General features: G+C 37.5%; 4 protein-coding genes and 1 pseudogene across 5 annotated transcripts in view; 1 reads left to right on the top strand and 4 right to left on the bottom strand.

Moving 5' to 3' along the window:
* Nucleotides 1-4,058, bottom strand: part of LOC121246738 — a 10,122-nt gene extending 6,064 nt beyond the window's left edge. The window contains exons 1-6 of the mRNA XM_041144989.1: nt 3,749-4,058; nt 3,253-3,354; nt 3,014-3,168; nt 2,839-2,932; nt 2,310-2,380; nt 1,897-2,003 (exon numbers count right to left, since the gene is read on the bottom strand). Of these exons, the coding sequence (XP_041000923.1) occupies nt 1,897-2,003; nt 2,310-2,380; nt 2,839-2,932; nt 3,014-3,168; nt 3,253-3,354; nt 3,749-3,917 (698 nt within the window). The 5' untranslated portion in view covers nt 3,918-4,058. The remainder of the gene's footprint in view (nt 1-1,896; nt 2,004-2,309; nt 2,381-2,838; nt 2,933-3,013; nt 3,169-3,252; nt 3,355-3,748) is intronic.
* A 6,594-nt stretch (nt 4,059-10,652) lies between these two features.
* LOC121246737 (E3 ubiquitin-protein ligase MIEL1-like) lies at nt 10,653-14,248 on the bottom strand. Its single transcript, XM_041144988.1, has 12 exons — nt 13,996-14,248; nt 13,786-13,873; nt 13,577-13,633; nt 13,443-13,475; nt 13,269-13,346; nt 13,055-13,098; nt 12,917-12,957; nt 12,218-12,300; nt 12,048-12,139; nt 11,880-11,949; nt 11,696-11,737; nt 10,653-11,093 (listed from the first exon to the last, which is right to left on the bottom strand). Exons 1-12 carry the CDS (start codon nt 14,043-14,045, stop codon nt 10,968-10,970), a joined length of 804 nt encoding a protein of 267 aa, XP_041000922.1. The 5' UTR covers nt 14,046-14,248; the 3' UTR covers nt 10,653-10,967.
* A 6,075-nt stretch (nt 14,249-20,323) lies between these two features.
* Nucleotides 20,324-24,722, bottom strand: LOC121246736 (lipase-like). Of its 2 annotated transcripts, none has more exons than XM_041144987.1 (11): nt 24,432-24,722; nt 24,172-24,242; nt 23,414-23,496; nt 22,838-22,903; nt 22,655-22,702; nt 22,463-22,530; nt 22,062-22,134; nt 21,822-21,983; nt 21,054-21,248; nt 20,879-20,967; nt 20,324-20,757 (listed from the first exon to the last, which is right to left on the bottom strand). In XM_041144987.1, the coding sequence occupies exons 2-11, from the start codon at nt 24,236-24,238 to the stop codon at nt 20,538-20,540; spliced, it is 1,071 nt and encodes a 356-aa protein (XP_041000921.1). In that variant the 5' UTR covers nt 24,239-24,242; nt 24,432-24,722; the 3' UTR covers nt 20,324-20,537. The 2 variants fall into 2 exon arrangements, with proteins under 2 accessions (XP_041000921.1, XP_041000920.1); XM_041144986.1 differs by having other exon boundaries at nt 24,412-24,721.
* Nucleotides 24,723-39,494: 14,772 nt separating this feature from the next.
* LOC121246735 (ISWI chromatin-remodeling complex ATPase CHR11-like) lies at nt 39,495-52,453 on the top strand. Its single transcript, XM_041144985.1, has 25 exons — nt 39,495-39,845; nt 40,307-40,438; nt 40,523-40,629; nt 44,059-44,171; nt 44,620-44,717; nt 44,890-45,069; nt 45,157-45,378; nt 45,840-45,974; nt 46,122-46,404; nt 46,498-46,571; nt 47,248-47,468; nt 47,568-47,655; nt 48,940-49,033; nt 49,151-49,339; nt 49,456-49,487; nt 49,594-49,670; nt 49,764-49,853; nt 49,948-50,017; nt 50,176-50,230; nt 50,319-50,377; nt 50,454-50,619; nt 51,140-51,318; nt 51,422-51,637; nt 51,852-51,950; nt 52,055-52,453. Exons 1-25 carry the CDS (start codon nt 39,618-39,620, stop codon nt 52,070-52,072), a joined length of 3,225 nt encoding a protein of 1,074 aa, XP_041000919.1. The 5' UTR covers nt 39,495-39,617; the 3' UTR covers nt 52,073-52,453.
* A 1,349-nt stretch (nt 52,454-53,802) lies between these two features.
* On the bottom strand, nt 53,803-70,966 carry LOC121246734 (annotated as a pseudogene).
* Between the last annotated feature and the right edge of the window lie 790 nt (nt 70,967-71,756).

Below are 71,756 nucleotides of genomic sequence, written 5' to 3'. Positions count from 1 at the left end.
TTCAATTTTAACTTTTCAAATTTTTCATCTAATCATTACAACTTTCACAAACTTCCAAACAAAATGCCAAAAACAATCCAATTTTTTCAAATCCCAAAACAAAGATTATATTCTAACCCTCTTTTTAACTTTATAATTTTTTTATTCAACTTTTTCTCTCTTTTCCTAAAACCCCATAAAAATCTTAACTCAAACGATTTTACTATTATTCACAAATTATCTCACTACTATTCACATATTTATCTTTTCATCTTATCTCATCTATGTAACCAAACAAGGCCTAAAAGTGCCCTCAATGCCCGAATCTAGTTTTGTTCTACCTCACAAAATATCAGTATATCATATGCAAACCAAGGGAGAAATGTTAAGAGCAACCCTATTGGGGTCACCAACCGAGAATCCAACCACAAAGCCACTGTTAACCAAGGCCAAGATCCTTCTGCTAAGCGCCTCCATAACAATGGCAAAAAGGAATGGGGACAAAGGATCCCCTTGTCTTAGGCCTCAAGAGCTGTTAAAGAAGCCAACTGGATTGCTATTCACCAAAACTAAACACTTCACCAATGATATGCACTATCTGATCCACGAGCACCATCTCTCCCCAAATCCACACCTCCCAAGCAAGTAGGAATTCTCAATTAACATGATCATAGGCCTTCTCCATATCCAACTTGCATAGGATCCCCAGATTGCCAGATTTTAATCTACTATCTAGGCATTCAATCTACTTTACTTACTTGGAAGGTGTAGATTTGGGGAGGGATGGTGCTCGTGGATCAGATAGTGCATATCAACGGTGAAGTGTTCAGTTTTGGCACATTTGACTAAACAAAGTCAAGAAGTGGCACATTTGAAGCAAGCACTTTCAAATGACGAAGATATTAAATTTGATACCACACATGGCAAATTTAATTTAAGTCCCAGAGATTCGGACCCAAAAGTTCAGATAAAATACATATAAAATGCACATATGGCCTCGTTACTTAAACAATGATCCAACCTATTTAAGCACAATCATATACACAGATACACATGCTTGTGACTCTACCTATATCTAAATCAGAACATAGATATTTGAATAAAAAAAGAACATTTCAGCTTCAGAGGTCCAGCAGAACAGTAGCCTATCAAACTGGACAAGAAAGAAATTGGAATTCAAAACCTGGCAGAGACTTTCTAATGAGGTCTGGTCCATTCCAACATTTGGAGGAGCTAGGCCCTCTTAAAGGCGGCCTTCTTAGTATGGACAGCATCATTGGCGAAGACCCTGACCATGGACAACCTACGGAAGCGGTGGATCATTGTGATTGAATGGTGTTGTATGTGCAAGAGAAAAGGGGAAACAGTGGAGCATTTGCTCCATCATGAGGTTGCCAGGGTCCTTTGGGATGACTTTTTCAACACAGTGGGACTTTCATGGATTATGCCTAGGAAGGTAGTTAATCTTCTTGCCAGCTGGAGGAGTTTATATGGCATTTTACAGATTATTGAAATTTGGAAGATGATCCCTATATGCCTTTTGCAGTGTATCAGGAGGGAAAGAAGCAACCGGACTCTTGAAGACAAGGAATGATTAGTGGAGGAGCTGAAAAGCCTTTTTATCAACGCATTATTTCTTTGGACAATAGCTGTATATTTTAATGGGCTCAATGTTCATGATTTCCTTGTATCCATTTCTTCCCTTTCTTCTTAATTAGGTTTTTCTCTTGTATACGTCTTGTGCACTTAGGCATTGCCTAGATTTCTATTAATAAAATTCTTACTTATTAAAAAAAAACAGATTTCAAAATTGACAATAAATTCAGAATTAAAGAATTGTCTTGGGAAATGAAACATTTGAAGTTTTCATGAAAGCAAAGCAAAGCATGAAGCAGTCATAAGTTATAATCAACATACCTGAAAACGATATCCACTGTACCAGGTTGCAACGGTAAGTCATTCCTCTTAATAAGTTTCATTATGTCCACCATGAGCTTAGCATCATTGTTATTCTTAGAATATAACTGCAGTGGATTTAAAAAAAGCTCAAATGTTAAACAAGTTCCCAACTTATAAGAACAAAACAAAAAAATGTGATCCATCACATGCCAAAAAAAAAAAGAGGATCCTACAAAAAAAAAAAATAAAGAGGATCCTTAACAGAGGCGAATCTAGAAAACTAACTTTTGTGGGGATTTTTCTATTTTCTTTGGAGTAGAAGGGAATTGTTGGGGCTAGTATTAAGAAAGTATTCAATTCCCCTATGATTTTTTTTTTCAAGATTTTGGATCCCTAATAACCTTATAAAAAGATTCAGAGGTCGTTGATACCAGTAAATGGTGGGCAGATCCAATACTAGGAGCCAAGCCATACACATTATGCTTCCACAATGCTTTCTTCCCTGCACAAATTTAAACTAAATAATCTTGATAAAATCACAGAGTTCACAATGGATAAAACTTCAGAATATAATTTGAAGATGTGTTGCAAGTGAAAATTTCCTGAAACCAAATGCAAGAGCAGCAATTGAGCTGCATGGATTCGTCTAGAGTCTAGGTGTAAACTATCAACTATCACAGCAAATTAGCTTAAAAGAGAGTTAGTATAAGAATACTGCTACAGCGACAAAGAGATTACATAAAAGTAATCCTACAAATTGACGTGGACCCATGTAGTCTGTTAGATCTACTTTACAATAAAAATAACTTTACAATCTGACGAACCACATTATATCACATCAGTTTGTGGGATTACTTTTGTGTAATCCATTTGTGGTTAGAGTATTTCTCTTAGCATAATGGATGCTGAAAAATAGAAAAAAGACAAAATCAAGCATAAACAAAAAATCGTAAGGCATACCATAGTCAAGGGCCCCTACACGAACACACGTCTTGGTAATTTCTCGGCACAGATTGCAATTAAAGTCGGCATGAATGCGTAGATTAGACAATCTCTGCAACCAAAGTGAAGAACTGTCAACTATCAAGAATTTAAACTATACAAATCTAATGGTATAATTAAGAAGAAAACTTACAAATCTTCGGAGGTTTTGCAAGATATCAAACAGAAGTTTAATATCATCATTGCTTTTGCAATTTTCAAGCAATGACCACAGCCAAGCATTTGGGGGCATCGATCTTTTAGAAACCACAGAATCAAGCATTCTGTCGTACAGCTCCTTCACAGCCTCTGCATTCAGCAATATAAGGCAACTATAATCAAACTTAGCTTCAAGAGCAATCTAAAAAACAAACCATCAGAAAAGTCAATGACCTGTGGGACTGCTTTCTGTGGTACTCGCTTCCGAAGAAAAGCATGCCCTCGATATCACTAAATGCCGCTGTACGATATGCAAATGATTGCTTCGAATCACGTCTGTTTATAGTTAAAAAATATTCAGGTTTCAAAATCATTCATCAAATCACTTAAAACCCTTTTTAGTTACTGTGACGCGGTATACCAGAAAATTTCTTAACGCATTACTTTAGAACAAACTCCTCTGGTGGAGACATAAGAGTCAAAATTTCGCCCTCCCCTTTATTTATTTTTTTCCTCTTCTTTTGCTCAGTTCCCTTGGCAACCAAACATAAAGTTAAATAAAAATGCATTAAAATTTGAAATTACAGTATAGTAAGGTTGAGGTTTTTTTCTTTTCGACAAACCAAACGCGAGATGGAACCTGAGAGTCAAATTCATTTCGATACTTTTTGCCCTACAGATTCTCGGCAATCAAACATTACACTCACACACAATTAAGGTTGGAATGAACCTGAGGACCAAGGGATTTGGGAAGACAAGCTGCGGTGAATCCGACATGGACGAGGAGTTGGAGGAGCTTCAAAGAGTCCAATATCGGGAGCGAGGAATCGATGCGAATTGAGAAGAATCGGAGATTTAAAAGCCCGAGAGAGCCTACGTGCATTCGAGACCGCTTGCATGGCTTCGAGGGGCCGAGTTAGATCCTAGCTGAGGACGAGTTGCTTTTGAGTGAACTCGGGTGGGTGTTGGAGAGAGCGAGCAAGCGCTAAGCCCACGCATAGAGCGATCAGGGTTTAGTGAGGGAAGAAAAGACGGATACGTGTAGGTAGACCGGCAGTTCAGGGTTAATCCTGTGGACATGCGCCTTGTTATTCGACGCGTGGTTTTTTCCACCATTGTCAACATTTATGGTAGAGAAATGCTAGTATACTTCCTCCTTTTACTCTTTTATTTTAACCGCATATATATATATATATATATATATATATATATATATACTGTTTTATGATTAAAAAAGTGACTATTAGTGTATTAATATTTTTTTTATTTTTCAAAAATATTTAAATATATTTCACCACTCTTATGATAAAAGCTAGCAGACCACTGACATATAAAAAAAAAAAAATACTAACGAACTACTGAGTGTCAATTAACTTAAATTATTTCACTGTTATTTATAAACTATTTCAAGTGGGTTTTGAGAGGCGAGTCTCCTCTCTTTTTCTCTCTAGAAACTGAGGTGGTGGAAAACAGTTATAACTAACTGGGAGGAAGGTTTGTGTGAGGCAGCCATGGAAGAGTCCTCGGAAGGAGGTATGGAGAATCTGGAAGCACAATGGGAGAAGTTTAGGCTCTCGGAGGAGGAGAGGCGACTTGTTGTTGATGTTGGAGAAGAAACAGAGGGGGATGTACGGGAGTGTGGGGAACGAAGTATTGTAGGAAAGATATGTATGGAACGAACAATCGGAAGGGAGATTTTAGCTGTCACGATGGGGAAGATTTGGAGGATTAGCAAGCCTGCCGAATTTCGTGAGGTAGGCGATAATAAATTTGTGATTACCTTCCAATCTCTGAATGATAAACGGCGAGTGCTAGTGGTAGACCGTGGTTGTTTGACAACCATCTGTTTGCACTTAAGGCATTTGAGGTTTATTCCCAGCCAAATGAGTGGAAGTTTGACAGTGAGTGGTTTTGGATTCAGATCCATAATCTGCCAATGTTCTGCATGACGAAAGAGAAGGGAAGAGTGATTGGTGAGTCACTTGGAAATTTGATAGATGTGGATGTGCCAAGTGATGGAATAGGTTGGGGGGAATTCCTTCGGGTAAGGGTGGAGATACCTCTGAAAAGGGCTGTGGTTAGAGGAAGGTGGATTAAAGTAAATGGGGCAAATGTATGGGCGAATCTTAAATATGAAAAGCTGCCTATGCTATGCTTTCGGTGTGGTTGGTTAGTCTATGGAGAGAAGGGTTGTGTGAGGGAGGGGGAGAGTAAGGGGGCTGGGAATATAGCTCAGGAGCAGTTTGGATCATGGCTAAGAGCAGGGAGGGGCTTAAAGAGAAGGAATTATATGGGAGGGGGTATAGGGAAAAATGGGGGTTGGAATAATAATATGAATTCAGAAAGATCTTTTAGGGGTGGGGAAAGTGAAAATGATATAAATGTTGGGGGAGGGGGGGGATCAGCCTCTATGGAAGGAGATGAAGAGGATGGGGTGTCAAAGGAGATGAGGGTCAAGGTGTGGAAGGAGGGTAGAACAGATGGGGAGTGTTTGGAGAGATACGAGGGGAAGAAAGAGACGATGGAAGGTGAGGTATCCATAACTGAGGTGAACAGGGGGGGAGGATTGGCAGAAATAGAAGAGGAGGAAAGAGAAGGGGTGGCTGGTGAAGGTCTTAGTCTTTTTATGGAGGGGAGTGTAAATGAAAAAATGAGTGGGGTTAAAAAGACTTGGAAGAGGAGAGCAAGAGAAAGGGGGAAAAAAGAAAATGGAGGACTCGGGTTGGTAGGGAAAAGGTTATTGATTAGGGATGAGGATGAGGTGGGAGGTGATGAGGATCATAAAAAAAAATCAAGAGTGGATACAAATGAAGTTACTAGTTCACTTTCTAGGGCAGGAGCTGCTTGGCAGCCCTGCCAAGATCAATGAGGGCTCTAAGTTGGAACTGTCGAGGGCTTGGCAACCCTCAGACAGTTCAGGTCCTTTGTAATCTTACAAAGGAAAAGCTGCCAGACTTTGTTTTTATTATGGAAACAAAGTTGAGATCTAATAAAGTTGAATTAATTCAAAGGAAATTGGGTTTTGATGGCTGTATGATGGTGGAACCGAGAGGGTTGAGGGGTGGGTTGTTAATGCTTTGGAAGAATATAGAGGATGTGGAATTGATGAATTTCTCTCAATGGCACATTAGCCTTTGGGTGAAGTTGAAGGGGGAAAGAAAGAGGTTGCTGACAGGATTTTATGGGCATCCAGAAACTGCCAAAAGAAAGGGATCATGGGAATTGTTGCAAATGCTAAAACCTTCATCTGAGGTGGGTTGGTGTGTGATTGGTGATTTTAATGAGTTGTGTTCTCAAGATGAAAAATGGGGGGGTAATGAGAGGAGAGAAAGTCAGATGGAGGAATTTAGAAATGCCTTATCTCTTGGCGGGTTGAGTGATCTTGGATGGAGGGGTAACAAGTATACGTGGAGCAATGGCCACTCAGATGGGTCTTTTGTAAAAGAGAGGCTTGATCGTGCTGTTGCTAATCAAGAATGGAGAAGGGGTTACAGCAGGGTGGAGGTGGAAATTCTGGTTGCATGGAGCTCTGACCACCTTCCTATTCTACTTTCTTGTTATAATGACAGCAACTTGAAAGGAAGATTTGAGAGACCCTTTCGTTATGAAATGACCTGGGATCAGGAAAAGGAATGTGGAGAGACTGTGAAAGAGGTTTGGAATAGGGAAAAAAGGATGAGAGGTAGGCTCTTAAGTGTTCAGAGGTGTCTAAAGTCTTGCAGTCAGGCTCTCAGAGAATGGAATATGAGTAAGAATTCAAAGAGAGGGAGTGAGATCAAGATCTTTTCTGAAAAACTAAAAGAATTAAAAGAAGATGAAGGGCCTTCGAATGTAGATGAAATAAGACAGGTGAATGGGAAGTTGGAGGAGTTGTTGGAACAGGAGAATTGTTGGTGGAGGCAAAGAGCTAAGGCCCATTGGCTGCAACTTGGGGATCGTAATACTAAATTTTTTCATGCATGTGCTAGCCAAAGGAAAAAAAAGAATTATATTGTTGAAATAGCTGATGTTCATGGGTTTACTGTGAGGAGGCAGGAAGCTATTGAAAAGGCTTTTGGAGAGTATTTTACAGGAGTGTACTCGTCTAATAATCCCTCTGAAGCTGATATTGAATGTTGCATTTCAGATATTGAGCCTAAAATCTCTAGTGAACAAAGAATGGGGCTTGAAGGAACCTTTAGAAGAGAGGAGGTAGAAATGGCACTGAAACAAATGTCTCCTTGGAAATCCCCTGGACCAGATGGTTTTGGGGCGGGGTTCTATCAGAGGCATTGGGAATCAATTGGTTCTGATGTTAGTGAGGCAGTGCTGGAGTTTCTAAATGGGGGTAACATGGGGGCAGATTTAAACCACACACTCATAGCATTGATCCCAAAGGTCAAGATGCCGAGGACTGTGATGGAATTCAGATCAATCAGCCTTTGTAACGTCCTATACAAGCTGATTTCCAAGGTCCTTGCAAATAGAGTGAAAAAGGTATTACCTGCTGTTATTTCATTAACACAAAGTGCATTCATTTCTGATAGGCTTATTTCTGATAATATTATGGTTGCATTTGAATTACTTCACTCAATGCAAACCAAGCATAAAGGAAAGTCTGGTAGTATGGCTGTGAAGATTGATATGTCTAAAGCCTATGATAGAGTTGAATGGCCATTCTTAAGAGCTATGCTATTCAAATTGGGCCTTGGGGAGAAAATTACTAGACTGATTATGTTATGTGTCCAAACTGTTAGTTTTTCAGTGTTGGTTAATGGAAAACCAGGGAAGAAAATCATTCCTTCGAGGGGGTTAAGGCAGGGAGATCCCTTATCTCCATATATGTTCTTGATATGTGCAGAAGGATTAAGTCACTTATTTGAGAAAGCTGAAAGGGATGGGGTGATTAAGGGAGTGGCTGCAACTAGAAGGGGTTTAAGGGTAAATCATTTGCTGTTTGCAGATGATTGTGTGATCTTTGGGAAGGCTGCAGTAGAGGAATGGAGGAACATGTATTCTATTCTTGAATGTTATGAAAAGGCCTCGGGGCAAAAGTTAAATAAGGAAAAAACCTCTATCTTTTTCAGTAAAAACACGAAGGAATGTATTAAAAATGAGATATTCAATGAAGCTGGTTCCAATGTTTGTGACAGTTATGAAAAATACCTTGGTTTGCCAACTGTGGTGGGAAGATCCAAGTATAATGCTTTGAGGGGCCTTAAAGAAAGGGTGTGGAATAGGATTCAAAATTGGAAAAATGCTTTTCTTTCAAAAGCTGGAAAGGAAGTTCTCATTAAGGCAGTGTTGCAAGCCATCCCCACATATACTATGTGTGTATTCAAGTTACCAAAGAGGCTGTGTGAGGAAATTGAACAACTTTTTGCTAAATTCTGGTGGTCTCAACATAAAAAAGAGGATGGAATCCATTGGTGGAAGTGGAGTAGATTGGGGCAGGGTAAAATGTATGGTGGGTTGGGTTTTAGATTACTTGAGGATTTTAACTTGGCTATGCTTGCCAAACAAGGGTGGCGGATGCTCAAATTTCCAAATTCTCTAGTGGCTAGAATCTTTAAAGATAAATATTTTAGAGACTCTTCATTCCTTGAAGCCCCTTTGGGTAAATGTCCATCTTTCATTTGGAGGAGTGTGTGGGCTGCTATGGGAGTTATTAAGAGAGGTATGAGATGGAGGGTAGGTAATGGTGAATCCATTCATATATGGGGACATAAATGGTTGCCTAAACCTGTGACTGGATGTGTTCAATCTCAAGTAAAGATGCTAAATGCTAATGCTCGAGTGAGTGAGTTGATTAATGACTCAGTTAAAGGATGGAAGATGGAGTTGGTGAGACAGATTTTTGATGAAGATGAAGCTGAAATGATATTGTCTTTGCCTGTTAGCCCTTTGGGTGCAAAGGATAGACTAATTTGGGACCAATCTAGAAATGGCAAGTATTCTGTCAGAAGTGCCTACCATATGTGCAGCAAGTCAGAAGGATGGGGGATGGGGAAAACTCTGAGGGAGACAGAGAGGAAGCTATATGGAAGCAGATATGGAGATTGAATGTCCCAGGAACTGTGAAACACTTTTTGTGGACACTTGCTCACAATATTCTGCCTACAAAGCATAATTTATGGCAGAAAAAAATAGTGACAGATGGCTTGTGCCCAATATGCTTAAGTGATGAAGAATCTGCTATGCATGCTATTTGGTGGTGTCCAGCAGCCACAGATGTGTGGGCAGAGAAGGGAAGCCCAGTGCAAAAATGGAGAGTGGGTGAGGATAGTTTTTTCCAGTTATGGAGGGAACTGTACAGCAAACTCACGATGGAAAACATAGAGAAGCTGGTAATAATAATGAGAAATATATGGCATAGAAGAAATAAAGTGGTCTTTGAGAAAAAAAATTGCAAGTCCAGCAAGGGTGATTCAGTGGTCAGTAGAAGGATATGAGGACTTCAATCGGGCACGAAGGAAGAAAGAGAAGGAAATAAATCTAAATGCAGCAGATGGTGGTATTAACTATGATAGAGGATGGAAGAAACCTGGGGATATGATATTAAAGGCTAATTTTGATGCTGTTGTTAATGCGCCTTCAAAAAAGATGGGTATTGGAGTGATAATAAGGGATGGAAGAGGTGAGGTGTTTGCTGCAGCATCAATTAGAAGAGAAGCTATCTTAGGTGCTTTTGGGGCTGAGTGTTCTGCCATGTGGGAAGCTATGGTTCTATGTGAAGAGTTGGGAGTGAGAAAGGTCATAATTGAAGGGGATGCAAAGAGTGTGATTGATGCTGTGAAGATGGGAGAGAGGAATGACTCAAGTCTGGGTCAGCTGGTGGAAGACCTGCAACAGAAACTGAGGCACTATCCAGAGTGAAAAATTGGTTTTACTCACAGAGAGGGAAACGAGGTGGCTCATCAACTTGCAAAAGGGGCTATATATGGGGTGAGTGATTTGTATTGGATTGAGGAGGGCCCTGAGTATATTACGAATCAATTAAGGATAGACAAAATGTATTGTAATACAGTTACAATTTGAATTGAATACAAGGAGGTTTATTTTCAAAAAAAAAAAAACTATTTCACTATTATTTATAAATCATTTCATTATCATTTTCAAATATTATGGAATATCTTTCGTGTCCAAATGACCCTCTCTAAAATTTAGACACAAGTGAAGGGAAAAAAAAAAATGAGAACGATAAAAAAATGATCTAGAGAGATTAATAGGGATGAGAAGCTTGGAGGGGCAGAAGGGGTAAGGAGGAAAGGGAGAATATGCTGGGCTGTCTCTAAGGTGGAGGTAACCCTCTTTGCTAAAATAATTTTAACTTTCTAGTTTCTATAGCATGAACTGATTGAAAAAGAAAAACGTTTGACTTGGGCTCAATTCAGGTCAAAATTGAATAAATTTAATCAGGAATACTTGCCCTTACGTTCCTTGTCAAATAGGAACTCAAATGCCATAAAGCTTGTCCTTATCATAGATAAAAAGAGAGATGGTCGTTTTACTTCGACCGTCTTTTCGAGACAACATACAGAAACCTGAAATTTCATGTTTGAATCAACTTGCTTAACTCAACATTACAGAATCCGGGTGGGTCAGCGACAGTTGCTTTGTAAAGCCATGTAAAAAGTTCCATATACACACTGACATCGATAAAGGTTCTCATATTGACTGTAATACTGAAAACAGTCAATGCATTATTAGATATCATGTATTGGGGAACAATGCTCCATAATTTGCTGTATATATAATGTTTACATCAATCAAAGGCTCATTTGCTGGTTCTTAGTCCATAACTGAAGGAAGAATATCCAGAGAAGAGTAATTCTCTGAGGCACACATATGAATGCATCATATAATGATGAAACAAGCAATCAGATATCCCCTTCTGTTGTTTAACACGCAGGGTTCAGCTTTAAATTTGCCAACCTGACTGGATATATATTCCTGTAATTGTAGTCTGATCACTGAGGGAGAACTGGAGGTGCAATTGAGCGGGTATTATATGATTTGCAATGGCAACATTTCTGCCCAATTATGTGGAAGTACACTTCGGTAGTGTCATTACAATCATTACACAGAATCCAGACCTGCAAAAACCTTTGCTTCTTAGAGTATGTTTGGCAACACAATTGTTCTCCAACTGCTTCACTATTATTCACAAACAATTCGCTACTATTTACAAACTATTTCACTACTATTCACAATTGATCCGGGAGATACTCTTAGCATCCAAACGGAATATTGTTTCTACAAGAACGATATATAGGGATATTCCAAACAAAGTATTGTTCCTACAAGAACATTAATGTCTTGCATAAACTTTTGCTCAGGTAGTATTGTTCCTACAAGAACGATATATAGGGATATTCCAGTTTATCAGAATCCAAATATCAGATGAATAATATGGTGGCCCGCTCTATGTTTTTGGATTTTTAAATTTCGAATGGCTACTCTGGTATCAAGCAGTTGCCTTCTCAGTTATTAACCTCTTTCTCCATTTAGCTCTCTTTATATAAGAATGCATGTTGTGCAGTTACAGCCAAACACTGTACATTAAGTAAACATATTAGAATCTAGCTAGTGAAGCTCTTAGTTTTCTGATTGAGCATCTTTAAAATCCACAAAATGTTGGGAAACTAGGAAATGTAGCACAAAGTATTAGAGGTGAGCAAGAATGAAAAGTAAGCACCTTCCTGTATCGGTAATCCTCTGGCATGACGATTGATTCTATCTGACAACATAGTCAAATTAAGAAAGTTTAGGTAATGTCGGACAACTGCTGTATGTAAAAAAAACCGGCACATTACTGTTTCTGAAAATCTGCACATCAAGTATGACAATCTATAAGATTTGCTTGAATTGATTAAGTTTACCTCCTCGTCAATTCTCTTCCAGGTTCCAGACATGTCTATTACTGACTTTGAGCATATGGGACAGCAATACCTGTGTGATTGATGTAACAGAATCAAGTCTGGAAGAAAATAGAAATGTTTCGCCATGTAATCAAATAAAACTAAGCAATAAAAAACAGGATTTCTTACTTGTCACGCTTTATCATCTCTTCGTAACATTCACAATGCATTGTGTGACCGCATTTCATAACAGTTGTGTCTTTAAGTGAATCAAAAAGATACTGCAAAAATAGAATAATATACTAGATCACAAACAATTCCACTTCAATATACAACTATATCACGTATGAAGCACACACCTCATAGCATATTGGACAGTGGTGCCGCATGGAGTTCTCCACACACAAATGGTTATCACGCAGACCAACTGCATAGCAAGACGCTGTGCTCTTGCAAAACATTAATAGAGGAGAATATATTCAAACTTGAATAACAGATAAAAATAAACATTCCAACCTAACAAAAGAAAATATATAAAATACACACTGCACAAGATTTTACATCTGGTATGATCCATCAAACAATCAAGCACCGAGTTATGGCCCTTTGATCTAATGCACCTCCACCTGTCCCATTGGGGGGGACACGGTAGAAAATTCAGGGGTTGAAACCCCCTAAACCCATTGCCAAAAAAAAAAAAAAGAAAAATTTAAACATTCAATGGCAAAAAGCCCTGACACGAGAGGACATGAACATAAATGGGAAATTTTTACACTTCTGTTTAGTATTAGGGAAAGAGCATACTATCCTATTTAATAGATTTATGCTCCTGTATGGAAATTGATCAGATGTGACTAAAAGTCTAAAACTGATAAATCATACACCCAAAAAGAAAGGATTTGCAAAACAAAACAGGAAATGGTAAGTTCGATTTAACAGAAGATCATTAGAAATTAACAGACAACAAAGAAAGTCGCATGCTACTTTGTGCTACTAATTCTAAATAAACAAACCAATAAGAATGAAAAGTAACTAATTACAGAGGAGGAAGCGCATACCACACTTTTTGCAATGAAAGAACTTATCACGACCACCAACTCTGTAGAAAAATAAGAATTTCAGGCCCCAATTTCATTTGTATCATCGATTCATTATGCTTAAATTATAAAGACACTAATCCTACTCAGGTTACTAACCTGCAGATTCCACAATCATCGCAATGAAAATGCCCTTTCTCAGTCTGAGATTAGTTAAAATAACAGTTTGCATCAATAAAAAGAACACAAGAAATAACAATCAAGGGACTTAAATTCAAGTGCCAAATACTTGCTATGGATACAAATAAAATAGACTAAAAAAAATTATTTATTTTCCCCATTCAGGTAGTTGAATCTGAGATAGCATGATTACATCGTCATCATAGAATTTGCAAACTTGGCAGAAATACTCCCCCATATTGACGCCACAGTTGGTACAAACTTGAGCAACCTGGAACAGGAAGAGAAGTATCATTGAAACCAGTTAAGAGATTTCAAAAGAAAAGGAACCTGAAAGCTTTACGCAACAATACAGACAAACACATACCGGCTGCTCTGTGTCACAAACTGAACAAACAACCTGAAACAACGACAAAAAGTCCTCGTAGATTCACGGAAATGTTTATAGATCATGAAATTACAAAAGAAAAGACGAACAAGCATAGACCCGGAAAGTCGTACTTGTTTAACATCGTATCGAACGAGCTCATGCCGATCAAAGGGGTTGCTCAACATGCTCTAGTAAATCAAATACACAAAAATTAAACAACACCCAGATCAAGAGAATCACAAGAGCAAAATGTCTGACGTGGAAACAAGATGAAAAACCAAGAATTAATGTGATTATGTGAACATATATCGTGCAATATATAGAAATAGCAAATGCATACGGTGGCCTCGTTGTGACAATGGCGACACGGATAGATCTCGTTGCAGCAGGGAGCTCGAATCTTGCATCTCCTTCTGTAATGTTTGCATCTAACCCCAAAAAAACCACACCCGGGAAAATTGTCAAAAACATCGACTCCCCGCGTAAATTCTTATAACAAAAAGCCAAAGCCAATGAATGTGTAAGCAATGGGAAATGTGAGGCAATGTACCCGTAGCCCATCTTCCCGAAATCGAGGCGTTCGTTGGCTGAGCTTTCCATTGGTCTTGGAGAGAGATTTACAGAGAAAGCTCAGGAAGGAAGGAAGGAAGGCAAGGCAAGGCGACGAAGGAAAAGGAAATAGTTTCCGGAATTGGGAAGATGGGATAACTTCCGTTGCTTGTGGTAATCCTCAATGCAAAAGGGGGGGCCCTGCCATCGTCGTCAAGCAATGCAACAGTCCCCCTTTAGTCCCAGCTTTTCCTTTAATATTATTACCTGAATTACACGCCTATATTTTAACCCTAAAAATGAAAAATAATTAACAAATCGCTTTATATATATATATATATTAAATTATCAAGACTGTTGTGCTATATTTTTATTTATCATTCATCTCAAATTATATTATGCTAATATTTAGACAGTTCAGATTATATTATATCATCTAATTTTTGTCAAAAATGCTATTTTATCCTTTTTAATTAGTATTTTTAACATGACATCAACCGGCAATCGGTAAATAAAAAAAAAATTATATCAACATAACATTTCATAGTCTGATCTGTAAGAAAATTTTAAAATTAAATATTTTTATAAATTAAATTATGTCCGCGAAATATGTGTCATCATGCCAACTTGTAATTGCTCATAAATAAAAGATGATAAATAAAACTTGAGGGGGCATTTCACTTTTGAATAATATTAGATATAATTATGAGTTATATAAATTTTACGTAATTTTTTGAAGAAGGGGTGAGATTTATTTTTAAAAAATTAATTTTTTTTTATATAAAGAGCAGGAATACACTAACAATCCATCTACAGTTTATCATTTCTCATATTCCAAGCCGACTGAGAGAGAGAGAGAGAGAGAGAGAGAGAGGATAAGCCATAAGGTGGGCTGGCGGAGGGTGACTTGAAGATAAAGCGACAGGGCGCCGCAATCTGAGCGAATTGGGATTCATAATTCATTCAGCATAGGGGAGAGAGAGCAATGCATTCGAGCAATCGTTGTGGGCATTTTGGCGAACAGTTACAGGACGCACTCTCATCTTTCCCCGCTTAACTCATCTTATAGGCAGGGCCAAGAATACTCAATATTTTAACAACCAATCTATATATAAAGTTTTGGTTCATATGAATTAGAACTCTAATCCATCTAATTTTTCCCTTTTTGGTTTTAATTTAAAGAATAGTGTTAAGTATTAATGGGAAGTCGAATGTAATTTTTCTTTTAAAAACTAATGCAACAAGATGTCACCAAGGAAAAAAAAAAGAAATATTTTAACTACAAAGTGATTACATAAAAAAAACTCACAAACTGATATGACTTGGTGTGATTAGTTAGATTATAAAGTTATTTTTATTATAAAGTAAATCTAACAAATTAGATAAAACTATGATAATTTATGAGATTATTTTGTATAATTTTTTAATGAATGTAGAAGTACTTGAAAAAAAATATATATATTTATTTTTATTATAAAGTAAATCTAACAAATTAGATAAAACTATGACAATTTATGAGATTATTTTGTATAATTTTTTAATGAATGTAGAAGTACTTGAAAAAAAATATATATATATATATATATATATATAAAGGATGAGATCTCAATGACTCACAAATTCATCAATTTTGATAGAATCTCCAAGAAGGAATTAAAATCATGGCACATGGCACATGGCCTTGCTTTCTTGGTTAGATTTTCTCAAGCAACAACACAAATGTCAATGTTCTATCCATATCCGGCCTATCCATCTACTACATCTTAAAAATAAAACTACATATTTTTAGTGGCATTGAAACGGCCACATTATTGGGAGATGACATCACTGGATATTGCAGTTTCCAAAGAATTGTCCCTTCGTTTGTTGATTACCAAGTTCTAGAGAAATTGCCCATTACACTTTCTTTCAACTGGAGGGAGTTGTACTCCCCTTTTGTTTTTTCTATTCTCTCGCGTCCGTCTGCTCTCTTTACTCCCGGCGTCCGTCGCCATCTCCTCTTCCCCTCCACTCGCCTAGATCTTATGTATATATATATTTTCGCTTTCCCTTTACTTTTTCAAATGATAGTATCAATAGATACCGATCTACTGCTCGCCAGCCATATCTGACCACCAAACGCCCTTCCAAAGGAATCCCCAGCCGCCGATCTGTCAGACGGTGGAAGAAGTCTATCCAGCCGAGTGGCGAGTGTGGCTCACGCGTGGATTACAGTGTGCGTGGGCCTCACGCGCCGCAACATCAGAAGGAGATTTATGCCGCCACATGCAGCGTCATCAATGCTAGCGGCTTCGGATCTTTCAAATATGCGTGCTCGTTTTGTTCTCAGTGTAGTCCGTGTCCCACACGAGCCACCACCTTCGGTGGTGGTCATTTACCGATATATCAAATTATCTTTAAATTGTTATTCTCCTATATTCTTATTTTTTCTAACCAGTGATCAAGACGATGTAATCGTGATAGTCTCTTACAACTAGACCGGATCAATAAAATGCAGCATACCTCTCTCGACTGCGACTTTTAGTTGTAGGTTTATAGTTTATTTATTAGACTATATTAAAACCGTTTTAAAACGACATCTCCTTGTAAGATTGAGAGTTGAAGTCAAGTTTTTTACTTAATAACTCGATTTTTTAATTTTATTTTCAGTGTTATTTTTGTTGTATTTGAGATAATTGTTAGAGATTCTCACTTCACTGAATTTTATATCTTTGTAACTATTTAATTTATTTATATAATGCTTCACTTGCTGAGAAGAGGAGGAGAGAGAAGGGAAAAAAAAAAAAAACTGGCTGGAGTTGTAGGGCCCAATTTGGGGGGATATGGGGGCTGTCTGTGCAATCATCAATGTTAGATTGGACCCTTGCATGCATTACAATAAACAAACCTTCAACCGCTACCTGAAAACAAAGTAAGAAGGTCTGGTATTGACCATAGGTTACTACTTCTCGGGTATCAATATGTTTTTATTTGATTGAAAAATATTGAATTTCGACGCAAATATAAAGTAATGTTTTTGCTGTATTTCATTCTCTATGTCCCTTTTTGTTTTTAGAGTAATACTATATATAATTGTATAATATACAAATAATATTGTGTAGTCGTTTTGAAAAAAAATCAAATTTATTATTAAAAAATTAATTTCTTTTTATGTAGATCTTGTATTTATTTACTTTTTTTAAAGTGATTACACGACGTTTACTCACTCACGACTGTAATTATCATTTCTCTTATTTTTATTATGACTAATTTTTTGACACAATGACTATATTATATAAGTTTGCGGATGAAATATGGGTGCAAGGTTGTGCTACCCACCCCTCTTGATGCTTCTATCTGTGAACCAGATTTCATTACCACTTGATCACCAAAGGTCCAAAGCTCGTCCCCATTTCATGCCTACTTGGTCTCCTAAGATAGTCACTTATGGGACATAACCTCATATAAACTGTTTGTACATATTTTATACAGGAAATGAAGAAGATTCTAATTAATTCTTAATATTATATTTAATAACCTATTTTACGATCAACAAAAGCAATCGCGCCACTTCAATATTAAACATAAACTTTAATTTTTAAAACTACCCTCCATTTCATATAGAGTTATAAAAATAAATAAAATAAAAAAAGAGGTCATATGTTTGATATTTTCATCAGCTGAGTTTGAAATAGAGTAAAATAATTAATTTCTTTTTCTTTTTTCTTTTTCTAGAAAGAAATTGATGGTACTTATAATGGTTGATCTATAAAAAAAAAAAATGAAATTCCAATTTAAGACAAACAGCCAATTCCATTTTTAGAGGCCAAGGAGAAAAATTAAAGCAATATTGTACTGTTTTCAAACATCTAGAAAGTTTGACGAGAACCAAACAGAAAATTTGTTCAACTTATTTATTGATTTATTTTTATTTTCCTTTGATACAGTTGGTAAAGCAGATGCATGCATGAAACCCTCCCATAATACAGTTGGTAATACGTACAGTTGGTGTTTATTCCATTATCAACATAAAAATCGGCTCTTACCAAAGCATTGACATCAAATTACAACCATGCAAGCCATTCCAGCATCACAAAACTGTAACAAATTATCATTACATGACCAAGTCAAACTCTCAGTCTAATTCGTTCCAATATTCTATATATCCACCAACTAATAAAAGGATCGAGAGAAATATCAGATATATATATATACACACACACCCTTTTGCTCCTTCATCATCTGATCATCGATCCAGCAATATTCTCTTTATAATTAATTTCTTTCCAATTTTAACAAAAAATGGGCTGTGGGGAGTCAAAAGTACTACTGGAAGTTGCCGCGTCAAACACCATCATCAACCACAGGTCATCCGAGCATGATCCCGATTCCAAGATGAGCAAAGACATAGAAACCATCCCCGAAGCAAACACCACAGATAACACCACAAACTCATCGCTGCAACAACAACTTGAGGCCGAAAACGAAGACAACAACAATGACTTGGGCGGGGCAGAAGTTGCGGCGGATGCCAAGAAGATAGATGAAAACACGGCAGCGAAGAAAGGAGATGATGAAAAAATAATAGATAACGGGACAGCTGCCGGGAAGGAAGCAGACAAGGAAAATGGTTTGTAACCTCGACATTATGGCCCTTAGGATTTGACATCATCTAAACTTGTTACAACAACATCCCCAAACTCTTTATTTTTATCTCTATTCTATTCAACTAACTTCCAGCTTATATATAGAGGCCGTAAAGGAGGTGGGAGAGCGTGTGATCAAGGAAGCAGAATCAGAGACGACGGTTGAAGAAAAGAATCAAAATGCTGATAACCAGGAGGAGGTATATAATTACTCATCAAATCATTTTCACCTTAATGAAACTATATGTTATGACTACCCTCAATTGTTAAATGAGATTTATAAGTAGGACTTGACAAATTAGGGTTTGGTTATATATGCAGGAACATACGGCTCATGATACATGACATGGCATGACTACCTACCAAGAAGGATGAGATCACAAAGTAAAGGAAGAATATTAACAAGGAGATCATCATAATCATTTGAAGTTTAATTTTCATCACGTGCTTAATCCATTCATTTGTTTATCAATAAATTTATGTAATTTGTAATTTTAAATTAATGTTTTAGATCAGGCTTCTACTTCTTTACTATATATATTACCTCTGTATAATTTTCGAAGCATATTCTTTTGTTTTTTATTGAGCCACCCATCATTTATTTAATCAGTTCTATTCTTTTATAATTTTCCTTAAGCATTATTATTATTATTATTATTATCATATATCCATAAATTTGGTAATTTAAGTTTAAAGGTATATAATATTTGAGAAGTCATGAAAATAAATTTATGTAATTTAGAAGTTTAAAGATTAATAATGTAGACACTTCCACTTGTTTCCTATATAACTATTTGTTTTCATTTCTTTTATTAAAATCAGTAATAAATTTCTCATCTCTATTTGGGAAAGTTTGGAGAACTCCAATGACTCTTTACAGTGGAATGTAAGGTTCAATATTAGAGCTGTATAGGCCGATTGGGAAGTAGGGATTATCTCAGATTTTTATAGCATGTTGCATGCCTTGAATATGGAGAGCAGTGGAGAGGATGGATTATTTTGGATTCATCCTTGGAATAAAAACTTCTTGGTCAGATCATTGTACAAGGTTATGTCGATCCAATCATCTGATGGTTTTCCTTGGAAGTGCATTTAGAGAAGCAAAGTGGCCCCTCAAGGTGTACAAGGTTATCTCATGGGAAAATTATAACTATAGATAGTTTGAGAAAGCGTGATCTACATGTTATGGATTGGTGTTTTGGTCCACTTCTCCATACAAAGTGGTAAAAGGAGATGGGATGAGATTTTTAATAGGTTTGGTATTGCATGAGTGATGCCTAAAAGGGTGGTGAATGGATGAAAAATGCTAGTTTGCCCTCTCAACTTGCCTCCTTGAGTAATATTACATACAATCGTTAGAGTGCACAAGCGCTACGCAATTGTTTTAAAAAAGAGTATAGTCAATTTTTAAAAAATTAATTTTTTTTCATATAGATTCCATATTTACTTATTTTTTTCAAAGAGATTACATGACGCTTGTGTACTCTATGATTGAATATCATTTCTCTATATAGAATGAAAGGAATGGACGGCATTTCAAAAATTCGCTAGCAGGGATTATAATTTTTTTTTTGTTTTCCATACCTTGTTACTTTGGGCAGCTATTGTATTGGATGAGACTAATTTTCATGATTTTTCTGGGCTCTTAGCTTATAAGTAGGTATATTTTCTTGTATATTTCATGTGTACTTGGACTACGCATAGTTATGCAAATTAATAAATTTTCTTATTTCTAAAAAAAAAAAAAAAGTTCCACAATGTTTGGTCATATTAACACCGGACGAAGATGTACACGATGGACAATGATATATATACACATTCCTTCCCAGCCCAAGCCACAGCCCCCTTGCAAAAAGAAAGTGGATACGCTCAGTGGATACTCTCAGCCATTTGTAAGAGCAACCATGCTCTGACCAAATTAATTCACTACAGGTTTGCTCCCAACATCTGACTCTGTATTCAATCTGATAACTGGACTTGCGGGAACTCTGGACAAGACCACGTTTCCACTGAGATCCATTCTGCAATACAACGCCACTTGGGGATCCATCCAAAATCTGCATGTTCCTGGTGCATTGGACATTAATTCGATGCCATAATAAACTAGATGATCCGAGATGCTGGTGGCAGTGACCGACCTGCACAAAATAGCCAAAGATAGCATCTTTTCTGACAAGACTGTTACTGTTGAACTTCCAAAATTCAATTATACAAAGGGTAGAATGTCGAAAGAAAGGCGTATCATCGGAGAAGGCTAACCTGCTACAGGATGGGTCTTCTCCGGTTCCATCGCAGACCTTCTCGGTTTTGTAAACCAAACTTCCCAATTCAATGTTGTAAAGCCAAACCTAGAATTAAGATAGGTTGGAAGCAAATGAGGCAGGGTAAAAGAGATAACAGAAATATTTCATCGATTCGGTTAGCGAATGGATACCTCTCTTGGGAAGTGGTGGTATGTCTTTTGAGGGAAATAGTGGTAGTATGGTGGTAAATGAGGTACAATATCATGATCGTTTATGACTCGAATTGCATTTGGGACAAGTTTGCTATAGCAAGATGCAAATGCTGCATTGCCAATACGAGGTTGTCCAAATGTCACGACTTGAATATTCTGGGCCTCATGATTGACCTGTAATTAAAAAGATTTTTTTTATAAGTGACCTGTAAATAAAAAGATATTACTTCAAAACAACAATAATTTCAACAATTGTGCTTCCAGGTAAAACTGTACATTAGAACTAATTTCTAACAGAACATCTGAGAAATGTAGCAGCGCTAAGCGGAAAAGAACAGCTCATCAAGCAGCGGTTAAAAAACCAAGTAATAAACGAAGGACTTTACAAAAAGATTTTTTTTCTTTTTTTTTTATAGATTATACAAGATGATGGAGTACCACAACTTCCACATGCATTAAACAACAACCATTTGAAAAAACTTTACTGATAGCTGTGGGTCTTTGGACTAGATGACATAACATGCACAGTATAAAAATATGCACGTGTTTAAGTGTCAGGTCACAATTTCTATGTCCACACGCTACAATCAATGAGTGCAGATGCCAACACCCCAACTCAAAATTGATCCTAAAAAACAACATAGCTCAAACACAGGATTTGTAACAAACCTCCCAAAGCATTGGAGACAATGGAAACGAATCACACAAAAAATTCCCAGATTACCAAAAAAGTTTATTTGCAATTACCTTTAGATCAAGTCCACAAAATGCGGCCATTGCCCCACCCATTGAGTGCCCAGTCACCATGATGGGAATGTCTCCATACAGTTTCTTTGCCCTTTTAACGGCATTTAGAACTGCAGGGCGTATAGTTGTGTTGTGGTAAGCATAATAAAATCCATGGTGCACCTAGAAAGAATGAAAAAGTTGCTGAAAATCCATATTCTTCAACTCTTATATATAGCAACATATCTCCACAATACATACCATTGCATTATCCATTCCAGGGTACTTTAAGTCAAGCTGTTTCCAATACAAGTCTTCAATCCAATTCATTATGCTGTATAAATGCAGTTCAACGGTTAACAGCAACCAAATAAAAGAAGATAAAAAACCAAGGTGACCTCTGCACAAAGTGACAAAACCAGTTTCATATTGAAAGCTGAAGTATTTTGCCATATTTATAGTACTCCCTTCGTGTAACAATCAATTTTCCAGTAGATCTCATCAACTAGAGGACATCATCTAAGCATTCAATATCACTTTAACATACTAGCTTGGGTCAGACACCCTCTTTCTGTGCACACCCTTTTACTCGTCATACAACAGTCAGGACTCAAAACATCACTAAACAGAAATTATGAGTAAATACGCCACTAGAATATTACCTGTGTTCCTGAGTTCCTCTAAATGCAATCACGATAGCATTAAGATCCTTTGCCACCCCAACAAAGCCCTGAAGTAGGTTAGGCATAGTTATATCAATGGCCAGAGAAAACCTCCAGTAAATAAATATATAGCAGGATAAGACCAGAAAGGACATGCTACTATTTAAATTCCATCATGAAATGAGAATGCACCTGTAAGCAGTGCTGAACGTCAACAACCAACTCTATGATTTCAAATCCCTGTTTCAATAAAAAGAGCATCGGCCCAACAGTTCTAGTGGGAAAAACGAAAAACACCATCTTCTAGCACATACAAAACTCAGCATACTCTCGCAATTAAAAAAACATACAAAGCATATAATATCGTCCCAGTACCTTCGTCAAACCATCACATCTTTGGCACGTCCAAGTAAACAGTTCTGTCAAATCTGACATGTACACCTGCAAGATCAAAAGCTTCTTTGAGTCACCAATCTCATGCTACAGAATCTCTTAGCAGTCTCATTTCATGCTAAAATCTTGGCTATTGCAATATGAAGCAACTTGAGATTCACTTAATTCAAGCAACAGATGCAACTTGACTTGCACCATTTGGAACTCAGGTCAAGTACAAGTTTGAAAACCTAGACTAATTTTATTAGCACATTAACTAGAATGCAAATTGGGACAATCCACTAGTCAAAAGCTGAGCTCAAAACTTTTTATAGGACCTCTCCGAACTTTATATGCCACCAATTATTTTGAGATAGTGTCTCCTTCGTGGTAAATTCTGTTCAACTAGAAGCTGCCTAAAATAACTACTGCTTCTCCACGTCATAGCTACAGCACACCAGCTACACTGAGCAAATTGTACTGGTTAACATGGTAAATGGCAGGACTATAAATTTTCCATGACAGTAATCTTTTATTCAAATCGCTCCTGATTTAAAAAATATTTCCCCTAGAGCTTACCGCTGAAGCATACTCCACCAATACTGCAGCAAGGGTATGATTATAAATAAAGCTATGATCCCCCTTGACCTTGACGTTGAGTTCTGCAAGTAAACCAGGAAACTTAATAGAATGAGTTGTAGAATATAGCCCTCATATGACCAGCTCGCTTGTAAAGCGGTATGACTCTCAACATGCACGATACACATACATGCAATTAAATGTGTAATACTCCAATAGGCTTAACTAATTAAGATAGCTTGAGCAGACTTTAAGCTAATCCCGGTTGTCCAAATTTCAAATGCAGACAACATATCTCTACTGGCAAGACATCATGGCTCGTTGAAAGCCTCGGGTATTGAGTGGATCCAGGTCAGGCCAATTGAAATTCCTCTAATTAAACAAAATCTTTCAAAATCGTTTCCTAAAGTTTCCTATTTCCTGAGAATAATCAACTACTTCCATCACGCAACAAATATGCTTGCAATGCCCATAATGAAAAATCCCCACGAGCTCGAAAGGAAATTAGAATATATTAACACCTCCAAAAGAAGGCATTTTTCTCCCAAAACAAAAATCGATTTATCCGGGAAATCAAAATCAAACATGCTCATGAGGAATCCTTGAGAGTTGAAATGAAGTACAGAACTACGGAAGCTTATGAATTTAAATATATATATATATATATATATATATATATATATCAAACATAAATGACGTTACGGACTCTAAATCATACATTAATTGAGAGAACGAGATTTGAAAGTTCCATTTGTTACCTCTTCCACTAGAAAAGGCAAGTAGATAAGTAAAGATTGCCAATATCAACCAACAACTCTTTCCCATTACTCTGTCAACAGAAACAACGCGAGCGATAAAACAATTAAAAGTTGCAAACAATAAAAAACCCAAAAGATTATAAAATATATTTTTCCTCCTGGTTTCTAGTCATGAAACAATACCAAAATCCAAAGATTAGCAACAGATTTAGAATTGAAAGTCGAATTGACAGTAAATACCGCATAAAATTCGGACCCACTTGCACAGTAAATTCGGTCCTCCAGAAACGATCGGAGCGTGCCCGCGGAGGCTCAGAGCTCTGTGAGGCCGCTGCAACAACGGATCTTTCGGTACTTTGCTTCGGACTTCGACCGTACAGAGAGCAATGCCTGATTACAGACAAGATCAGAACAGAAGAAGGTAGACCGTAGGACGGAAAAGTCGCCAAAGGAGTTCTCTTTTTTCCCTTTGCCGAAATTACCCCGACTCTTCTTTTGCATTTTTAATTTTTTTTTTGGTTTTTGATACGTGTGGGGGACGGGTTTTGCCATTTTAGACGTGATTTGCATTTACAAATTATTTCAATTCATCTTAATTTATTTTATCTTATTATTACAATTTTTTTAAATTTTTATATAAAATATAATAAACAATTTAATTTTTTTAAAATTTTAAAATAACTTTATCAAATTTTCATACAAAATATAATAAATAATTTAACTTTTATTCTACTATTTACAAACCATCTTAATCCATTTCAACTCATCTCTGAATCTAAATCAATTGGCCTTTGTAAAAGGTATATACCGTCGGATAGGATCTCATAATTAATTAATTTGTGAAGTTATTTAAATCAGAAAATTAAGAACAGAAAATATAATTATTCAGATAAAAAAAAATTAGAATTCATAATTTCTTATGGATAGGATTTAATATTGTGAGATTATTGGTTTTATCTCTTTCTAAACTTAAATAGTAATTTTATTATTGTTTTAAATCTTATATCTACTCATATTTAATAATATTTTTTATAATGTCAACCTTCAATAACAACTATTTAAAAGATATTACAAAATTGATATGACTACCGATGATAAATATAAAAAGCTTCCTCTAGCTTGAATATACACTTCCCACAAGCATTGTAATAATATAAAACTCATATGTAATATTGGTGTTTCCCATCTAAATTATAAGAAGTGTTTACTAGAAAACTATAAGAGTTGTGGGGTATTTAAATTGTAGCACTATAAATTTCGACTTGTACTTTTTATTTTTTGACAATTGTCCATTTCTTTGCTCTAAGGATTTGGGGTAGAAAACCGACTGGTCGATTCGGTTCCAACCAAAAATCGAATTGACTCAAACTGATTGAATTGATCGAACGAAGGGTAGAGCATCGATCGGTGCGGCGTCGATTGGGCTACTGTCAATTCCTTGGTTTGAACTTAATGCTTACAAGGATGGGCGACGAAGACGTGGGACGCTTACAAGGGCGCAAGGAACAGGTTGTGAGACTACCTGCCAGCAATTTTTGACCATTGATGGAACGTTGTACCAAGCAGAGAGAGAGAAGGGGGTTAGAGCTGACGCCTTAATCAAAATGACCTCGTTTGGTTTAATAAGCCAAACGCCTTCGTTTTAGTTAATTTGTTCTCAACTATTTTAAGGAAACGACATCATTTAATTAATATAATTTAAAAAAAAACTATAAATATATATAATGGTCCGTTCACCAGTTTGAATATTGTGCAAATCGGGAATCTAAATTATCTAATAGACTGACATCAATTTGTACCTCGTTGGACCGCTAACCGACTAGTTCTTCAACAATTTCAGTCACTTTCAACATTTAGCGACCAGTTCTGATTTGTTCCTATTCACCCCTACTAAGGAAGTCGGGCTTGAAGTGGTCGAAGCTTGGGGAATATGTTCTTATGGGCTTGGACTAACTTGTTTGTTTAGAGTATGATGCCAAGAGGCATTGTCTTTTATTAACAACCTTGGCTTTGCCCTTTTCTTAATTTGTTTTATTGTTCCATTTTTAATGAAAAAAGTATTACTCACCATTTTCTTCATCTCTATAATTATGAGGTCAATATCTCAATTGTGTTTATTTTTAAAGTATAATTAACCATGCCATTATCGATCATGAGAGAAAAAAAATACAAGAAACCATTTTGCACCAATCTAGATGCATCATTAATATTGACATTTTTTTTCTAAGCCATTAATATTGACATTTATTAACTTAGTGTTATCATGTAAATTTGTTTTTTCAACTTATATTTTCCATTTGAACCCTTTTTTACGTTGTTATTACATATTTGCATTTGCTTTTCAACGCATGTAAAATTTGCTCTTTTTTTTAAAAAAAAAAAAAATTATGCATTCTGTTGAAACAAAGAGAATTCTGGAAAATCATATAAGTATATATTTCTGTGTGTATCAAACTATACAAATGAGACCTATATAAAGTGGAATATGACCAGAGCAAATAAAGAAATACAACTAAAAGGAAAAATTCTAACCTAGCATAATTACAGGAAATTAAGGATATGATCTAGCATAATTCTAGGAAATTAAGGTTATGATCTAATATTCTAGGTATATTTTAAGATACAAATATATACACTAACATCCGCCCTCAAAATCTTGGTAGTGAAGTCAACTGGAGTTTAGAAACAAGATCATCAAGCCGACTAGGTGGATGTGATTTCGTAAAAATGTCTACATTATTATCTTCAGAAGAAACTGAGTATAACTGGAGGATACCAGGTGACAATCAATCTCAATATGTTTGGTATGCTCGTGAAACACATCATTGTGCGCAATCTGGATGTCGTGTCAACAATGGCATGATACTTAGCTTCAATGCTAGAACGGGAAACAATAGACTATTTCTTACTACGCCATGAAATCAAAGAAGTGCCAAGTAAGAAACAATAACTAGTGGTGGAGGAACGATTAGTAGGATCACCAGCTCAATCTGCATCATAATAGGCCCGGAGCTCCAGAGATGAGTGGGATGAGAAGTGCAAACCATGAAACAGAGTACCCTTGATGTAGCGTAAAATTTGAAGAACTGCAGCAAAATGGGGAGATCGAGGCGCGTTCATAAATTGACTGACCAGATGAACATCATATGAAATGTCAGGCCTGGTGACTGTAAGATAAATGAGACTACCTACTAACTATCAATAAACTGTTGCATCTACAAGTGGGGAACCGTCAGTGGCTAGGAGCTTAGTATTATACTCAAGTGGGCTAGTGGCTATCTTGCTATCTGCCAACCTAGTTTTGGAAAGTAAATTAGAGGCATATGTGGCTTGAGTGAGATAATAACTATCCTGACTTGAAGTAATTTCAAGGCCGAGGAAGTAGTTAAGATGTGCCAAATCCTTTATCTCAAAATTATGACTAAGAAAAGTTTGAAGATCTCGAATACCAGCAATATCATCACCAGTAATAATCATATCGTCTACTTAGAGAAGAAGAATGATAGTACCTGTCCCAGTAGTGCGAAGAAAGAGTGCAAAATCATATGGGCTAGAAAAGAAAACCACTGACTGAAATTTTTCAAACCAAGCTCGAGGAGCCTGTTTGAACCCATGAAGTGCGTGACGAAAATGACAAACTTTATGTGGGGGATGCTCATAGCTAGGTGGAGACTGCATGTAAACTTTCTCAGTGAGATCACCATTAAGGAAGGCGTTTTTAACATCCATTTGAAAAAGTTTCCAACGCCGGACAACAGCAGCTACAAGTAAAGATCTAATAAAGGTAAGTCTAGCAACAGGAGCAAAAGTCTCCTCATAGTAAATCTCATACTCCTGAGGGAACCCCTTTGCAACAAGTCGAGCCTTGTAGCATTCAACTGATCCATTTGCCCGAGTCTTGATTTTATAAACCCACTTGCATCCCACTACAGCTTTACCAGGAGGCAAGTCTACCAAATCCCAAGTATGTGTTTTGACAAAAGCAATCAATTCATCAGACATAACTTGCTGCCAAAGAGTGTCAGTACGAGCCTCACGATAATTGTGAGGTTCATGGAGGGTGGTAAGGACAGAGAAACAGGTGGTCCATCAAACGCATCAACTGGATTGGGTGCAGCAGTGGAAGAACTGTTTGAGGAGCTCGAAATCTCTACAGAAGAGTCAAAAAATAAAGTAATAGAGGGATCAGTGAATATGAGTGAGTGGGTAGGGGAGGAAGGGGAGAACGTTGATATATTGGTAAATGGTTTGTGTTCCCAAAACTCCACATGACGAGAGACTCGAAGACATTTGGAGATAAGATCATAACAACGATAACCTTTTTGAGTTAAGTCATAACCAAGAAAACAACATAATCGAGAACGAGGTTCAAGTTTGGTCCGTTCATGAGGAAGAAGAGTAACAAAATATGCACAACCAAAAACTCGAAGTAAAGAATCGTTAGGAATCATACCATAGAGAAGCTCATAAGGAGATTTATTGTGAAGTATAAGTGAGGATACCCGATTGATTGTGTACACAGCGGTAAGAGCAAATTCACCAAAAAACTTTTTAGATAAAGAAACAGGAAGTAAAAGAGCTTTTACAGTATCAAGAATATGATGATGTTTTTGTTATGCACAACCATTTTATTGAGAGGTATAAGGACAGGAACGATGTGACAGTGTGCCTTGTTGGTTCAGGAACTCAATGAGAGTTTTGTCATTGTATTCCATGGCATTATCTGAACGAAAGACTTTAATGGTACGAGAAAATTGAGTTTGTACCATTTTATGAAAAGTTTGGTAAACACGAACAAGCTCAGATCGATGCTGTAACAAATATAGCCATGTATAACGAGAATAATCATCAACCAAGATAACAAAATAACGAGATTCCCTCTCAGTAGGAATGGGTGCAGGACCCCAAATATCAGAATGAATCAAATTAAAATGTGCAGTCAAAAAGATTCACTTATATTAAAAGGTAAATGAGTTTGTTTTCCAAGTTGATAGGAGACACAATCAAAAGACTCAAACCCAATAGAACCTGGGTGACCTTGGGAGGCCAAAAGGTGAACACAAGAAAGAGAGGCATGACCCAGCCGAGAATGCCATAATTGGGAAGAGATAGTAGGAGCAACAACGGAGCAAGATAAATGGGATGGAAGCTGCAAAGAAGCGAGCTCGAACATACGTCTAATCTTACGACATGTCCCAATGAGTTGACTCGTTTGTGGATCCTGCACATCAACACGAGCATTAGAAAATGTAAGCTTAAGACCTAATTCAGAAAGTTGACCAACTAAAAGGAGATTTAAGAACAACTTGGGAACAAGATAAACATATAAGGTATGGGAGGAAATGGACCCAATGTGACTAACAGATAAATGAGAACTATCAGTAGTATATATGATAGGATTGGGTGACAAAGCAGATTTTTGAGAAAAAATGCTAGAATCGAAGGTCATGTGATTACAACATGCATAATCAAAAAACTAAGGAGATGTACTTGAGATGACAGACAAAGCACTAGAAGACCGGGATAAAACTTGATGAATTAATGCCTCAATTTCAGCAACAGTGAAAGTAGTGGACACTGAAGAAGGCTCAACAACAGACTCGAGAGCATAAAGAGCAGTTGGAGCCACTGCAGCAGCTGGCAACAAGGGGGCTCGAGACTATTTTTGTTATGCAATTTACGACATTTCGTAACAGAGTGACCAGGGCGTTTGTAGTATTTGCAGAAGACAATCTTTGAAGACCGAGAAGGAAAACGACCCAAGGCTAGAGAAGACCCAAAGGTAGTCTTAGGGATGACATCGACAACTGAATCTTGAGTTTGCATCTTCATGGTGGAACAATGATTCTCTTCTGAGATAAGTTCAACAACTGCAATCTAAAGAGATGGAAGAGGCGTGAGATGCAAAAGAGATGTCCGAGTAGATTCAAAATCCTCCCGAAGTGCCATCATAAAATGCATAAATTTGCAATGATCACAGTAGGTTGCAAACAACTCAATGTCTTTAGAACATCTGAGTTGAGGATCTGCAGCAGACAACTATTCCCAAAGATTATTAACTTGAGAATAGAAATCAGCAATGGACTGACCTGATTCCTGACACATCTCATAAAGCTTAGTCTCAAGTTGGAACTACAACGAAACATCATGAGTGCAGTTGTATCGTTTAGCAAGAAAATTCCAAGCAGCTTTAGCATTTTCATGCTTGGGAAGTAGGCTATGGATGGATGGAACAAAAGTATAGATAAACCAATACAAGATTTTATAATGAATATTATGCCAATATTCAAGTCAGCATGCAAAAACTTCAAGACTCTCACCATCTTGTTGCTTGGGTGCAAAAATATCACCAGGAACATAGCGCCAATTTTCTTCCTCTAAGAAAAACTTCAATATTTTGGGATCACATATTATAATTAGAGCCATCTAAAATATTATCAATAGGACGAACAATGGTGTCAAGGTTGGGAGAAGGGTGAGACATACTGCTGGAGTTTTTTTTTTTGGTTAACGGTCAAGGATTGGGACGAAATGGGCTGGGCTGTAGAGTAAGGTGAGGCATGTGAGGTAGGTGTGGTGAGTGGGGCCAATGCGCAGAGCGTTTGAGCGGAACGAGAAGATTTTGACACAGAAACTTTGATAACATTCTCAGGACTGTTTCTATGATCTGTTTTGACGAAAATCTAAGTGAAAACTGAACGTAAATTCGTGATAAGCCTATTGTCAAGTGCCAGAAAGCCAATTGTTGATGTTAAAGAGACAAACACTAGAGGAAAGGCTTGCACGGACAAAAAAACTCAGAATGGTGGCTCTGATGCCATGTTAAAACAAAGATAATTTTGAAAAATTATAAAAATATATATTTCTGTGTGTATCAAACTATACAAAAGAGGCATATATACAGTGGAATATGGCCAAAGCAAATAAGGAAATACAATTAAAATGAAAGATTCTAATCTAGCATAATTAAAGGAAATTAAGGATTTGATCTAGCATAATTCTAGAAAATTAAGGATATGATCTAATATTCTAGGTATATTCTAAGATAAAAATATATACACTAACACATTCCATCTCTCTAAACTTCGTTTACACATTATTATTTTTTTAAATTAGCTCAAGACTAACGTTGATCCAATAATTATTGATTCTCGAACATTAGGAACTGCAAGTGGTCAATGGGTTATTGAGAAAAACAAAATAAAGCCTTATATTTCCAATATCATTACCTACAAAGGCTAGAGTAATACAATGCCAACGTAATTAATATTGCATATACCAGTGTGGCTTTCCCTTTGGGCGTGACTATAAAGACTCCCACTCGTTGTGTCATGTTCGGTTTGAGCCATTGCTACTGATTCTGGATGGAGCAGCCCATCATCACAACCTCATCAAAATGCCAGTATGCAAAGTGTTTTTAGAAACACACACTAATAATGGCAAACAAATAAAAGCAACAATCAAGCAATCACACGACACACAATTTACGTGATTCGGCAAAGTGTCTACGTCTACAGAGCTGCAGAGATTTTATTAATTCAGATGAGATTACAATCACATAATCTCAACTCATTCACTCTAAAGCTCTTTCTCTCTTATAATATGCACTCACACTTTGCCTCTTTTGTTCTATCTGAAAACTGCTGAAAATCGTATACAATAAGTCAAAATATTACATATTTATAGAGACGACACTAGAAACCCTAATTTGGCAAATAATACATCATTTGCTCGAGCGGCATGTTGAGTGCGCCTCGAGCAAACAACCAATAAACATTGGCTCGATGGGCGAGCAAACACTAAGGTTTGTGTGCCCATTGTTGCACGAGACTCGAGTGAACTCACAGGTTGAGCTTCGCTCGAGCGACAGTCGAGCGAACTCACGAGTTGCGCTTTTTCTGCTCACGAACTAGGCTCCACATGTAACCTAACAATCTCCCACTTGGAGACTAGTTCTCCACATATTAGCCACTGTTTCCCGCCAAGCCCTATTACCTCTACAGCTCACAGCTCCCCGTCTTCAAGCCAGAAGATGCACTTAAGTCGAGCTCGACTTCAATCTCTCACATGCATCGCCCTCAGTCAGCACATCTACTGGTGACTCACAACTCACATTGCACTAGGAGTATCCGATCTCGAACCGATCTTGTCTTTGATGCCCCAACCTCTGCTTAGGATGAGACAAAGACTTGGAGTATTGGGACATACAACACAAGGTTACATATATCTGTTCATGACAGTTAATATGTAATGCATCCTAATATACAACTAGTAGTATACAATAATCACAGCGGAAATAAGAGTGATAAAAATAATTGATGTCAGAATAAACTAAACATTCCAAATATATTAATTAACCATAGATAAGTATTTCCTCACTCAAGAGGTTCTCATAAGTTCAACATAATGTGAGAGATAGAATCCTATAATACTGAAACTACATAATCAAACAAGCTCTCGCATCCGCTCTATGGTATATAGAGTCAGAGCTATGAACATCAGAATCAAGTCCAGTCTCTTTTCCAAATCAGGCTCGTCCTCAACCATCTGTAGCTAGTGGTTGATCCTGTTCATCGTAGGCTGGCACTAACACAATTTCTACCATTTTGGGAAATGGTAGTGGGTCTACAAAGGTGAGATTTATTTGAATCTCAGTAAGTTAAACAATCAACTTGCATAGAGATAAAATATGCATGATTAATGATAAACATGAGATGCATGCTAAGCAGATAAGATCTCCGTATTTGTCTCCCATCGAGATTTCTCAACATTTTTTTAAAAAAATTTAATGCAAATTTTTTTACAGAGAACATTTTTCACTTCATCATTCAAAAATATAATTTTTCATCATTATTAAGCTCATCATTAATAATAACATTACGTATGGTATTATCACAACTCTCCATTATGCATTGTGAGTACCTGGTGATGACAGTAGTACAACTAATGTCGAAAGTATGTTGTATGTAGACTCTTTCTCAATGCATTGGTAACATAATATTTCATCATAACATAACATTATAATGTATGCATCTACTAGCGTTAGGTGCCATAAATGACTTCGCTCCGACATTTTTTAAAAAGAATGAGTTGTGTTACATAGAAACTCCACACTCTGCACACCACTTAAAAACATGTGATTTTATCCTTTTACCCTTATATTTCATATAAAGACAACATTTCTTTTTTTTAATATGCTTAAAAATATTTTTCATGAATGTGCTTGTGAAATATGCTTTATGTAAAAATGTAAATTATATGCAGTATGCTAAAATGGTGAGAAACTCACATGTCATGTAAGAAGCAATCAGATACTCAATGTATCATATAGTATTTCATGCTAAAATGACATTTATAATATGAATGTGACGTTTAAGCAATCATCATAAATAAATTATCAAAGGATAAGTTAAAGGCTAATTTAACTTACAAACTTTCTGGATTTTAGGAAATTGGTGCAACTATAAATAGAGGTATTCTAAGTTAGGAATTACATAACTAGGAAGATGTTCATAATTAAAGTGTTCAAAATTTTAACAAAACTACTCCTCTACTTTCTCGAAATTGCCACCTAAGCCCTAAATTTTCACTATTTGTAATTGGGCCCCAAAATTCACCAAAATTCACAAACCTCATATTTTCTATGTTCTAAATTCATATATGACCTTATAATTATAAGAATCAATTCACTACTGTGCCAAAATCAACCAACTTGTGACATGCATCAATGTGGGTCTATTTGTGTCTCAAGTCTATAACCTTTATGGATGCATCTGTACTCAAATTCCATCTAGTGGCAACCATGAATATGGACTTAGGGATATGATTATAAGGATTTAGTCTTCACATATTCATCCCAACACTTATGCATGGATTAAAACCAAATTATCACAAAACCATCAAACCAAACATATGCATGATGTTTCTATCTTTTCCTTGTCAAAGAGAGGTTTAAAACCTAAATGAATCATGCATTTATATTAAAATCCCAATTACAAGGCTTTCTAAATGTTCCTTAATCAAGTTTAGGAAATTTAACCAATATTTCATAAAATAAACTTTAATCAAGTGATAATCGAAACATGCTTTGATGATCAACAGAAGACATGGATTCATAAACTATTATGGCATGCTTTTTACCTTAGATTTAAACCTTCAAACATTCTTTAAAGACATTGGTAAATCATTCAAGATCATATAAAGACATGCCATGACTAAAATTTCATCCCAAAACAATTTATACAATCAATACTTTAAATTTGACCCCATTTTTATCATTCAAGTTAAACCTGATCTAAATCAATCAAATTTTCATTTACATACCATAAATTAAAGCCGAACATGTCATTCTAATACTGAACAAAAGATGAAGCAAGATTACTTACAGAAATCGTGGCCCACAACTCAACTCACTTCAAGAACCTCACTCAACCTACTCGACTTCAACTCTTCTCTCATGCAATAAGTGTTTGCTCTCAAGAATTCTAGAGGAAGGCTAGAGGAAGTTGTGTGGAGAAGTGAGGGGTGAATGAAGGTATTTATAGTGTTCAAATGGATGGGTGAGAGGTGAAGGGGTGTGGGCTTTGGCTGGAGGGAAGAGTTGTGAGTGGTGGAGGTGGGCGGTGGAGTGTTAAACGGCTTTTCTAGATTTTTATCATGCTTGGTCACTTGAATAGTAGCCTACTCTTCATTACTCCTTCATGGTCAGGTGTTGGAATGAGTCTATGGGTGCAAGGGTTGCCTTAGTTCAGAAATTAAAACAAAACAAAAATTATTTCCAAGATGAAGGCCTGGTTTGGTTACACTATTCAAACTATCTCATCTCATCTCATATAATCATTACAACTTTTCTAAATTCTCACACAAAATATAATAAATAATTCAAAATTTTCATATCTCAAAATAAAAATATTATTAAAAAATAATATTCTAACAATATTTTATTCAACTTTCAACTTTTATCTCATCTCATCCTATTTAATCTCATCTCTCGTCTCATCTATGTAACCAAACGAGACCGAAATTATACTAGAGGCCGACGGGTTTTGGTTCTTCATGCTGACCAATTTTGCTCATCTATTTTGTCTCATCTTGTGGCCTGTCTTGCAAGTACAATGACTTTCATTTAGCCACTTTTCAGGTGAGGAAGGGAGGGTTGATTGGTTGCCATGTGATCATACATGAGCAGAAAGTGAAGGGATGTAAAATGATGGTGGTTCTGTTGTGTGACTAAGCTTACCTCTCTTATTGCCAAATGGTTTTGCTACCTTTGGGGGACAAATGGACAAACATGCACTTGAGTGTTTTGAAGCAATTCTTTGGGATTAGAAGGCAGAGGTGGTGGCTATTTTAAGAGCAGAAACTCCTTAAAGAACCAAAGGTATCTGGTTTGAACCCAACTACATTTCCTAGGGGAATAATTGAGTCTTTGGTTTTTTTTCTTGGAACTGCTTTGTCTCTTGCTAGGTCTGATTCTTAGGTGATATCATGAGGTTTAATGGGGTAGATATCCATTTGAAAACTGGTTGAATAATTATGAATTCAATGTCTGGTTTGGAGGGTTTATCGGTTTGTCTCTTGTGTGCCGATTGGTGGTTTTTGTTGGCATTTGACATGCCATCATTCTATGTGACAAGGTTTTCAATTTAGCTACTGTTCATGGGTCATGAGTGAGAGAAGTGAAAAAAAAATTATGAAGTTTTTGGACCATGGTTGGTAGTCGGCATACAAGGGTGAAATTGTGCAACTAATGTTTATTGAATGATCAAGTTGGGGGATAAAGGCTTAAGGTTAAGGGGCAAATACTTTACAACAATATATATTATTTTATTTCTCCACTCCGTAATTTAATTAGTTTTTCTCTCTTTTTTTTTTTTTTTTGAAGTAGTTTGTTACTTTTTCCTTTTTGGACAAGAAAGTTATAAATGGTCCATCTCCTTTCATTTCTTTTGTTATTTAACGGTCTAGTGTAGTGCTAAGAAAATAATAGATTGAAAAGAAAAGAACAAGAGTTAAAAAGAACATGCAAAAATGCTCACCCTAGGCAACACCATTCAAACAAAAAAAATACCTGTCCTTAGACTAGTACCGTTGAAAAAAGTGTTCTTCCCCATGCAAGTACCACTGTAAGGAAAATTGCTCGCTCTTAGGCAAAGTCATGGATAACAAAAGTGCTCGCCAACTCATAGAGATCATAATGCCTTCCCTCCAACAAGAACTATGGTGAACAAAGTGCTCTATTTCTTGGCAACGGAAAGAGTGTTGATTTTCATGAAAATGTATATATTTTTCTGTTATGGAAAAAAAGCATAACATCTGGTAATAATATTGATTATTCCATAAAAATGGATTTAGTGGTCCTTAAAAAAAAACTCAATCCCTCTCTAGGTTCCTATTTATATGGTGTTGAATTGATATAAATAAAAAGATGGTGCTTAAATGTTTATTGTGAGTTAACTTCCTATGTCCAACTTGGTTTTACTTTGCTCAACCCTTTTTTTTTTTTTTTTTAATAAAAAAGATAAACTTACCCACGGAAAGGCAATGTGCTCACAACATAAGCAAGCATCTCGAGAACAAAGGATGGTGCTGCTCGCCCCTAAGAGTATCATTGGATGGACAAGTGTTCGCATAAATGTGAGCAACACGAAGAGCAAGAGTGCTCACCCCCATGGTGAGCATAGTGCATAGGCAAAGTGCTTGGCCGTAGGCAAGTACCACAGAGAGCAAAAATGGTCGCGCCCATGTAAGCATGGTGGAGAGCAAGAGCCCTCACTCCCCGAGGTGAGCATTAGTGCCAAGCATAACTGAAAGGTGAAGTGCTCACCCCATACAAGTATTCTTGAGACAAAGAGTGCTCGCCCCAATCGAGCATCATGGAAAGTAAGAGGTCTCGCTCCCATGTGAACACTAGGAGAGCATAGTGCTTACCCATAGATGAGTATTCGTGAAAGAAAAAGTGCTCTCCCAAAGCGAGCATCACTCAAAGAAAAAGTTATAGCCTCTTAGGCGAGCACTACAAAAAGGCAAAAGTGCTCACCCTTGGGCGAGAACCACATATAAGAAAAGTACTCGCCAACTCGTGCAGAACATGATGCCTGCCCCCCCAATGAGCACCACAGAGAGCAAAGTACTCCATTTCTTGGCAACATAAAGAATGTTGATTTTCATAAAAATGTATATGTTTGTCTATCCTAAAAAAATAGTATAATAGGTGGTAATAATATTGATTATCCCATAAAAATGGATTTAGTGGTCCTTTAAAAGAATCTCAATCCCTCATAGGTTCCTATTTGTTTGGTGTTGAATTGATATAACAAAAAAGAAGGTGTTGAAATGTTTATTTTGAGTTAACTTCCTGAGTTCAACTAGGTTATATTTTTTAAGAAAAGAAGATCAAATTGTCCACTGAAAGGTAAGGTACTTGCCACCCAAGCGAGCATCTCGAGAACAAAAGATGGTGTTGCTTGTCCCCGAGGTCGCATCATTGGATGGACAAGTGCTCGAATCAATGTTGGCAACACGAAGAATAAGAGTGCTCGCCCCTGTGGCAAGCATAGTGGAAAGGGAAAGTGCTCTGCCCCAAGCGAGCACCACGAAGAGCAAAATTGCTCACGCCTAAGTGAGCATAGTGGTGAGCAAGGGTCCTTGCCCCCCAGACGGGCATCAGGGAGAGCAGAGTGCATGCCACTTATCGAGCATCAAGAAAGGCAAATTGATCGCCCCAGGCGAGTATTTCCGAGACCAAGAGTGCTCACCCTAGCCAAGAATTGCGAAGAGTAAGAGTTTTCGCCCCCAGGCGCGCATTGGGAGAGCATAGTGCTCACCCCCGAGGCAAGTATCCCTAAAATAAAAAGTTATCGCCCCTAGACAAGTATATCGTGAAATACAAAAGTACTCGGCCTAATGTGAGCACCACAAAAAGGTAAAAGTGCTCACCTTTGGGCGAGGACCACGAATAACAAAAGTGATTTCCAACTTGTGGTGAGCGTGATGCTCGTCCCCAGCAAGCACCACAGAAAGCAAAGTGTTAACCATAAGGTGAGTATCTTTGAGAGTAAGAGTGCTCGCCCTCAAGCTAATATTGTCAAAAGCAAATGTGGTAGCCATCTCAAAGAGCATGCGAGAACAAAAGTTTGTCGACCCAAGTGAGCATCTTGAAAGGTAAAAGTGCTTGTCTCCATGCAAGCCACACTGAAAGAAGATAGTTATTGGCCACAAGTGAACACCACGTGAAAGGCAAAAGTTCTCGGCCCCAAATGAGCACTACGGTAACAAAAGTGCTCGTCCTCTCGACTAACATCGTGCAAACGCAAAGTGATTGTCTCTAGACGAGCAGTGATCTGTAAATGACATTTCAAGCATGTATATCCATAAATGAGTGTTCCATATGCATGCTTGAGTGGAAATCAAGCATGATCTAAGCGTGCACAATTTCATATATTTATTGGTAGGTCTTAGATTGAAGTTTTCCTTTTTGATTTAAAATTATTAATCTATAATATAAAATAAGAATCAAGTGCACGCTTTACTAGTACATTAAAAAGAGGCACCACTTGATGATCACAAACAGATATTGTGCCTAGCCTTTCTAAAATTTAAAAAATCCCCAAAAATTAAGTATCTTTAACACTCAATAAGATAAAGTTGATAAAAATTAATTTTACCCAACAAAGAAACATCTTGATATAATTTTGTCCCCAAGTTAGGTTTGCCAGTTTCACTCCTGCTAAATATCATCATGAGTATGGAGGCACTGGGACGAGCCTCGATGCAACAGACATAATTAATTTTACAATCGTTTTATAATAAAATGTTATTTTGAAAAATTCTACAAACTTCTTTCGATTATAACAAGGTGATCGTATAAACCTTTATTTAAAAAAAAATATGTAAAGGATGATAGTAGGGAGATAAAAATGACATATTTGAGGTTGCATTTGGGTAATAAAATATTCTCAAATATAAAAATAATGATAAGATATTAAATAATAATAAAATAATAATTAATAATTAATAATGATATATTTTAAAATATTCTCGGTATTAAAACCAAGAGTCATTTTAAAATGAAACATGAGTAACCACCGTGACAAGCCGACAGCCGCTCGCCGCGCTCGAGAGGTGCATCCTGGGCCTGGGGTTCGAGCCCCATAGGCGGGAAAATGTGCATTTCCTAATGTTGGCGGGAAGTTTCACACAAATTCCTTTTTTGGACTCCCAACTCTTTCGAACCGCACATCTCACTTCACCAATCAAACGGCTATAAATGGACATACCATGCCTCAGGACCTTCCCTTCATTTTTTTTTTTTTTTTTTTTTTTTTTTGGGGGAGTGGGCTTCTAAATTAGAAGTTGGTCTCTCTCCCTCACACGCATACACACAAGTATAGAGTTCAGTACTCGCACGCACGAAGGAAACCCTCGGTCTCAGAGAAGCCGAATCCATGGCCAAGCCATCTGATCCACAGGCATCCTCAGATGAAGTCCTATCCGATGGCACCAATTCGTCGGAGGAGGATCAGGTCAACGATCAGATCAACGATGAAGAGGACGAAGAGGAACTCGAAGCCGTAGCACGCTCGGCCGGCTCCGACGATGACAAGTCTCCCGCCTCGGACGACGACGACGAACCCGCCGTCGCCGAGGATGGCGATGCCGAGGAAGAAGATGAGGTAATTTTACGATCACGTCTTCGCTTTCCTTTTGTTGGATCCGAGTCTGTGATTGTCTCTGTACGCTAGGGTTTGTTTTGGCGCTTATTGCGCTAGACTTTGAATGGTCTAGGGCGTCTTTAACTTCCCATGCCATCCGGTTCCAGAGAAAGACGAGGAAAATTAAATAAAATCAAGGTTGAGTTTATATTTCATTGTGCTTGTCCCATATTGAAAACGCATATTAAGAAAAAATGCTGTATAATGCTAACTCGAGCTTACGCGTTGTCGCATTTGGTCCCAAATGATGAAAAATTAATGGATTTAAGTATTAGTCAATCTCTCGCTATCAAATTGTTGGATGATTAATCTATCTCACTCTTCAGTAGCTCAACATGGTTGACAAATTGGACATTATCGATGTCGTGTAACATTCTGTGCATAAACTTATCATCCCCATTTGAGTTCATGATTACTTGCAGGATGGAAATGAAGTATCCGGTGCGGACATTAGCAAGCGTGAGAAGGCCAGGCTCAATGAAATGCAGAAAATGAAGAAACAAAAGATTCAGGAAATATTGGATGCTCAAAATGCTGCAATTGATGCTGATATGGTGCGTGCCTCATTTAAAGGACTCTTGTTTTTCTGTATATCTATGGACTATTGAATGTAATGGGTGGGTTTATTTGAATTGCAGAACAATAAGGGGCCTGGGCGCTTGAAGTATCTCCTGCAGCAGACTGAGTTGTTTGCACACTTTGCCAAAGGCGATCAATCTGCATCTCAAAAGAAGTCAAAAGGAAGGTACAACTCGTGCTCTCTTTAAACAATATTGTAAATATTGCACTTTTTAATGATCCCATGAAAATCTTTTAATTCTCTCTATTTAGGTCTAATCTGCGATACAATCTCTCTTGTACTAGAAGTTCTTTAGCCATACAAGTCCTCATGTTCTGAATTTTTATAGCTTTCTCGTTTCCTACACGACCCTTTTAGTCGATAAGGTTGAAATTTGAGCTTGGACATGAGCTTATTGGAAGTTTAGGTGGACTAAAAAGATGGTTTTTTTATTATTTATTATTAGTGAGTTTTTGGTGTGATTATTTTCTTTCATTAAGGCATGCCATTTTTACTTGCAATTATATAGAATAAGATGCCTTTGATTGTGAGACATCAAAATTTTTTTTTTTTATCGCTGCTTTATTCCTTACAACTCAGCATCCATATATTCTCCTGCATCAGTTTCAGAAAATGGAAATAGAGCACTTCATACTGCTTTATATAGGGCCGTCTTGGCTGTTTGTGCTAACTACTGCATACAATTTTATGTCTTTTGGTAGATTTTTAACCTAATTTCATGGGTCGGACTGAATTGCTGCAGGCACATTTATCTTCTTCTGAGTTTAAAAAGAGGATGTGGCAGTATATAGCTTTATAAGTTTTTGGTCCCCCTGAAAGGGCGTATGTTGAATAAGATAGAAATGGTGTGCAAAAATCCTTTTCAAACTAAATAAATGCCCTTTTCCTTGAATGATTACATATTGGCCGCTTTTAACTGTATTTCTAATCTTACATTTCCCTTTTGGTGTTCTTTTGGGTTTTTTTTTTTAATTTTTAATTTTTAATTTTTATAAATGAGATATGACCTGAACTATTTGGGAGTAGCCCTTTCCCCATCCTCTTCTTATTTGCTTTCATAGTCCCATCCTATGTGGTCTTCTCACCTCATTCGGACACCATCCTCCTCAAGTCCCACCATATTTTGCTGCTTTGAAGATAGGGGGCGCACTTGGGAGGAACTTTGAAGGCTGTTTGTGCACACTTTATTGCTTTGGTTTTCTGTTATTGTACTTGATGGAACTAGAGCTCATGATTTTTTGTTTCTTTTTTTGTTCATAGAATGTAGCATGTGCTTTCTTTTGTATACTCCTTATATACTTGGGCAACGCCTATATCTTTCTCATTAATAAAGTTTTTTTTACTTAATAGAGAAAAAAGCCCCACCATATTTTGATTCTATAATGGCCCTCCACAAAGACCTCTTGTTGGTATCTTCACAACCACTTTCCCAATAGAGCCTTGTTGAAAACTAAGGCTCCTTTTGAATAGTGAGATGAGATGAGATGCTTTTAGATAAAAGTTGAAAGTTGAATAAAATATTGTTAGAATATTATTTTTTAATATTATTATTGTTTTGGATTTGAAAAAGTTTTGAATTATTTATTATATTTTATGTCGAAATTTGAAAAAATTGTAATGATGAGATGAAATCATTTATGTATCCAAACGGGGCCTAATAAATTTCAAACTCTTAGCCGAAATTGGAGTATGTACTTCAATCCATTTTAATAGGTGAAATTTAAACTTCTCATTTATCGCCCCATAAGAAATCCCGTTGCAGTTTTTCTATATGATGGGCCACCCTAGTTGGCATTGGGAACAAAAAAGGAAATAAGTAGGCAAATTAGAGAAATGACTTTTTTTTTTGCTTTTTTTAATGAAAGTTACCCTCTTCTACAAGTAAATCCTCTTCCAACTAACCAATCTTTTCTCCAATTTGACTTAGATTTGAATGAAGTAGCTAAGGGGATTTCATTTTGGCATGACATATGGTGTGGTGGAGGGGATCTTATTTTGGCATGACATATGGTGTGGTGATTATCTTCTAAAGGAAGCTTATCCAGGAATTTATAGAATTGCATGGACGCAAGAAGCCGCAATTGCAAATCTTCTGGATGCATTTTGTGGCTTTCCTCAATGGAATGCCACCTTTATTAGAGATGCACAAGATTGGGCAGTTGAAGCTTTCGCAGAGTTCTACAACCTTATATACTCTAGTAGAGTGAATGGGGGATGCATAGATAAGATCTTTTGGCCTCGCTAAGAAGGGAAAATTCATTGTTCGGTCATTCTACAAATCTCTCCTCATGTGAAACACCAACCCATTCCCATAGAAGAACATTTGGAGGACCAAGGCCCCTTTAAAAGCCACTTTCTTTGTATGGACTACCTCCTTGAGAAAGATCCTCATTTTAGACAATCTTTGGAAATGCTGAGTCATTGTTATAGATTGGTGTTGTATGTGCAAAAAGAGTGGGGAATCCATTGGCCATCGATTACTTTATATTGTGAAGTTGCGATGACCCTATGTGATATCCCATATGATAAGGATAATGGTAGGTGGTGTATGAGATCTCACATTACTTAAGAAGGAGAAATTCTTGCTCTTTATAAGGTTCTAATGGGGCTCTAATTGTATCATTGATTAGTTATTTTGGAGTATAAACCAGGTTTGGGCCTTTTATTGGGACGTTACAAATGGTATTAGAGTCTATCCCAATGAGAAATGTGAGGCTTGAGCTGTGCCACTTGCAACGGACAGGCCTGACGAGGATGTTGAGAGTTTAAGGAGGGTAGATTGTAATACTCCATATGATAAGGATAAGGGTAGGTGGTGTATGAGATCCTACATTGCTTGGGAAGCAAAAGTTCTTGCTCTTTATAAGGTTCCAATGGGGCTCTAATTGTATCATTGACTAGTCCTTTTGGAGTATAGGCCATATGGTTTGAGTTTTCCATTGAGGTGTTACATCCTATGAAATGATATCTTTGCTAGAGTTGGGCGAGCTTGGTGATGCCAAGAAAGGTGGTTGAGTTTCTAGCGAATTGGAGAGGCCTTCATGGTAACTCACAAATTGCGGTAGTTTGGAAGATGATCTCGACTTGTCTTTGATGTTGCCTTTAGAGGGAGAGGAATGAAAGAAGTTTTGAAGATTGTGAGCTATCAATGGATGAGCTTAGGATGCTTTTCTTTAATATTTTATCCCATTGGTCAATTGTAGTAGATTTCAATAGTATGAATATTCATGACTTTCTTGTATCCCTAGACAATTATGCATAGGTGCTGCTATTATATATGTCCCCTGTACTTGAGATATGCCTACTTTCTATCATCAATAAAATTCCTAGTCACCTATAAAAAAATGTAGGAGACATATTCCTATCCTAATGGAAACTAATTGGTCTTGCTTTTCACTCTAGACAAAATTGACGTTTTTCAATTCTGGAGCAACTATAAAGTTGATGAAGTACAAGTGGCATGCATGATATAATGAGCTACCTGTGTTAATGCTCTGATATGTAGGAGGCATTTAATTTGGTTTTCAGCGCATTTGCTATCCATTAAACTTTCAATCTTCATTTGGTGATGGCTCTTCCGTCTTTATAATGTAGGGGTCGCCATGCATCAAAATTAACTGAAGAGGAAGAAGATGAAGAATGCCTTAAGGAGGAAGAGGATGGTCTATCTGGGGCAGGAACCACACGGCTGTTGACTCAACCCTCTTGTATGTGCTCTCTGTTTATCTATATGATCTAGTATTATTGGGTTGTCTTCATATTTTGTGATGTACTGTATTTTGTTTCAATGTTTGTTTTTGTGCTATTTTGGGAAATATTTTACTGATATTTTGGAAAAAGATCTTTTCCACAGATTTTTTTTTTGGTGCCTTTTTCCTGATGTCACCAAAACTTCTGCAATTGGCACATTGTTCTCTTTTGTTCTTGTCCAATTCCTTTTTTTTTCCTTTCTATTTTAAATGATCTATAGCTCTTAGTGGCTGGAAGTGTGATTGACTAGTTGTATGCTTTTTCTTCCCCCAGGGACCTTGATCCCCATGTGCTAGTTTAAAGTTTTTCTTGGACGTTTCTTGAAGATTTCTTCATCTGTCTAAATGATGCGTGCAGTTCAGATTTGGAGTGCTGATTTTTCTTTATATGTATTCCTTTCTTTAGGTATTCAGGGGAAAATGAGGGACTACCAACTTGCTGGGTTAAACTGGCTCATACGTCTTTATGAGAATGGTATAAATGGAATCCTTGCCGATGAAATGGTATGCATATAATTTTTTGCATTTTAGAATTGACTCTTATTTTACTTGATGTCGTTGCAAGATGATGGACTTTGAGTCTTGATCTTTCAAGCTGTATTTGTCACAAATGGTGATTATATAATTACTTCTGGTTACTTGGTATTTTTAATGAAAAGTTAATTGTGCTATCCAGGGCCTTGGTAAAACGTTACAAACCATCTCTTTACTGGGCTATTTGCATGAGTTCAGAGGAATTACTGGCCCTCATATGGTAGTTGCTCCAAAATCTACCCTTGGAAACTGGATGAATGAAATTCGGCGTTTTTGCCCAGTTTTGCGTGCTGTAAAGTTTCTTGGAAATCCTGATGAAAGAGTGAGTTGTTTTTTCTCTTTTGGATCAGTGAACTGTGATACCAGATAATCTTTTTGCTTGATGTTTTGTCACTCTTGATTTCTGCAGAGACATATACGAGAAAATTTACTGGTTGCTGGCAAGTTTGATGTCTGTGTAACAAGTTTCGAAATGGCAATTAAAGAGAAGTCTGCCTTGCGTCGCTTTAGCTGGCGCTATATTATCATTGATGAAGCCCATCGGATCAAGAATGAGAATTCCCTCCTTTCAAAAACAATGAGGCTATATAATACTAATTATCGTCTTCTCATCACGGGTACACCGCTTCAGGTATAAATTTCATTAACGTGGATGCTTGGCCCTGCCATGTTAGAAAACATATGCATGTGTCCATTGAACTTGTTGGTTATCCTTGAAAGTAGCAGATACGGTTGTGTTGTTGCTAGTGTTGCAAACTTCAGGCAAAGATCAGGACTTTATCAATGAATGGAAACAAAAGGTTGTAGAAAAGACCAACATAAATATTTCATAAAAATTTTGCATGTAGTGTTGAATGGAAGTAAAATGTGAATTATAAAAAAAGAACGGAAGTCAAATGTGGTTGGAAGAAAAGATCCAGTGAACTGCACTATATTTTTTCATGAGTACCTTTTGTGTGCCTGATTTTTAGTTGCTTTCAGTATCTTCTGTCAGGAGTGAATCGGTTTCTTTTCTTGGACTTTATACACCATCATTTAATGGGGACACTGTTTTCTTTAATCTAAATGTAGTAATATGTTGTCATTGTACAGAACAATCTCCATGAACTTTGGGCCCTTCTCAACTTTCTTCTGCCAGAGATATTTAGTTCTGCTGAAACTTTTGATGAATGGTTCCAAATTTCTGGTGAAAATGATCAGCAGGAAGTTGTTCAACAACTTCATAAGGTAGGTTAAAAATCTGTCTGATTGGGGAGCAATGTATATTATTTTATCCTCTCTCTCTCTCTCTCTCTCTCTCTCGCGCGCACGCGCGCACAAACGCGCTATGCCTTTTGAGCTGATGATGTAACTTTTGTTTTCTGCATATATAAGGTGCTCCGTCCTTTCCTCCTCCGAAGATTGAAGTCAGATGTTGAGAAAGGTTTACCTCCAAAGAAGGAAACAATTCTTAAGGTGGGTATGTCACAAATGCAGAAACACTATTACAAGGCTTTGCTGCAGAAAGATCTTGAAGTTGTTAATGCTGGTGGAGAACGTAAGCGTCTTCTGAATATAGCAATGCAGCTGCGTAAATGCTGTAATCATCCATATCTTTTTCAAGGTGCTGAACCTGGCCCTCCTTATACAACAGGAGATCATCTTATTACAAATGCTGGTACGCTTTCCATTCCACAAGATATTGAGTTTATAAGGTGTTTACCAATTGACACATGATAAACCCTAATCCACTATTAATTTTCCTTTGCAGGTAAAATGGTTCTGTTGGATAAGTTGCTTCCAAAATTAAAAGACCGTGATTCTAGGGTCTTGATATTTTCACAGGTCAATTTTCTTCAAAATTATACTTTTTTCATGTGATATGGATGGTAGGCATTTGTTATTTTTCCTGTATAATTCTACTCTTGGATCTTAGGGGTGTAAGTTGTTCAATTCGGATTGGAAAAACCGATCGGACCGGATTGAACTGAACTCCAAACCGGTCGGTCTCGGTCCCATAAATTATGGACCAAAAAAGTTCAGTCCGGTCCCGGGGTCGATAAATTTTGGACTAGACCGGACCCGATTGAACTCCTATATATATTTTTAAAATATTTTTAATAATTTAATATATTATTTTTATATAGTAATTATATAAGTTAATAATGTAATTTTCGTCTAATTTATTATCATTGACTATATAAAATATTTTTTTAATGAGTTAGTTACATTATAACACATTAATAGTTCACTTAATTTTAATTTCGTAATTTAAACATTTTTTTATTAAATTATTTGAAAAAAAGAAAAAAAGAAAAAATAATTGGGTCGGACCGGATCAAACCGATAGCTACCAGTCTGGTCCGGTTCTTATGGATGTTCGGTCTGGTCCGATCCGGAGAAAATGATGGACCAAAAATTTCAGTCCATCACCCCCTCGGACCGGACCGATTTACACCTCTACTCTTGGTATTGGTTTTTATTTTTTATTTGTAAGTCTTGGAATTGTTTTATAATTCAGATGACAAGGCTTCTGGATATTCTTGAAGATTACTTGATGTTTCGTGGATACCTATACTGTCGAATTGATGGGAATACTGGTGGAGAAGATCGTGATGCTTCCATTGATGCTTTTAACAGGCCTGGGAGCGAGAAATTTGTTTTCTTATTATCAACAAGAGCAGGTGGCCTTGGCATTAATCTTGCTACGGCTGATGTTGTCATTCTCTATGATAGTGATTGGTGAGCACCTGTTCTGTATTTGGTCTTTTGGTTTTGGTATGTATATGTTTGTTTATTTTCCTTTACTTTGGTGGTTTTGTTGATGCTTGGGATTCTCAGGAATCCACAAGTTGATCTACAAGCACAGGACCGTGCTCACAGGATTGGTCAAAAGAAAGAAGTTCAAGTTTTTCGGTTCTGCACAGAGGTTTGGACCTTTGTATTTTTAGTATGAAAGATTATAAGCTTCTTTTTTATAAACATAAGCAAGGTAAACTTTGTTGACTAAAAAAGCGTGTTACTACATAAAGTATACAAGAAATACAACTAAATAGAGAAAGGTAAACAGATATAGAAAATTCTCAACGCTATGACCACCATCTAATGGTACAAGGTGTTGAGAACAATGTCTGCAGGCCCATCATTGACTTCTCACAACCTTCAATGCTACACCCATTTCTTTTTCTACAAATACACCTCATTAAACATGATTGGATCATTTTCCATGATATTGCACACTGGTGACTGCTGATCTGCCTTTTCCAAGGCGTTAGAAGATCCACCAATTGGGATGGCATGGTTTAATCTATCCTGAATAGTCCAAAGATTGTGTTCCTTAAAGTACTAGATGTCTTGCAATGAAGTAAAAGGTGATCCATTGTTTCCTCACTCTTCTTACACATACAACAATCTGTACAACTTCCATTTTCTTACATAATCCAAGGTCATAATCGTTCTTAAAGCTACCCTTCATTCAAACAAGTTCCCTCTCTGGGGTGCCTTGTTTCTCCAAATAATTTTCCAAGGAAAATGGGCTATCGTGAGCACATTTTTTCTTTGATTGGCACCGGGTGTTCGGGAACAACGTCCCGAATAATCCTAGGGTTGCACAGGCCCTCAACAAGAAGTTTCCCACAAGTGCAACTTGGGTAATTCAAAGGGAAAATCCCCCAGTCCGATGGCCCCTAAAGATTGTTTGCACCCAAAGGGATTTGAACCTTAGACCTAGGGGGAGCATATCCCCAAGCCCAAGGCCTTTGCCAATTGAGCCAAACCCTAGGGGTTGGTTGTCGTGGGCACATAAAAAACATTTTACAGTGACTTCAAATGCTAATTTCTTTGTTGGAACCAAAACTAGTTATCTTCGCCACCCTGTCCCACTCTACTAGTATACAACTGGTTGAATAACAATATGAAGAGATCCACCTCCACTTATGAAAATCTTGTGAGAACTTGACAATGATCCACCCCAAATTCCTTAAAACATGCAGTATTGAATTACAGTGGGAATGCACATTCAAGGACCAGTCTTCACATCACATATCATGCCAAAAACAAATTTTGGATCCATTTCCCACCATCTATATAATAAAGCTGCTCTTCCAAAGACCAATCCTGAATGACCCATCAACCTCAAGCAAAAACCAACCTCCTACATAGCTGAGTTATTAGCATTACATTAATCTTCTCATTTAATTGGTTTATGGAACAGTATGCCATTGAGGAAAAAGTGATTGAGAGGGCTTACAAAAAGCTTGCACTTGATGCTTTGGTGATTCAACAAGGACGATTAGCAGAGCAGAAGAGTAAGCATTTTCAGATTTTTCTTATGGAAGTATCTATTTTTTGTGTTTTTCTTCTTCATTTCTTTTAAAGATATTTCTGTGCATCAATGTGTTCTGATGCATTTTCGTTTCATGCAGCTGTTAATAAAGACGAGCTGCTTCAGATGGTGAGATTTGGTGCTGAAATGGTTTTCAGTTCCAAGGACAGTACAATTACAGATGAGGACATTGACAGAATTATAGCAAAAGGAGAGGAGGCGACTGCTGAGCTCGATGCCAAGATGAAGAAATTTACAGAAGATGCAATCAAGTTTAAAATGGATGACAGTATGTATATTAGTTATCAGGGGTTCTTTCGCATAAATGTATTTGTTTTTTGTTTTTTTAATAATTATACAATTTTAAAATGTAAAAAATGCTGATATTGATGTGGTTTCATGCAGCTGCTGAATTGTATGATTTTGATGATGAGAAGGTAAATGTGATACCTTCATATTTTGTTCTTCAACTTGTACTTTTGTTGGCCTTACTCTAAGGCTTGCTTTAGCAACTTACTGCCATATTTGTGTTCTGTGGTGAAGGATGAGAACAAGGTTGACTTCAAGAAACTTGTTAGCGATAACTGGATAGAACCACCAAAGAGAGAGCGGAAGCGAAAGTAATAGCATTCTTTTTTTATTCTATTAAGATAAACATTTAAGATTATTTTTCATCATGATATGAAACGCAATTGTCTTTTTGCCCTCTCTAGTTACTCAGAATCTGAATACTTTAAGCAAACAATGCGTCAAGGAGGTCCGGCAAAACCAAGAGAACCTCGAATTCCTCGGATGCCACAATTGTAAGCATCTCCTGAAACTTGTTGCACTGTGAACGGGGTTGTGTTCTTATTTGCTAAGAATATCTATTTGTTTTTATTGATTCTTTTCTTCCAGGCATGATTTCCAGTTCTTTAACACACAGAGGCTGAGTGAGCTCTATGAAAAGGAAGTGCGCTATCTGATGGTGGGTAATCATTAAGCTCCTGAAAATATCTTGTTTGCTTTGATCAGAACCTATTCCATCCTTTTTTGGTTGAAATTTTAGTTTTTCTGCATAGTTTATTGACATTATTTTCAGCAAATGCTATTTTTTACACAGCTTATTAATAATTGACTTTTCAGCAAACACATCAAAAGAATCAGTTGAAAGACACAATAGATGTGGATGAGCCCGAAGGTATTTTGAGTATCTTTCATAAGGATTGCCTTCCTTTGCTGACTTATTGTTTCCTTGAATCCTTCTCTAACTGAATGATGACATTTAGAGGTTGGAGATCCATTGACTGCTGAAGAGCTGGAAGAAAAGGAACGTTTATTAGAAGCAGTAAGTGGGTTATATGTTGTAGAACAAGTTTATGACAGATACCTTTTTTCTAAATATGGCTATTGATGAATTTCAGGGGTTTTCTTCTTGGAGTAGAAAAGATTTCAATACCTTCATCAGAGCGTGTGAGAAGTATGGCCGAAATGACATAAAAAGTATTGCTTATGAGATGGAAGGGAAAACAGAGGAGGAAGTTGAAAGATACGCCAAAGTTTTTAAAGAAAGATACAAAGAGTTGAATGGTAAGTAACATCCAATACTATGCCTTTGGCGAAAAAATGTTGTAAAGGGAAGCTAATGTAAGCTTTTGTTATTGTTACATGTACATATACGATTCTTTATTACTGTCTGCTGGTTTGAAATTCAGCCTTTTTGACCTGAGTTCACATGCCATTTGTTTGTGAACTCCTGGCCCCTAGAACATGTCATGCTTTCTTAATCATGTATCATATGCAACATTGATACTCCCAAAAAGTGTATTTTTTTAATATATGAACGTTTTGAAGAAATAGCGTTAGGTGGTTTGACTGTATTTGACCTTCAGTTATCAGAGCGATGAACTGCATTAGTGTCTGGTTTGAGCTAAACTGCAGCATCATTTGTTTGTTCAGTTGCAGGAGTTGGTCATTTGTAGTTGAACCTGATAAAGATTGCATTGATATAGTGCAAACTATAAGCTTTCATTTATAGCTTTAATGGGATTTCCACATTAAAAACTTTGTAGTGTTAGATACCATTATTGAACCTGAATATGTCCTCCAGATTATGATAGGATCATCAAGAATATCGAGAGAGGAGAGGCTAGAATTTCACGCAAAGATGAAATCATGAAAGCTATTGGGAAGAAGTTAGACAGGTACAAGAATCCATGGCTGGAACTCAAGATTCAATATGGTCAGAACAAAGGGAAGTTGTACAATGAAGAATGTGATCGTTTCATGGTGCGCTTTTTCTTTTAAAATCAGTTACTGTGTTTCTCTCCTCCCTAAATAAATGATGAATGTGGGATCTTCAAATATATAATATGGTTTTTGCCTTTTGCAGATATGCATGGTTCATAAACTTGGGTATGGGAATTGGGATGAGCTGAAGGCAGCATTTCGCACTTCTCCCTTGTTTCGATTTGATTGGTTTGTAAAGTCTCGCACAACTCAAGAACTTGCAAGGAGGTGTGATACCCTTATTCGGTTAGTGGAGAAGGAAAACCAAGAGTATGATGAGAGGGAGAGACAAGCTCGTAAAGAGAAGAAGCTTGCCAAGGTTGGATACTTGTACTCAAAACTTCTGTAAACCCCACCGTACATACATTTTATTTATCTGTGCGGTGTGTACCACACTTAAACTTCACCAACCTACCTTTCTCACATCACATGCATTTGTTCATTTGGATCCTCCAGTTTTATTTCCTGATCAAACCAATCTTCGTCCAATCAAATTGCTACATCTTATACTGATTTGACAATATGTATTTCAGAGCATGACACCATCAAAGCGCGCTCTTGCTAGGCAAACTGAAAGCCCCATTTCCCAAAAGAAGCGGAAACAATTGACTATGGACAACTATGTGAGCTCGGTGTGTTACTGCCCCCACTTTATATTTGAAAATGTAATAGTTTTGCTTTCTTTTCATGTGGTATACTTACTGTTTACATACTGAAGCAAATAATGTTCTTGCAGGGAAAGCGGAGGAAATGATATCTAAATTTAAAGTTGCGATTTCCTTTTCCCCATTTTTTTGGGGGCGGAGGTAACACCTATTATAATTCTAGGGTAGCAGTAGTCTGGCAAGGAATGCCTGTGGTTTTCATGCTTGAGTTTGTTATATCCCCTTATTTTTGGGATCAGGGTTCACCAGAATCCATCTCATCACTGATGGGTTAACCTCTTTCAAAATGTTTTGGGTTACAAATTTGATTCGGGAATTTTGTATAAATGAAGAATGTACGAGGCCATCTGTCCAAATGTCACCACCCATGACTCCATGGTTGGGGGGTTCCAATCCCCAACTATTAGGGTTGATGTCCCATCTCATATAAACTACTGTCACCTGATGAATATATTGAACTTGCTCCTTAAGATAGAGGTATGCAAGGCTTGATTACTCTCTCTCTCTCTCTCTCTCTCTCTCTCTCTCTCTCTGTGCTGTGAAATTAATGATTTTTATGGCTGTTGGGATGTCAGGCAGGCATTTGCAAAGACGACGGTTGAATATTTGAATTATTTTGAGTACTAAACTACTGCTACGTCAGTAATCGTCCTACCTGAAAATGGACTTGTTTGATGCGTTTTGTGAGCTTGATTAATGACAAGTGTCTTGCCTTATTTTCCCAGAAACCAATGTTTGTGGATCGAGTCAGTACAAAATATGAAGTTTTGACCATTTGGTTAATCCTTAAGAATATTTTGTACAAAATGAATATTAATGTCAAAGTAGTGAGTTGAGCATTTCTGTTATTTGATTCGAGGCGGATTCGTTGGAAATTTGACTCAACTCCGGATTCCGATATGACTTGGGTTTGAAGAATTCAGATTTTCTATAGTTTTTTTTTTTTTTAAATCCGAATTATAAAATTTTAGAGTGGGAAAGAAATAAACAAAACTAATTATATAGGAACTGCCTATTATTTATAAACGAAGAAGATATAATGAATAGTGAGTTGAAATGAAAGTTGAATAAAATATTATTAGAATATTATTTGTTAATATTATTTTTGTTTTTGGATTTGAAAATATTTGAATTGTTTATTATATTTTATTTGAGAGTTTGAGAAAATTGTAATAATTAGATGAAATGAATTGAGTTGAGAGGCTCTCTCAATCCAAACAAGGCCTTAATGGTCCTACCTCCTTCACTTCTATCCTAGAAGGAAAATGAGAAATCAAAGTTCAATTGGTGATTCAATTGAGTTCGTCTACATGAAAAAATAAAACACAAAGTGAATCTCACCATTTATAGTTGTAAAAATGAATAATTCTAATCAGTGTTAAATGTTTAATAAATGTTATAAAGTTAATTTTCTATTTTTTATTTCTTTAAACTCAAGAGTTGGGATGGGAATCCACGTTAAGATTCGGATTTGACAATTTATACAGTAAAAATCTGAGTCTTTTTATTTCGTTAGTGAAACATCATGGCTTGAGACCGATTGAGTTCCATGACCCAACCAATGCAGAAGTTGGCCGCAACTGGTTTACTTTTTCTCTCAATTTACAAACTTAAATATCGAAAGCTGTTCAACAACTTCAAGAGCAGGTCTATCTATTTGTACATATCCCTTTTTTTTTTTTTTTAATCCTAAACAATGGTTCCATTTCATTTCCATAATACATTTTCACTCGTTCAATTTAATTCACCAGAGAGAGCTGAACGGAAGGATATGACCAAACCTCTCTCTCTCTCTGTATAAGCCGAAACATTTTTTTTGAAGTACATAACTCCAGAGGTCCATTTACGCAACTGTATGAAAAGTACAACACTTAACGACACCCACACCAAACCCCACTTTTAAGTTCCCCCAGACAACAATATATATGAGGGGGGGTGCAAAAATTAGACATCTTCACTGCTCTCTGTAGCATACACCTGTGAAATTCCTACATACATAAAATGGACATGTTGCAGACAACATTCTCTCAAGGGTCTTTACCTGTGAATGCCTCAATTCACAACATTTTCCCTTCCTTGATGATTCACCATCCCTTTTTGCCATGATTCCTCCCATTACCATATAAATTGATGCATTCAGTTCCCTTACTCAATAACAACGATATAATTACTTCCATTGAAGAATTGTGTAAAACGACGGACTTCTTGTCCATCACTCATTTGTGCCATCGAAACTACCCATCCGACTTGCCCGCTTCTTCTCTCTCCAATTCTCACCCATACTTTTGCTTCTGCTACAGCACGTTCTCTATCTAAATCACGATTCCTTGGAGTTTCCCTGGCTCTCCCAGTACTTATTGGGCTGTCTCTCTGAGATTCACGGCGCTCTGACTCATCCAATCCTGCTTTTCTCCCAGAACCACCACCGGTGTCAATCCTTGCTAGTGCTGCACCAGCACTCACTTCCCTTAAATCTCTCTTTCTGTAATCGGGTGAATTTTTATAAGCAGAAGGGGAACCATGGCGCCCACCACGTCCAGACTCACCTGGGCTATCCAGTCCATCTGCCATGCTTCTTCTTTCATCCTTGTTCCTAGGCGTAGATGGACCAACTCTGTTATTTTGAGCAGCAGCGGCATCTGGATCATAGCTTTGGGAGGCTAAATATGTGAGAGCAGTCACAACATCCCCAATTAGAGGTCTAGTAGCAGCTTGTTCCTGCAAACACATGGCTGCAACTGCAAGAGCTTGGTAAAGTCCTCGCATTGGATAACGGCCTTGGAGTAGAGGATCAGCCATTTTGGGAAATTTCCTACGATCCTTGAAAAGTGGTCGTGCCTACAAATACCACATACCACATAAATTTACTCTTCTATTTACTCTTCTTTTCAGAAGTAAAAAGAGACAACTTAAATGTCAATCCAATGTTTACTAATAAGATTAATCACCAAGCCATTACTCATCAATGTTGTCTAAAGAACTCTTCCAAATTGACAGGAAGAATACTTACCCATGCAACAAGATTATGCTCCCCAGGTGCACGGGTATTATCAATTGCTTTGCGACCCGTTATGAGTTCAAGAAACACAACCCCAAAACTATAGACATCAGACTTGAGAGTAAGTTGACCTGTCATAGCATATTCCGGGGCACAATAACCATATGTACCCATGACACGTGTGGACACATGAGTCTTATCACCAACAGGACCAAGTTTGGCAAGCCCAAAATCTGACAGCTTAGGGTGATAACCCTCATCAAGAAGGATATTGGATGATTTTAAATCTCTGTATATCACAGGAGGATTTGCTTTATCATGCAAATATTCCAACCCCTTGGCTGCACCTGCTGCAATCTTCATCCTTGTATTCCAGTCCAGGGGCGTCTTGTCTGGAAGAAGATCTGAAAATATATAGCAAAATAGTAAAAGTCAGGTCGTTTGCAGAAAGTTCAGACATGTAATTTGAATTTGAGCCAGGTATTCAAGTATTGAAGGAAGGAGGAGGAGAAATTTAGAAGCTGAATACAGCTCCAGTGGAAATCTAATTTGGCAATTTGAAGCATCTTTCCAAGTAATAATTAAGTAAAGCCAACTATTAAAGAAACTAATAGAGCTTAATGGAAAAAAATGAAATATCATTCGACATTGGTTATATAAGTTACACTGATGATTCACTCTAAAATATTAGATAACGAGAGGGACAAAGCAGTCTCCCCCCCTCGGGCATACCCCTCGAAACAGTTGCAGTGAGTCAGAGACATGGTGGAGTTGTTAAGTTAATGTTTAACGTTTGAAGCCAAGGCATGTCTTTCAATCGTTTCATTTGTTCACTAGGGAAATATACTTCCCCAATAGCAGATCCTGCAATATAACGAGATAAGTGTGACCCCATTCATCAATGAAGTGATAATATGTCTTCGCATGTGTAAATATGTAAATAACATGTTATTTGCATTCAAAAGTATCTCCTATGCTCCAGAATAATCTAAGATATTTATCTTGGATTAGACATTTAAGTGTACTTACAGAGGGTGTATATGTCATTAGATTCTTATTAGTTAAGAGGGTGTGTCCAGCTTTTTTTTTTCCTTCTTTTTTTGTTTGGAAAAACTTAAAAATCCAGACCCCTCACCAAGTAGCTCATTCCTGGAGTCAAACAACAATAGACTCAAAGCATAACAAAATAATAAATCAACTATTTTACCCCTTTTTTCTGTTTTATTGATCAAGCATTACTCAGAACAACAAGGGGTACCTTTCGTCAAAAAGCTCAAACTTACAAAAGGATTGATCTTATAGCAATTATAGTTAAAATCTAGGCAACCATTTCTTTTTCTATTGCTCTTTTCAGCCTATCTTATTTCTTTCTGAAACCTTCAATGGAAATCCTTTCTTTTATTACTGTGAACCCCTGATATCTTATACGATAGAACCATATCAGGCATTTTTCTCATCTTCTACCAAATAATCACCAGAATCATCGGCATTTTGTCCGTAATGATTTCTGGATTATTACGGTATTACCCACTGTCTAAGATTACAAGCCAAAGATTCCGTCTTCTTGATGCCATGGTGACTAAATTAACAGTCTCTGTTAATTAAATTAATATGCGTGTTTGGTAAACTAGTTAGTCACTTAACTTGATATTGAAATCAAAGATCTGGCTTTCAATTGAAGTACCAAAAGCCAGGCACTCAAGACAAAAATATTGGGAAAATAAGTTCCAAATACCATTTCCCAGATCAGATGCCTTGTACCAAAGACAGTAGGAAGATACTAACATTGCTAGGAGGAATAAGAAAGTTAGTTTACTGACAATAAAGGATGGATAAATACTTCATATTCCCAAAATTGGAAACTAGGAGACCAGTTTCTCTTGCGGGGAAATAAAGAAATATGCTACAGAAGCACAAATTTTGTTCAGCTTACACTGCAACAATAAGTCCAAACAGGGCATAACACCATCACTTGATGCGACTTAAGATGCCAAGTACCAGATGCTAAATTCAAGCAGTTTTTAAAACAGGAATAAACATGCTTTTTTTCCTGATAAGTAGAATATAAATTCTTGATGAAAATATGCAGCTGAATCCATGTAGTTGTTGTAAAGAAGATAATATTTGCTATGCATAAGGATATGTTGCATAAAAACCACAAGTTTGAACCGATAGGCTCATACCAAGCCATTTTTCCACAAGTCAAGGGCCCACCAGCTTTATAATCTAAGTAACAACAATTTTTCCATAAAATTCAGATCATCTTTATAATCTAAGTAAGAAAAATAGATGCATTGCAAGCTCTACTCATACAACAATCTCATATAATAGTGTATACAGGCCCAAAATATCTAACCAAAGTTTCTGTATGGCATTGCTTTGAACTTGACATTACCAGCATTTATCTTTCTAAGATGTCAACTACATGATTGCTTTTACAAGAAAAACTAAGCTAAGCTGCTTTTGACCTCCAACTATGGATATCAACTGACAATCTTGGACCCAGTATAACTAGGAACAGTACACTTGTCATAGCCACATTTAAGTTACTGTTCGTAATTATACTATCACCACTCCTAATGCTATGCCAAATTCAACTGCTGTTGCTACAACTACATCAGAAATAACACTAATACTACATCTATCATAGCTTTTCTTGGGTCTGTAATCTTTCTGGTCTAGGATGGGCTTCTTAAAACATTTATTAATAGAAACCAAAGTTTTTGTATTATCGTTAGAGGGGGGGGAAGCCACTTCCGTATCACTGAAAGAAGCAGGAAGGTCATGAAGGAGATGGCACTCAGCCATTCAAGCGCTCGTTGGCTGGCAAACACAGTGGAAGAATGCTCCCTGTCGGAGGGAAGAAAGGATTTTTTCAAGACTTATCGTGTTGGATCTGTGGCAATAGTTGTTCATCGGCATTCCAATGCCTTTGGACGCTACTTGGAAGTCACTGAGTATGGTGGTAATGGGCATCAAGGCCTGCTTGTGGTTCTGGAAGGAATGGGTGGAAAAGTCTGTCCATGGAGATGAAGCAAGCTCTATCACGCCTCTCCAAGGTTCCAATGGTGCTCTAGGGTGATGGGAAGGGGAAAGAGGTGGGTAGGCAGGCTAGGACGTATGCTAAGGCTGTGATGGGTGGTAGAGTAGGTAGTAGGGTGGCAGTGCATTGTGGTACGGCCCAAGCTTTGGCGTCACAAAATGGAGAAAAAGAAAAAAAGAAATGGGTAGCAGGGAGTGTTCTTTGGCAGGAAGGGTTGGTCAAAACTCTATACTTGATATAGTTGGAGGTGGTCTGTCCGATGCCTGTATAGGGGAAAGTGAGGGGCAGAAGGTACTGTCTAGGCTGAAGTAGGAGCTTGTTGGCATGAAGGAGGAGCTTTGTTGTTTGAAGAAGGTTGTAGAAGCACTAATAGGCAGTGTGGACTAGGTTTGGATTAAGGCCGAAAAGGAGATTGGATAAAGGTCAAACAAAGGTGAGTGTGGGCTTGGGCCAGACACGCCAAGCCCAACCCAAAATGCACTAGTGTCTCAAAAGAACTAGGCCTTCCTTTGAGAAGGGCTCCACGTCCGCAACTGGGCCCGTGGAGATGATGGCTCATCAACAGCAACGGGTGCCACAGAAATTGTTGCCGACAACCTCTAGGATTATTCCTGGTAACCCTAGCATTGGAGACCTTGCACCGGGAAGGATTTTGCGACCTAAGGAGGCTACGCAATTGGGTTCCTTGATGCAGGGAGGGCCATTGTCCAATGCAGAGGCACAAAAGGGTGAGTCAGTCCTTTCTGGGTTGCTTCCCGTCATCATGGCCATCGAGGAGACGTCCCCGGCATCGGCAATTGTTGAGCTACTGCAGGATTTGCATCTTGCAGAGAAGAGGATGAGAGCGTCGCCGGGAGGGTTGAAGCATTGTGGGAAGCCACAAAAAATTTCATCGGAGACCTCTGGGCCGTCAACTAACCTCCACGCCACTCAAGAACCTATAAAGGTGCCAAAATCTTCTTCAGTAGCCCAAAAATCCTTATCTATCAATTCTGACAATGAGGGAAGCCTGGGTATCTTAGTGGAAGTTGCAATGGAAGGGCCTTTGATAGTATTTGAGTCTACAAGGGGAGAGGAGATGGTGGTTGAAAGGGGGAGGAAAAAGGGAGGGGCAATTTCTCTGGTGAGGGGGCAGAACCTACTCCATTGAATTCTTTTCATCCGAGGGTGTCAGATTGGGTAATTTAAAAAGCCATGGAGATCAAGCATTGTATAGGGATTACATGCAAGGGTTTTGAAGATGAATTTTTGGCATTACTCACAGCTATTAAAGCTGGACATGCACAATCCAAAACAAATCCTTCACTTAATTCGGATAAAAAAACAGAGAGGCTACAACGTGATTTCTTGTGGAGTGGTTTGGGGGACGAGTTCAAATTTCATCTGGTCAATTGGTCCATGGTTTGTACTTCATTCTCTGGGGGTGAATTGGGGGGATTCGTAACTTGATGAAGTTCAACCAAGCCCTATTGGGTAAATGGTTGAGGCGGTACCAACATGAAAAGGGGGCCCTGTGGAAGTCTATTATAGATGCACAGGTTGAGGAGGCATGGAGTGGTTGGTGCTCGAATGAGGTACGCAGTCCAAATGGGGTGGGTTTGTGGAAATACATTAGGAAGGGTTGGGAGATCTTCCGGAGACATAATACACATATTGTAGTGGATGATGGCTCTCACGTCAAATTTTGGTATGACAAATGGTATGGTGAACGAATTCTCCAAGACACTTTCCCCGCCATATTTGAGCTCGCATGAGTAAAGATGCAACGATAGTGGATCTCTTGGCTTTTTCTAGTGGCCTCCCTCAATGGAATTTTGATTTCACTAGGGCAGCCCAGGACTGAGAGTTGGAGGTTATCTCAGAGTACTATGCGACACTGTATTCTATACGTATATCCAAGGGTACCATGGACAGGATGAGTTGGAGCCCTTCCAAAAAAGGTAAATTCAGATTTCACGGTCAAGATCTTTTCACAAATTCTTAACGAGCCCAGACAGGCCCACATTCCCATGGGAGAGTATTTGGCAGACGAAAGCTTCTTTCAAAAGCAGCTTTTTTTGTTTGGACAGCAAGAGTGGGCAAAATTATCGCCACAGATAACCTAAAGAAACGTCGAGTAATGGTGTTAGACTAGTGTTGCATGTGTAAGAAAGATGGCGAATCAGTCAACCATCTGTTCCTACGCGAGGTGGCCAGAACCAAGTGTGATGATTTTTTTTACAGGACTTGGATTATCATGGGTCATGTCCCTTAGACTGGTGGATTTTCTAGCAAGTTGGAGAAGTCTCTGAGGTAACTCAAAAGTTGCAACAATCTGGAAAATGGTACCTATATGTATGTGTTGGTGAATTTGGTGGGAGCGAAATGATAGAAGCTTCGAAAACCACGAGAGAACAATGGAGGAGCTGAAAGTTTTTTTCTTTAAAACATTGTTTTTCATGGGTGGGGGCCATTGTTTGTAACGAACTAAATGTCCATGACTTTCTATTATCAATTGTAAACTCTAGTTAGGTAATTCTCATGTATACTCTCTGTGTACTTGGGCTTTGTCTATTCTTATGAATAAAATTTCTTGATGGAAGTTGGAAGGAAATACTGTTATACTTTAGCTCTAACCAGAATTTTCTCTCCGTACACATGCACATTTTTTTCTTCTTCTCGTTGCTTCCTGTAACGTTTCTCCTCGTTAATGTTGCTACGTTAACTGGATTTTAAGTTTTTACGGTGGTTAAGATGGGTCGTCCTATAGAGGTGGTGATTGAATCCAAATGTTTTACTCTGTCAAAGGCTGGTGGTGGACTGATGTGAGTTACCGAGAGAAGCTAGAAGACAAAACATGCGATGATGCTGGGAACATCTTCAACGTAGTGTCTTGGAAAGGTGTTAAAGGAGAGCCTAAGAGGGGGGAAGAAGGAGGTGTATTCGGCAACTAGAGAAGGATATTGTAGTTTTATTGCTCAACGCTGCTCAAATCGTAGAGGGAGATACCTTGAGGTTTCTGAGTATAACTAGGGGGGAGGAGGAATGTCTTATGCATTCCAGAAGGAGAGAATGGGTGGGGTTGGAGGAAGATGAGGGAGGTGTTGTTAGAGCGAGGTAAGGAAGATCCTAACGTGGGTGGTTTGCCTAGTGGAGGTCAACAGAGTAATGGTAAGGGGGCGGTGAGGCACCATTCCTGGTCGTATAAGGAGGTTCTCTCTTCAACGATGCCGAATGTTGTGAGGGAAGGTGATGGCAGTGCAAGAGGCTTTGACAAGGGGCAGGGGCATTAGTGTCGAGAAGCTCTGTCGAAGCCATACGTTGCGTTGAGCCACTCTCATGGCAGGAGTTCTGTGGCGTGTCAGGAGGAGTGGGAGGTCTGAAGGATGCTGCTGAAGATGTAGGGTCAATTATAGTTTCTGTAGAGGGATATGGCTGAGATCGTGGCTTTTGTCGGTCTGTTTAAGGAAAGTGATGAAACAGAGGGCTTAAAAGGAAAAAAGAAGGTTACGGGTGATGGGCTTAGTAAAAGCCTAGAATGAGGCCCAGTAGAAAGTTAAAAATGGAAAGGGGCGGCTTGTTTGGCATAAGGTTGGTGGGCCTTCTCAGCCCAAGTCGAGGCAGATGGGTTCAGCTCCTTCTGATGGGGCTGGGCCGCCTTAGCCCAGGGCCCAATGTAGTGGGCCTAGGCCCGAGGAAAGTATTATTCAGCCTAAGACTGTATCACCCAGCGTCGAGAGCCCTAGCCCAGGGTTTTCAGCTGCGCTGCACACTCTTGGCTTCGTGTTGGATAGCCTGCCGACAGAGAAGTTTTAGGTGGCGGTTGCATAGACATTGCTGACGAAGTTAGAGGAGGCCACCGATGATGTACCACCGGCACACTGTGTGCAAAAGGCGTTGGTGGAGTTTGGATCTCGCTTTTCTCCGTCGAAGGAGGCTCAGAACTCGCCGACGAATGGTGGAGGTGTGGTTTTGGCTTCGGCAGAACTGTCTGTCAAACCTTTTGAGGATTTTGAGTTGGCTGAGGAGGATGAGGATTCGGACAACCTTATGCATTCTGTGGAGGATAAATTATTCCTCCCTGAGGCTTGCGATCAGGTGGGTTTGGATGAGATTTCGGTGGGTGAAGAGTTTCAGAACTTCCAAAATAACAGGATGGGGAATCCTATCCCATTGAACTACTGTTTTCCAGACCAAGCTTCAGATTGGGTAATACATAAAGTGAAAGAGATCCAACATTTTGTGGGGATTGAGTGTGAGGGGTATGAAGAGTAGTTCATAGTCTTGTTAATTGCTATGGAAGCCGGACATCAACAAAAAAGGAAGGGGGACTCGAAGAAAAGTTGGGAGCTTAAAAGATTGATGTGGTCGATGAATTCAGAGGGTAGCTCCAGTAGCAATAGGGTAAAAGAGAAGGGGCTGGTTGTTACACAATGAAACTCAAGATTGGGTCTTGGAATGTCCGTGGTCTTAATGAGGTAGAGAAGCGTCTTCAGATTCGGCACTTGCTTCGTGTGTAAAGCGGACATTGTATGCTTACAGGAGACGAAACTGAAGATGATCGATAAGAGGATTGTGCAGAGTTTATGGAGCGGTAATTATGTAGATTAGGTATATTTGGCCTCTTCAGGGGCATCGGGAGGAGTTGTGGTGACGTGGGATAGGCGGGTGGTGGAGAAAGTGGAGGACTATATAGGGAGATATATGGTAGCATGTTCTTTTAAATGTGTGTCCGATGGTTTCTTGTGGGCTTTTGCAAGTGTTTATGGGCCAAATTTAGACGTCGATAGAAGATTATTGTGGGATGAACTAGCAGGGGTACATAGTTGGTGGGAGCTTCCTTGGTGTATTGGGGGTGGTGATGTTAGATTCCAAAGTGAAAGCTTCGGAAGTAGAAGATTGAGGCCAGCAAGTTTGGAGTTCTCAGAGTGTATCTTTGACTTGAACTTGATAGACATTCCACTCGCAGGGGGCCCTACCACATGGTCGAATAATCATTGGTACGCTTAGCTTCGGATCATTGGCCTATTTTGCTTGATTGTGGAGGTATTTATAGTGGTAGACGGCACTTTAAGTTCAAGAATATGTGGTTGAAATCAGAAAGTTTTGTGGAGAGGGTCAAACAATGGGAGATTTCGTATCAGTTCGATGGTACATCCAGTTTCATTTTTGCGAACAAACTGAAAGCCTTAAAAAGAGACTTGAAGGAGTGGAATAACAGTCTTTTGGCAATGTAGAGGATAACAAAAATACCAAGTGGATGGAAATGCAAGATTTAGAAAGACTCCAAGAGGGGAGGCCACTTGTTGAGGAAGAGCAAGCACAGAAAACTTTGCTGGTTGCGGATCTTGAGAGGATAATCCTACAAGAAGAAATATCATAGCGCCAGAAGTCGAGCACTATGGTTAAAGGAAGAGGATCGGAGCACGAAGTTCTTTCATAGAATTGCAAACTCTCATAGAAGAAATAATAACATTGAGGTGCTGAAAATTGAGGGGGTGAAGTGCAAAGAAAAAGAGGTTATTCAAGATCATGTTGTTGATTTCTTTGATAAGCTCCTTATTGAGCAGGTGGGGTGGAGGCCTACTCTTGATGGATTGGTTTTTGACACTATTGAGCCGGGGGATGTAGATAGGGTGGAGAGGGCTTTCGAGGAGAAAGAGGTGTATGATGTAGTAAGGAAAATGGTAAAAGATAAGGCTCCCGGACCTGATGGTTTCTCTATGGGCTTCTTCCAAGAATGTTGGGAGGTGATAAAAGAAGATCTATTGAAGGTGTTTCAGGAGTTGTTCTTAGTTGGGAAATTTGAGAAAAGTCTTAACACTACTTTCCTTGCATTAATACCTAAAAAGGTTGGGACTATTGAGATCACAGATTTTCGGCCTATTAGCTTAATGAATGAAGTCTACAAAATTATTTCAAAAGTGCTTGCTAATCGGTTAAGTGAGGTTTTGGGGAACATTGTTACTAAGTCTCAAAATGCATTTGTAAAGGGTAGATAGATCCTTGATGCCGTTCTAATTGCCAATGAATGTTTGGACAGTAGACTGAAGGCTGGCAGCTCATGGATTATGTGCAAGTTAGATATGGAAAAAGCGTATGATCATGTTAATTGGGATTTCCTTCTATATCTACAAGTATGTGTGATTTTGGAGAAAGGTGGAGGTATTGGATCAGCTGGTGTATATCCACGACAAGGTTCTCTGTGTTGATCAATGGTAGCCCAGAGGGTTTCTTCCCGAGTTCTCGTGGTTTAAGACAAGGGGATCCGTTATCTCCTTTACTTTTTGTTATTGTTATGGAGGCACTAAGCAGGATGATATCGGCTTTGTTGGCTAATGGGTTTGTTAGTGATTTCTAGATTGGATCTCCGAGTAGGGGTATTACTACTATTTCTCATTTGCCGTTTGCAGATTATACGCTTATCATGTGCGAGGCTGATCAAGACAGTTGGGTGCTGTGAAGGCTTTGCTTCTTTGTTTTGAAGTAGTGCCTGGCGTAAACGTGAAATATGATAAATCTGAGTTGGTGCCGATTGGAGACGTTCAGAATGTACGAGAGTTGGTTGACACACTGGGTTGCAAGATAATGTATCTTCCTATGATGTACCTGGGACTACCGTTGGGTATAGCTTCGAGGGCATGCTCGATTTGGGATACAATGATTGAAAAAATAGTAAGACTCGCAGGGTGGAAGAGAATGTACTTGTCAAAAGGGGGCCGGATTACATTGATCAAAAGTACACTTTCTAATCTACCCACCTATTTCTTACCCTTATTCCCTATACCGGCAAGTGTGGCGGGTCAACTTGAGAAGCTACAGAGAGATTTTATGTGGGGTGGCTTAGAAGAAGAGTTTAAATTCCATTTAGTCAAATGGGAGATGGTGTGCCGTCCTATCTCTAGTGGTGATTTGGGTACTAAAAATTTGAGGTTGTTTAATTAGGCGTTACTTGGCAAATGGTTGTGGCGATTTATCAAGGAACCAGAAGCCTTATGGAAAACAGTGATCGAGAACAAATATGATGGTTTAGGGGAGGGTTGGTGTACTAGAGAAGTTAGAGGTGCCTATGGAATGGGGCTATGGAAAAAGAGGGTAAGAGGTCTTCCATCATCATACTAGGTTTTAGTTGGGTACAGGCTCCAGGATCAAATTTTGGAAGGATGCTTGGTGTGGCAACAGTGCTCTCCAAGATTTGTTTCCTATACTTTTCCTGATCACAAGTGCCAAAGATGCCACAATGGCGGAGGTTATGGGAATCTCAGAATGGAGTATTCACTGGAATATCAATTTCAACTGAACGACACAAGACTGGGAGATGGGGAGTTTTGTAGATTTTTATAGTCTCTTGTATTCTTGTCGCCCGAATATTCAGCATGAAGATGGTTTGTGTTAGATTCCTGCAGGGAGAAGGATATTCACTGTCCGTTCCTTTTATAAGGTAGTACCTGAGATACAATTTCCCTGGAGAAGGCTTTGGTGGCACAAGGCTCCTCCCAAAGCTTCTTTCTTTGTTTGGACAACTTCCTTAGGTAAGATTCTCACTACGGATAATCTGAGAAAGAGGAGGATAATCATTGCAGACTGGTGTTGCATGTGTAAAAGAGGGGGTGAGTCGGTGAATCATCTACTTTTACATTGTGAGGCAGCCAGGACTCTTTGGAATGAGGTGTTTAAAAGAATGAACCTAGCGTGGGTTATATGCCGAAAATCGTGGTGGAAATATTGGCGTGCTAGACCTCTATTCGAGGTGTGCAACAGATCAAAGCAGTTTGGAAGATTATCCTTATCTATATTATGTGGTGCTTGTGGCAGGAGCGCAATGAGAGGACGTTTGAAAACAAAGAGATCCATGGTGGAGCTAAAAGTTTTCTTTTTTAGGATTCTTTGTACTTGGGCCATTGCTGTGGACTTTAATGGCATGGACCTTCATGATTTCTTAGTTTCTAATGTGCTTACGTAGATAGGGCATAATGACTTTTGTAATTGGCAGTTGTTGCCCATTCTTGGATTAATAATACTTGTTTACTTATATAAAAAAAAAAATTCTTGATTACTGATCGAAAAAAATAATTCAACATTTCAGCAAAGTCTCTCTATCGATCTATTACAACAAGTACTGAACTATACCAGCCCAAGGCCATTACAAAATGAAATCCACTATCAGGGCCATTTTTAGGTCTAGAAACTGCATGGAAAATCCAACTACAACTAGTTTCAATCAAATATTGAATTCCAATGTCTCAATAGCTCCATCATTTCCATAGTCAACCTTCTTTCCCTTCATGCCCTTAAAATGTCTTCAGAGAAACAACTTCAGCATTCAAAGCACTAGCCACTTTTCTTATTCTGCCAAAGATAATTTTTTGACATTGTCACCACCATTCAAGAGAAAAGCAAGCAACAATGCACTACACCTAAAAGGTCTAGTCAAAACTCAAAATTATAATTAGATTTCCCTGAAATGACTTATAAAGTTAAATTCCACAGAGTATACACGGCTCCTCAAGGTCCACATCATACTACAAGTTCCCTAACACTACATAACGTTGTTAAATTAGCTATAAGACCATATGACACAAACACAAAGAAAGTGCTAGCCATATCTTGCACTTCACCCCTGAAATATTAGTCAAAATTACAATTGGAGCCCTTTGAATTCACTCAGAAACTTCAGTTCCATCTACAGTCAATGTGGGACTAAGCGTGCACACACACACACACACCTCCACAATCCACCCACCTAATGTGGGACTTAATACACTTTCTTCCATTTCTGAGTATCATGGAAACTTCTTATGTTCTCTCCAAAATCAAGAAGACAAGCATAATGCTCTATACTTGTATGTATTTATTGATTTATGTTTTGGATCCATTGGAGGCCATTTGGGCTTGATAGTCAACAAAAGTGGAGGTAGCCATCTCCCATCTCTGAAAAGCCCCTTCCTGGTGTTGATGAGATGCCCCTTCTTTGTTGGCATCCAAAATCAATCTATAGTTTCTAATAAAAATACATGCAGCATAAAACATCCAAAAAAAAGTGGACGGTTGTAATATCACAAGCCACTAAATATCTTAGAAAAATCATCTGCAGTACCTTACCTTTTCTCATGTAGAGTTAGGATGATAAACAAAAGAGAAAAAAAACATCATTAAGGAACGAGAAACGATTGTTTACATTAAGAACAAGAACCATAGCCATACACAATACTGAGTTTTGCAATTATTATCACTTCTAAGATTCAATAGAATCTAACTACACCATAAAAGGCATGTAGAAGGGGAGGGAAATGATAGAATTATCAGTCATTGTACAACCCAAACTAAGAGCTCGTTTGGATAGTGATATGAGATGAGATGGTTTTAGATAAATTGAATAAAATATTGTTAGAATATTATTTTTTAATATTATTATTATTTTGGGATTTGAAAAAGTTGAATTGTTTATTATATTTTGTATGAGAATTGAGAAAGTTGTAATGATGAGATGAAATAAGATGGGTTAAGAGTGTTTCTGTATCCAAACGGGGCCTTGACTCATGAACCTGTTAACAATGGATATTGTGCTAGAAATAATATAAAAAAAGAAATAATAGGTCAAATCAAAGAGACATTCTAAATTGTTTAGGTCTCATTTGTTTTCATAACAAATTTCATCTCATCTAATCATTACAACTTTTCTAAATTTCTATATAAAATAAAATAAACAATTCAACTTTTTCAAATCCCAAAACAATAATAATATTAAAAAAATATATTCTAACAATATTTTATTTAATTTTCAACTTTTATCTCAACTCATCCAAGTGAGGCCTTAGGCCCTGTTTGGATAGTGAGATGAGATAAGATGAGATGGTTTTAGAAGAAAGTTGAATAAAATATTATTAGAATATTAATTTTTTAATATTATTATTATTTTGGAATTTGAAAAAGTTGAATTGTTTATTATATTTTGTGTGAAAATTTGAAAAAGTTGTAATGATGAGATGAGATGAAACGGTTTATATATCCAAACGGGGCCTTAATGTACCTAAACACAATAATTTTAATAATGAACCATTAGGTGATTCAACGTCTAGGTTGAAAAATGACCATCTAAAAAATTTTTTTTTGATCGGTAAAAAATGACCATCTAAAAAATAAAAAGTTATTAATAACAGCCGAGCAAATAAATCAATGAAACCAAACCATAAATGTCCCTATCTATTATTGAAGCATAAGTGGCCTGCAAGCCACTAAAACACTGCCAATTCACTTAATTACTAGATGACTTCCAACCTACAATTAATACCACAATTTTTTTTACAAGTAAAAATTTATTAATACCAATAATTAAAACCACAATTAATGTCTAATAAATTGATAGTGTAGAGCAAGACTTGCCTCACAAGGAATAATTTATACGAAAAGCTATCAATCCCTTATTTCTATAAGAAAAGGCAGTGGGTAGTGTGTAGGCACCATAGCGAGCCAAGAGCCGATTGGGGTCCCTAAGGAGTAAGGACCACAACTCTGGCTTTCTGAGATGCCCTTGTTTCTGTAAGATCCTCAACAGCTTTCCAAGGTTTGCGTTAAGCACTCGGCTGCTTGTGTCTTTGAGGACCTCTTTTTAGCTATCAATCCCTTTCAAGCCAACCATGCATACATGCAAAACACAAGCATGAAATCTACCTATACCGAGAACATCCTTCAAATTAACAACAATGCCAAGTTTTCACTTAAATAGTGTACATACTAAGCCTCAACCAGATCCTTGATTAAAATGTTTTACTCTACCAAAGTTTTAATAGCATAAGAACCTCCAGAGATAACAGCAAGACTATAGCATTGGTGGGAAAAATTACATGATATAACCTAGCACAACCTAGAAACAAGTACGTATATAAAATGATAATTATTAAGGAGCAAAAGGTACCAAAAGTAGTAAAAGGATGCAATCTAACCATGCAAATGATCCTCCAAGGAGCCCAATGGCATAAACTCATAGACAAGGAGACGTTGGTCTCCATCTGCACAATAACCGATCAAATTGACAAGGTTTGCATGGTGTAAGAGGCTAAGCATCAGAACCTCCACTAAAAATTCTCGATTTCCTTGAAGGCCATTCCTGTCAAGCTGTTTCACAGCAACTACCTGCAAAAACAAGGCTTATATCAAACAGGAGATCACCAAAGACCATATGAGACGAGATTGAGTCAAATTAGCAATTAAAGGAATGAATTTAATTTACTGGAGACGTGAATGAGTGATTGCTCTAGAAAAATGTAGAGGTTTCTCTGTCAAATAAGATCTGGAATCTAAGTCATGGAATGCACTAGTTTAGGACATACGCTGAGCACATTCATAGAAATGAAATGATATTATGGCATCTATCTAAACTGATCACAAATTTTACCTGTCCCGTGCTCTCCAACCGACCTTTATAAACACGACCAAACCCACCTTCACCCAGCAAACATTCTTGCCTAAAGTTTTTTGTTGCAGCAGCAAGCTCTCGAAATGTAAATGTTTGTGCAGCAATATTTGCTGTTGATCCATCTTTTGGAACAGCTGTTTCCTTCTTAGGATCTGAACCACATCGAGATTTTGATTTTTCTAGAGAAAAAAAGTGAATTAGAAAGCCATATAGTGGGCAGGAAGAAAAGAGGAAAAAAACTACTTAAAAGTAAGATAGGAAATTAGAAATCAGAACTCTGTAACCTAAGGGCATGAATTCATGAGAACAATCGTTGGAGGCGCCTAAATGCATCTACATTTCAGTTTGCTTTTAAAGATGCCCGGTCATTTAAGATCACCCAAGAATGCCAAATCGCTATTGTTGCATATTCTAATTAGCGATTTGTTGCATATTCTAATTAGGCCGAGTATGTCATGCTTGTACGGTGTCAAAAATGGATGTAACTGTAAATTTTCAAATTGAAGCTTAAAATTCGATTTAATATTGCATCATATATCCTTTATGGATATGTAATATTTCACCGTACATTCTTTACAGAGTCATGTGGCATTTCAGTCAGTTTTTCACCTTTCCAATTTCTGTAGGACAATTAATATTTTAATTTACAATACACTTGCTAGCACCACTATCTGTTTTAAGTTTGACGATTATAAATCAGCAGAAACATTTACCAAAAGCAAGCGAACTGATTGGAACTTTCAGACCTGATACCGGGTCTCCAAAAATGTTCTTGTACTGCTAAATAAATTTACATTGAAACGAGAAGTCCAAGAAGCAAATCCACTGACCAATAATTTATAATTTAACTGGAACCGTGAAACCATAACGGCACCAGATTTACAAGTGAGCCGAATCTGACTTGACAACCACAGATGCATCAGATCAAAGTGGCAACAAATTCCAACAACAACCCATCATCAAGACGTTCGAACAACGCTACTAAGAACAAGAACTCCAACACAATCAAAGCGTACATGGTAATCAAACTGACAAAAAAAAACCAGAAAACTTACCCTGGAAAAAAAAAATTCAAAGGAAAAGAAAAAAAAATCCCACCTGAGTTAACTCTGTTCACATGGTGAGAGTGAGCAGCTGAGCCTTCTTTAACTGAATCCTTCACGGCCACTTCCTTCACACCACTTCCTTCCTCGTTGGATGATCCAAAACAAGGAAAACACCCACCCATATCAAATCCAACCAAATCAAAGCCACACCCAAAACCCCCAACAAAGAATAGCGCACATAACACAGGAAAACGAACTCGAATTCTTCAACTTTCACTCTTCATGTTTTCTCAGACCGAAACCCAGCCGAAAAATTCAACCAGATCACTCTTGTCCTCTCTCACTCGTTCACCCTCTCTCTCTTGGATTTTCAGTGGCCATTATAGGGTAAGATCGAGACCAACAACTCCGACAAGCAGATCAACAAATCGTAGAAACTGATGAGGTGCAGGAGAAGGTAAAGAAAGAGCAAACAAAAGGGAAAAAAAAAAAAAAAAATCAAATAAGTAAAAATCATTTAAGAAATAATAAAAATTAAAAAGAGAGAGAGAGAGCGTGTGGGGCTGTTGAGGGCTAAAACTGAAATTTCGTTCAATTATTTGGTAATTAGAAGCTAAATTACGATACGTAATAATACAAAGATGCCATCTCACCCTTTTTTGGATCACTTTAACTTTCTTACCCTCCCAATGTCAGAAAATTACGGTCGGAGAGTTGTAAAAACCATCATCACTGTCGGGAAGTGGGTCCCACTTACGGGATTTGCTTCCACATTTGTGATTGACATTCTTAACACATGTTTAAAAAACTGGCAGGATAAGACAAGTTGGGTTATGTTTCAGTGTGATCGGAACCATTTTCCCATCTTAAAATTATTTTAGATTGAGCCTCTTTTATTAGACGAGAAAAAAAGTTAAAAATTGAAAAATATTATAAAATATAATTATTTAATATAATTTTTATTTTAATATTTAAAAATATTGAATTTTTTATTATATTTTATGTGAGAATTTAAAAAATTATAATAATTAAATGAGATGAGATAAGATGATTTATGTAACCAAATCATATCTTAATTTTTAAAAATTAGTTTTAAATTTAATAAGAAGAGTTAATTTTAAAAATTAGCTTTAAATTTAATTAGAAGTGTTAATTTTAAATTTAATGGGTGAGTTATCATACATTTGAGAGAATTGAGGGTTCCATTCAATTGCACTTTAACTTGTTGAAAAATAACTTCTATTTTATTTTCACTTAAAAAAAATGTAAATCTCTTAAATTTCTAATTGAC

This window comes from Juglans microcarpa x Juglans regia, chromosome 1S (genome assembly GCF_004785595.1).
Source record: "Juglans microcarpa x Juglans regia isolate MS1-56 chromosome 1S, Jm3101_v1.0, whole genome shotgun sequence".
Lineage (NCBI taxonomy): Eukaryota > Viridiplantae > Streptophyta > Magnoliopsida > Fagales > Juglandaceae > Juglans > Juglans microcarpa x Juglans regia.
This window is presented reverse-complemented; position numbering and strand designations above follow the sequence as displayed.

What these genes read in the sequence shown, in the direction of transcription:
- LOC121246737 (XM_041144988.1), bottom strand. Translation starts at nt 14,045, where the DNA reads ATGGAAAGCTCAGCCAACGAACGCCTCGATTTCGGGAAGATGGGCTAC. An exon ending in CTTTCATTGCAAAAAGTGTG is followed by an intron (nt 12,301 to 12,916) that starts GTATGCGCTTCC and finishes GCAAGAGCACAG; the next exon opens with CGTCTTGCTATGCAGTTGGT. An exon ending in GGAAGAGAATTGACGAGGAG is followed by an intron (nt 11,738 to 11,879) that starts GTAAACTTAATC and finishes CTATGTTGTCAG; the next exon opens with ATAGAATCAATCGTCATGCC.
- LOC121246736 (XM_041144986.1), bottom strand. An exon ending in AGAGGAACTCAGGAACACAG is followed by an intron (nt 22,135 to 22,462) that starts GTAATATTCTAG and finishes GCATTTATACAG; the next exon opens with CATAATGAATTGGATTGAAG. An exon ending in CTGGAATGGATAATGCAATG is followed by an intron (nt 21,984 to 22,061) that starts GTATGTATTGTG and finishes CATTCTTTCTAG; the next exon opens with GTGCACCATGGATTTTATTA.
- LOC121246735 (XM_041144985.1), top strand. Translation starts at nt 39,618, where the DNA reads ATGGCCAAGCCATCTGATCCACAGGCATCCTCAGATGAAGTCCTATCC. An exon ending in CAAAAGAAGTCAAAAGGAAG is followed by an intron (nt 40,630 to 44,058) that starts GTACAACTCGTG and finishes TTTATAATGTAG; the next exon opens with GGGTCGCCATGCATCAAAAT. An exon ending in TTGGAAATCCTGATGAAAGA is followed by an intron (nt 45,070 to 45,156) that starts GTGAGTTGTTTT and finishes TGATTTCTGCAG; the next exon opens with AGACATATACGAGAAAATTT.